The 72,089-nt window shown below is 41.1% G+C and overlaps 2 protein-coding genes across 3 annotated transcripts in view; both read right to left on the reverse strand.

Annotated features, from left to right (window-relative positions):
- Positions 1-324: 324 nt before the first annotated feature.
- On the reverse strand, positions 325-44,137 carry GALNT3 (polypeptide N-acetylgalactosaminyltransferase 3). Its single transcript, XM_044978475.1, has 11 exons — positions 44,011-44,137; positions 24,040-24,651; positions 18,905-19,077; positions 17,130-17,279; positions 14,187-14,421; positions 11,967-12,084; positions 11,322-11,522; positions 6,943-7,074; positions 5,850-5,951; positions 2,112-2,264; positions 325-1,501 (listed from the first exon to the last, which is right to left on the reverse strand). The coding sequence occupies exons 2-11, from the start codon at positions 24,555-24,557 to the stop codon at positions 1,379-1,381; spliced, it is 1,905 nt and encodes a 634-aa protein (XP_044834410.1). The 5' UTR covers positions 24,558-24,651; positions 44,011-44,137; the 3' UTR covers positions 325-1,378.
- Positions 44,138-53,122: 8,985 nt separating this feature from the next.
- Positions 53,123-72,089, reverse strand: part of TTC21B (tetratricopeptide repeat domain 21B) — an 82,904-nt gene continuing 63,937 nt past the window's right edge. For both annotated transcript variants that reach the window (XM_045033068.1, XM_045033067.1), the window contains 3 exons: positions 65,435-65,555; positions 55,799-55,866; positions 53,123-53,486 (listed from right to left, as the gene is read on the reverse strand). In XM_045033068.1, the coding sequence (XP_044889003.1) occupies positions 53,409-53,486; positions 55,799-55,866; positions 65,435-65,555 (267 nt within the window). In that variant the 3' untranslated portion in view covers positions 53,123-53,408. The remainder of the gene's footprint in view (positions 53,487-55,798; positions 55,867-65,434; positions 65,556-72,089) is intronic.

A 72,089-nucleotide genomic window follows, 5' to 3' on the forward strand; every position in this document is an offset into this window, starting at 1 on the left:
GTTTTACCACCTGACTGTTTACCCCTTTTTCCAGATCATTTATGAGTGATATCTTTCATTTATGAAAGGGGCAGCACAAATAGTTGCAAGGGGAAATTTGAAGGAAAACTCTGATTTAAAGGTGTTTAAGACCAGTTTATGTAATCAATTACCCAAGGGAGAACATTGGAAAAATACTGTACTTCTAAAATACTCACATATGGAAGAATATAAATAAAACTACAGCTGTTCATCACCAAACTATATTTGCAAATTTATTTTCTATTAAAAGGCAATATTTCATTATAAAATTCTGTAAGGCAGTTGGACTCTCCTGAATGATTAAAAACAGAAATCAGACACTCAAGGGAAAAACATAAAAGGAATTGCATCCAGGCATTAGAAACCCATAAAGTATAAACTACATGAATCACTAAGACAGGCAGACAAAACAGTAACATTTATTGACTGAATAAAAGAACAGTAATGAACAGAGTGCTAGCAACAAATAGTAGGTTTATGTTCTGCAATTTATGAAAACCGACAAGTACAAAAAAATCTTCAGTTTAGGAAATCTGTGACAAATGCTGGCAAAAATGGTAATGTGTATTGGATTCAAATTAAAAAAAGCATTAATACCAGGACAATACATATTTTCCATTTAAAAATATATGAATTACATACTTCTGAAGGATTTTTTTCTTGTATTCATCAGAGATTGATGTGCTAGAAATTGAGTGAGTTAAGATTTCCCATTGGCTTCATCTCTGGGTCCAAATATTGTTTTAAGTGTGTAAAATTGGAGAGAGAAGTGCTAAGAATGTTTTTAATTTTTTCTTTTCTCATTTGCTTTTCTTTAAGTGAAACTGTCAGCAGAAAAGTCAAACAACTGACTGCTAAAACAGTATTATCACTTATAAAGGCACAATAGTTTCCAGACACTGTACGAAGATCCATCTCCTAACCTTCATTGACCAGTTTTTCTGCAGTCATTACAAAATGAGAATATATAAAACCCTACATTTTATCCCAAAATAGAGGAGATTACAATATCAGTGGTTAACATATATAAAAAGCTAAGCTTATTGTGGAAATTACATTTCCAGCATATTGTAAACATTTTTCCTACCTGTGGAGACCTCAAAATATTCTTTGGTATTTTCTACACAGACGCTTAAGGGATCTTTGCAACTGTGCAATTTTATACTTTTTTTAAATAAAAAAAATTACTCTTGGAATATTTTACATTAGCTAGCTTTGCATCATTTTAAAAAATGAAGTGTGCATATATGGTCACAGTTTTAAAGTGGATATATCCTTTTCACAAGGCAGATGTATCCTTTTATCAAAGCGGATGTATCCTTTTAACAAAATATTTACTATTTATAAGTAGCTGTACTTAATTGTTTTGGCCAAAAACCCATTTTTGGAATAGATCTGATGGATTACATGATACCAAACTTGGATGTTCTCCGTTTCCTGTTAGGCATGTATTTAATGCTGCATTATACAACAGTTGATCCTAGAGAGGAGAAGGGAGGAAAACAAAACACAACAGCACACAGAGTAAGTTTAAATATTTGTTTGTAATTTTTTGTGAATTTACTGCTAGTTTTTTAGGGAAGGGTCCAACAGGTAAACTCAGAGACTGAAACCCTATTTATTCAAACTGGTAAAGCACCATGCAATGGCACAACAAACTGCCCCATACTGTCCCACAAATTTATATCAAGCTGTCACAGAGGGGCCACTTCTAGGGATGAAAGAAAAGTCCATTCTCTATGCCCAGTTGATCCTTGGCATTTCAGCCAAGAGAGTTCAACATGGGTGCTAACACACCAATTGTTTAAGTTTTTTGTGATGTGGACATTTCTCCGCTGGAACTGGACTGAGGCCATCATTTTACATTTGCCACAGCATAGCCAACATAGAGTGGGCTGTATTTTAATCTGCAATCTAAAGGTGAAAATGTCTATACACATTTTTTTCCCCAGAGCTGAGCTATCCATTCTTGTCTTTTGCTATAAATAAAGTCATGCTAACCCTGTAGCAATTCATAATTGATCAAAAAATCTTTTCTTTAAATTAAAATAGATACATCTTTATTTACTGCATAAATTGCTTGGAAGTACCTTTCGAAGTTCCCACTTCTCTTCTCCAGGGGTGAATGTTTTTTGACCTTTGTAGTTACAGACCCGAAGCTGCACTGGTCCTTGAGAAGCATACAGACAGAGCTCCTTCTGAATGTTATGTCGAATCTCAGAGTGTTCAGAGTATTCAAAGTACTATATAAATAAAAATTAAATACATTTTTACATATATTAGGTGGGAACAAGCAACCACAGCAACTAAATTCATCCCTTGAAATTCCATGACAAAAACAAGTCAAGTTTAAAAAATATATTGTATCATTCTAGAGAGACAAGGTGGGTGAGGTAATATCTTTTATTGGACCAACTTCTGTTGGTGAAAGAGACAAGATTTCAAGCTACACAGAGCTCTCGTCTTCTGATCTGGCAAACTAACTTGATAGCTTGTCTCTCTCACCACCAGAAGTTGGTCCAATAAAAGATATTACCTCACCCACCTTCTTTCTCTAATATCCTGGGACCAACACTCCTACATCACCATTGCATACAATGTTGTATCATTCTGTTATCTAACAGTTTAAATATAGAATCCAGGTTCAAATATTTATCATGCATGTTATGCAAATATTTACATAAGTAAAATATTCATGTACTTCGCTTACATGGAAACTTACTAAGTACTACAGCTAGTATTTTTAATTATTACACAAAAAAACTGATACAATCTTAATTCAGCCCCCTGAATTATGATAGAATCTTTTATTACATGATCACGTTACTATTTTTCCATAGGACCCTGCCTCATAAAAGGGGCCAAATTAAGGTTGCATGCACTACTTTAATTTTAGCAATAAAGCATACATTTAGCACTTTTGATTACTTGACTTTTAATGTAATGTAATTTACTACCGTTTTTTTAAAAAGCAACTGAAAAAAAACAAATTTCATCACGTGGAAATGTATTGATTCCCACTTGGTTCATTAGCAGGGTTATAACCTTTATGTCCACAGCACAGATCTCAGCCACTTGACTTCACAGAGTAATTGATAACAATAGCAGATTGCTGTCCTCTGTGGAGGATAGTCACTAAAAGGATATGTAGGCACACATTTTGCCAGTGTGTTTCACAACCATTTGCTGACCACAGAGGAATGCGGAGATTCAGGAATCCCGGGTTATTATGGGAGTGTACTCTAGTTATTAAAAAAAATTCTGCCTATGTCCCCACCTAAAACCTAGCCCTTCCAGCCAGTGCTTGTTACAGTTCCAGCCTCCTCTGTTCTCATCTCCCTCATTATACCAGTCTGTTCATCGACACCAAGTCACGGTCTCCCTCATCCCTTCAACTTCAGGTCTCCCACACCCACATCTCTCCAAGGCTCTTCACCCCAGTCTCCCCCACCCCCTCCAACCTACATCCCCAAGTTTGGTTCTTCACTCCTATGCACTCCAGTAAGTCAGCTTCCTCCTCCTCACTACCTGGGCCCTAGCAGGGGGAGAATACAGGGAAAACAAACAGTCTCCTTGCTCTCAGCTCCTGTACCCAACATCACAAATGCCCATGATCTCCAGGAGGCACAATTGCAGAGACAGTCCTGTTCAGCCCCTGCTGACCTGGGATGCAGCATGCAGTGTACATGGAATATTCACAGAATTTAGCTCACGAACTCCAACATATCTCTACTGAGGATATGCTTAACAGAGATTTTAGACGCTCAAAAGTCAGCCAAATTTTGGCAGGTTTTTACAGGGATGGTAATGGCACATTCCTGACATCAGTATGACCTTTCCATATTTTACGTCCCTGCTCCAAAACACTGAGTTGCTAAATATGGAGGTTAGTATTTTTCCCTAAGCTCTTTTTGAGATATAGCTGTACCATATTTTGCTGAAATAAAAAAAAATCACCTTGAGGCAGACACCCAGCATGGAAAATTTCAACCCAAATCAATAAAGTTCGGCAAAGTTTATAAGCAACAGAAAATGCATTGTTCTATTAAGAAGTGCTGAGCATCTTTAACTACACACATCACTACCAGCACCATCTAGAATAAATACAGATCTTAAAAGAATTTTAACAAGATTCAGAATATTATGCTTGAGCAGAAAAAAAAGTGGAATTTTGCTTCACTTCACCAAGACAACTTGTTAAAGTAGATATGGCAGACTATGCCTTTGAGTGGCAGATCTTTTAATACCATGCTTTTGTACCAAGGCTGTGTAAATTGCTAAAGAGATTAATATAGAATCATAATCCCTCAAGTAACATAGTGAATGGGATACAAAGGAAAATGCTGTATAATAGGAAAGACTAACATAGCAAGTCAGCTAGCACAGGTCTATAACTGCCCTTTTCTCATTTAAATTAATAGGGAAAATTTTCATTTACTTTAATGGTGCAGGATCAGACCCCCTAGGTTGTGCAGCTGTTAAATACTGTTAACAACTGAACATACCATAGATAACATCCAATGATTTTACTGAGAAAAAGAGGAAGAGAGAATTATATTAAAAAAAAAAGATTTGATAAAAGAAACAGGTATCAAATCAGCAGTGAGAGAACTTGTCAGTTACAACTATTTTTATTCAACGTACTGATGTTTACAGTGTTTTTAGTAACATTTACTACTAATGACTGTGTGAGGCAGCATTTAAGAAAGCAGCATAGACAGTTCTTTTTTTGTTTATTTTGTTTTTTAACACTACAGTAGAGGCTAGAGGACTCAGTATCAGAGATGCACTGTGCTGTATGCTGAACAAACACACATTAAAAGGCAATTCATGCCCCAAAAGCTGTGTGTCAAGGAGAGCTCCTGTTGGGAAATTCAGCAATTTAAAATGTTATATTTCTCAAAATGCTAGATTTTTATTGGCACAGGGCAGACCACTCTGACCTCCCACTATGAGGCTGTAAGTATGACAGGGCAGGTAGTTCAGGTCTGGCTGTTCGATCACCCACTGACAGTTTCCCACCGGCATCCTCCTTGACAGCGTGAGTCCTGGTGACAGAGAAAGAAGCAGTAGGAGGAAGAATAAGAGAAAAGAAGAATCAAGATAACATTTACAAAGGAAAAGTGAGGAAAAAGAAGTGTTTCTGTAGCTGAGAAGTCAAATGAGGAAGAACTGCAAGTTGCATGACAGAGCAGTGAACTGGTGTCATGTGGCTGAGATATCTATTCTGTGCACTTTCTGCATGTGTCCAGAAATTTTTTCATCCAACTGCCCCTGTAAAGTTCACTAAGGGAAGGCTTACTGAGTAGCCCAGACTCAGAAATGGAGGTTCAATTCTTCCTGAGAATATAGTTATACTAGAAATTTGCACCAACAATTTTCTAAATTAAAAAAAATGGTCCTCTGTAATACAGTTTGCAATTTTACAGTGTCAGCTTCTGCTATTATAAATGAGGATACCCGAAGCTATTTCTTTTAACTAATTTCAAACCACTTCTATGGTAAAAATACCATTGTATGTGTATGCAATTTCTCACTTGCATGAATGTTCCTGGGTATTTGGCTGTCTAAAGTTACATGTACAATTTTTGTGCAAGCAATTTTGAATATCTGAACCATAACAGTGAAAGATCACAGAAACGTCCTTGCAATTTTTATATTTACTGTCCTCTCATGCAAGAATAATATAGGTAACAAAAACAATTAGCTTATCTTCATATTAAAATATGTATGCCAATACTACTAGAAGGAAAATTAAGCTTTGCATAGGGATATGTTACATCTGTGTGGACCAGTTGTGAAAGAAATTAAGTATAACAACATTTTACCTGGTTTCCCCCAAGTCCATGACAAGTATACATAATTAATGGTTTGCCACCATGGTTATTTTCGCCAACATCTAGACATAGACGTCTACCTACATTTTTTAACTGAAGAAAACACAAGTTATTTTTGCATATAACTAAATTATTTAAAACTTGCCAACAATTAAAAAGAGTAAACAGCTATTTTACTTAAAGTTCTGTCTTTAAATGTACAACCCTGTCCACACAAGAAGTTAAATTTTTGCTAGACTACACCTCATTATTGTATTCTGATAGTACCCACAATAGGCATTGTCCACACACTCAGGAAGACATATTCTCTATTCTGAACAGCTGGCAATATAAGAAGGCAAGCAACCTATTAAGGTTGTATGAGAAAGCTAAAACAAAATAGTTTACAATAAACATTAACTACTCCCAAATGCACCTGAACTTAGCCAATATTAGTATGCTAATATCTTATATGACTATAACACATGAGGAGTAATATGATGCAGGAAAACATAGTGGCAGGAAAACAAGGTGGCTGAGAAAGAATCCACATGCAAGAGACAGTGTGGAAGGAGCCAAAGACAGTTGTAGGAAAAGCTAAAACAGAATTCTAGCACAGTTTCCCTCATCAGTTTGAGCAGGGATTTCTCTCTGAAAACCACATTATAGACCATCTAAAGTTGCATTTATACTGACAATTTCTGGAAAACCTCTCACCATTTAACTAACACTGCTGCAGCAGCCACTTCAGCGCTAGAAACTGTAGGAGTACTAATCTTACTACCATCTGAACAGAGTTGTGAAACATCAGTCAAGTAAAAAGTGCACTTGTGGAGCTACATCAGTGCTAGTCATGAGGGAGATTTTCATAAAAAATACAAGTATACACAAGGTTAAAGAATGAGTCTAAAGAATGTTCTTCTAGCAAAATTTGGAGAAAAGAATTCCCACACTAGCCAGGGAAATTCTAGAATCATGCTAACAATAACTGAATTAAAGTTGCTAGTACTGTTGTTTATACTACTTTAGGGTTGAAATCAGGCAAACTTCAGTGGTAGGATTATATAGTGAAACAGAAATTAACCAAAATTGGAAATGCACTCACAAAGCCAGATAATGGAGGATTCACGTCTGGTACATATGCCTCAGGATAAACATTATTTAGATACCAAGTAAAATTTTTACACTGTAGCCGCTGCCTTAAATCAAGTCTTTTTGAGATGTCTCCAAATGTGCTCTGTTGGGAAAAAACACCCCAAAACAATAACAAATCAGATTTAGATAACTGTCTGGGAGATGTGCTGGGGAGTAGCACTAAACAAGTGTTTGAGTTTAATATTTAAATCTAAAAGAAGACTGGCTTTAAACAGAACACAGCAATACATTTAATCATTTAATACATAAAAATTGCATCTATTAGACTTATAGAGACAAAGCACCGTTGACCTCTTGCACACACTTCCAACTGCTACAGGCAGAGCAAACCTATGCTTCCTCTGAAGCAGTGCTATAGGCGTCCTCAATGGCAACAGGGAGCAGGGAAACACAGGAGCAGGGAAACGTACTACTGATTACATTAAGAAAATCCAACACATTATGTTAGGTTAACAATAAATTAGTCTAAGTATAAATGTGAGGCTGTCAAAGTAAGGCAATATAGTGGAAGACACATGCACATATGCAGTGCAGCTTAATGCTGTGTGTATGTACTGTTCATGAAATAAAACACAGCATTAAACTGCTTCTGTTCTGATCTCCGATATAAAACTAATGAAGGAATACCTTCTGTTCGTGGCTAAGCAGGGAGTGCTGCTGTCAACCTGCGAAGGCGACTCTAGTGGGGCATGCATAGGGTTAATCTTGACTTGGATAACAGAGTGCACCGTGTGCTTATAAAATCTGCAGATGACACTAAATTGGAGGAGGAGATGCAAGCACTTTGGAGGACAGGATTAGATTTCAAAATGACCTTGATAAATTGGAGAATTGGTCTAAATTCAACAAGATGAAATTCAATAAAGATAAGTGCAAAGTACTTCAATTAGGAAAGAAAAATCGAATGCACAACTATAACATGGGGAATAACTGGCTAGGTGATAATACTGCTGAAAAGGATCTGGGGATTATAGTGGATCGCAAATTGAAGAAGAGTCAAAAATGGGATGCAGTTGCAAAAAAGGTTAATATCATTCTGGGATGTATTAACAAGACTGTTGTATGTAAGACCAGGGAGGTAATTGTCCCACTCTACTCAGCACTAGTGAGGCTTTGGCTGGAGTACAGTGTCCAGTCCTGGGTGACACACATTAGGAAAGATGTGGACAAAATGAAGCAAGTCCAGAGGAGAACAAAAAAACAAACAAAATAAAAAAACTTTTAGAACCAACTTATGAGTAAAGGCTTAAAAAAAACCCCAAAAACATTAAGCACATGTTTAGTCTTGTGATTGAGGGGCGACATGCTAACAGTCCAAATATACGTTAAGTGCTGTAACAAAGAGGATGGTGATCAATTTTTCTCCATGTCCACTAAATTAGGACAAGAAATAATAGGCTTAATCTGCAGCAAAGAAGGTTTAGGTTAGATATTAAGAAAAACTTTCTAACTATAAGGGTAGTTAAACTCTGGAATAGGCTTCCAAGGAATCCTCATCATCAGCCTAGCATCTGAGTGAGGGGGATGTCACCACTTCCAGAGAGCCTCCCAGTTAAGCACTGCCCAGAGCCCGCCTCACCCCCGTCTGGTGCACCAACCCGCTGCCCCCTCCCACACCCAAACTGCTGCTGGGGAGGGAGGGTGGCCCGAGACTGCCCCAGCAGTGGCTGGTGCGCGTGGCGCAGGGGCTGCTTGAGCTGCCCCTGCCGCTGCAGAAGTCACAGAAGTTCACGGAATCTGTGACCTCCATGACAAACTCACAGCCTTAGTGATGACTTCTCAAGGTCCCTTCCAGCTCCACATTTCTATGAGTCTGCACCATCAGAATCAGAAACTGTATAGGAAATGAGAGAAGACTCTTTACCAGGGGCCCAAATAGGTTTTTGTTGTGTAAGGGATAGGAGACAGACCAACTGGCTGAAAGGGAAAAGTAGATGTTGTATGATAAGTAAAGTCCAAAGCAATACTGAATGGCAACAAAATTGTTGCTGTAAGACTCCTTCCCCTCTTCAGCTCTCTCTCTTCAAAAAAAACACACACACACCCCGCCCGCGGGCACATGTGACCTAAGTATTTGTATTTACTATGGTAATCACATAGTAAATGTGGTAATCACCTGTTTGGTAAATGTAATTAATGTATTGGCAATAAAAATGAACAAGCCACTCCTGATAATAGCTGTAACCAAGTGCAAGGAACAGTTTCCAGCTATAAATCACATTTCTTGGGATCAAACAACAGAGGAGGAACACAAAACCCAAATGAACCTTAGAACAACAGAATAAAAGTCAATTAGTACAATGAATAATCAGTTTCTTTACAATATGCAATTAGCTATGAAGGTTGTGTTTTAAATAGAAACCCATGTGTTAAAATAAAGGGATATTGGACCAAATTCATTCAATTGTCAGTGGGGCTACATCAGGGATGAATTTGGCCCAATGTTACTAACCATGGTTCAACTTACAGCCTAAAAAGGTACACATGGACAAGATTCAATCTCACACGAGATACTTTGTTAAAAAACAAAATTAATAAATGTGAAAATGCATCTAAACAGATTACTCTATTTTAGACTTTTACTGTATATTTTGATGTAGTACAGAGATTCTCAAGCTGTGATCCAGGGACTGTGGAGTTCACAAACTACTAAGGGGTCCGCGAGAGACAGACTGAAAAATGACTGAACAGAATTCAACTATATATACACACAGACAACAGATTTCCAAGGGGTCCGGACCTTCATTTGAATTTCCAATGGAGTCTGCACCTCCATTTGAAAATGTTTAGGGGTCTGCAAATGAAAATAGGTTGAGAACCACTAATGGAGTAGATATGGTAGAAAACAATTTCAATTAAGTGTCAGTGTTTCTTCTATCTCAAGGCAAAGATATTTCAGTAGCCTGATGGTTGCCTGATAAATTTCTACTGTTCAGGCACTTAGGTGTAGTTTTTCTACCAACTTTCCCTTCACAAATCATTTGCTTAAAAAAAAATTGCTTTATAAAAAAAATCACCAAATTTTTACCAGTTTCTAGCATTTTCATAAAAATATGCCAATTCAATTTTTTTTTTGCTTGCAAATGGCTGTCTCAGCTGTATTAATGAACAAAAACTTTTTTGTGATGTAAAAATGGAATTATGCCATTTGGTAAAATGAAAGGCCTGCAAAAACTGTTTTTTGAGATAGCAGAAAAAACATGAGAGACAAACAAATCAATTTTTTCACTTTTTATTACTCCAACAAAAACATGTTTTTGGTAATCAACATTTTTCAAACAGCTCTTAGATAAGGGGTTGAGCCCCATCAAACAGGTGATAGGCATAAGAGCCAATTAGTGCACCTGTGATTGATAGATTAATTGTCTCCTGGGCTGAGGGTGCAGACTTAGATAAGGATCATTAGGCACCTGAATTGTATAAGGAATCCGAGGAATTTCAGTAGAAAGAAGACTGGACTCTCCCATGGAGAGAAACCCACGGGGGGACAAAGATAGGGTTTAAGCAGGCAAGAGGCTCCACAGGGAGGAGGTTAGGTTCGGTTTGGTTCCTGTAGGGGAGGTTCTAAATTAGGGTAGTTAAAAGCACTTCAATGGAGTGAAAGAGGGATTATTTCAGAAGTAAAAGGAGAAGCTGGGAGTATCTAGGAAGAAGCTAGGGGCCTGAGAACCAAATGGAGGCTGAGTTAAGCACAAAGTGTGGGGAAACAGCACAGGAGGCTTAGAGGTAGGAAGTGGTGCAGGAAAACAGCAGCATGTCTGAAGGAGCACAGCTGCTTCATACAGGGTCCCTGGGTCGAAAGCCAGAGTAGAGAATGGCCCTGGTTTCCCCTAGCAGCCCCTGAGGAAGGGGCATGAAAGTGCAACAGAAAGCATATTAAGCCCAGGGTGAGACTGAAGACTGACCCCAAAAGCCAGGCTTAAGAATAACCCTAAGAGGTTTTTGGACCTTGTTGTTACCCTGGAAGGGGACTTGGCTGGAGGACTGAGCCACAGAAGATCCAGTGAGAGGTATAATGGTCTACAGGATAGGCGGGTGACAAAGATCCTTTGCAGCACTGTACTCTGACACAAAGGTGTGGTGAGTACCCTACCTTACAAGCTCTAATTATAGGTCTTTAAAGAGCAAACAATCAGAATTCACAAGAAAGTGAAACGCCTATCTTTATTTACTAGATATTTGAGCAAACAAAACATTGTCCTGCCTAGTACTTTTGATTAGACTATCTAGAAGTCTTACATACTTCTGTCAATAAATAACTTTTGCTCACCAAAATTTCAATGCAGCCAGAGTGATTTCTAATACACCACAACCACCACCACCACCTACTTGTTTCACAATTTTTGCTGCTTCTATGTTTCTCCGGTAAAATATTTCTTTATATTCATCCATCCAGACTTCTGCAAGGCGAACTTGATTACGTGTGATCACTTGAGTGCCTTTTGGAAAAGTATGGGGGCTCTTGCTGCGAAAGACATGGCCAACAACAGAGCAAGGCATGATCTCCAATTGTCCACCACATTGCCATACCTGGTGATAGTATTTTTGTATAAGTCCATTGAAGTTAGAATTTTTACAAGGTCTAAAAACAGCATCTACTTTACAATTTTAATGTTTCATCTTAAGCACCCAGGTAAGCGCTCTAGTTCATATTGCGTTAGAAAATGAGATTTGTTAATCAAAACTCAAGTCCACAGGTGAATGTTGGAAGCATAAAGTTTGGATATCAAATCCAAACATACTTTCTTACTATACTGAACAAGCCCATTATTTATTCTATTATTTTCTGCTTATAGGTTAGTGATAGCTCAGTCTTCATGTTCTTTCAGTCCTTGACCTCTCTGGTGAATCGGTCAACTAGGGCAAACTTCTGATACCATGGTTTCGGGGTGAGGTGGGAAGTTGGGTGTTTTTTGAGGACACATTTACTGGACCGATGTAAGGCCAGACATATGATTATATCTCTAAACTTACTCTGAAAGACATTTCTATATTTTCACCTCCCCATATTTCCATTTCTTCATCATAGCTTCCAATATATTCAAAATAGTCTTTCGATATTGAAAAAAGACCTCCGGCAAAAGTAGGTGTTCTGCAAAAAGATAAACAATTAAGTAAATTACTGATGCAAGGTTTAAACTGGCTGAAGGGATAATCTACCTGGGGAAATTCATTAGCATAATTATACCACTGCAGTTATACTAGTGTAATTCCCTGTGTGCATATGCTTATTCCAGAACAACAAACTAAACTGGAAAAAGGGACTCTTATGCCAGAATAAGTGTTCACATAAGGAGTTATGCTAGAATAACTATAGCTGTATATTTATATCAAATTTTCCTATATAGACAGGTCATTAGTTACCTTTATGCATTTTTCCATCCCTGTAAGTAACTAAATTGTGTTGGCAGCACCTTGTGATCCAATGAACAGACAAAAAGTTGCTGAAAGGGCAGAGAGCATCAGTAAAGATGTCTGGTCTTTCTCCAATGTATTGAGATATTGAGATCAACCACTATGTGTGTTATTCCATACTGGTACTCAGCCTAAAGCCTGACCAGGTATGACTATTCACTACCAGGATACTAAGCACCCCAGCTGTTCTGGAATTTGGGGGAGATGCACCTTTCTTTGTGGGTATTCTTCTACCAGAATTCAGTTATATTGTCTCTAAGAAGGATTGCTCAAAAAAATTTCTTAAAACCATACTAAAAAGGGTCTGTTTGCCCATTTGCCATCTTCTCGGTGATCCTTAATATTTTAATTTTGGTTTTATTCTGAAGGGTACAACATCAGTTCATGTCACTCTGCGGAAGATGTAAGAAAAATAGTCTTATGCAGATGTGGAACTTTCTGGATCAGTAGCCATAAATAACTTTTAGGCTATTTCTCTCATCAGTTTAAGAGGTTCTTCAATTACATCAAAATGTTTGTGTAGCATGTCTAAACTTTTATTTACAAAACATTTTGAAAGTCAAAAAAGTACTTTCTAAATATAGAAATTATTATTATGGAAATAGTAGTTGATGGATATGGGTGTCTGCCATCTTTGTAAGATGATGAGCAGCACACATAACAAGCTTGTTTTCTCAGTTTGGACATTTTAACAAACTTGCCACCATCCATAAAGTCCGCACTTAAGGGTTTTTTTAATTCTTGAAGCATTTCAAGATGTGAAATATGCACAAAGAGAAAAAGCTGATGCCCAAGCAGCAGAGCTAATGAAAAGTATGTATTTCCTCCTCTCCTTCCCCCCCCCACACCTTTTCAATGAGCCTATCATTCAAGTCTATTGTACATTCTCACGATGCAAGGTACAAAACACTATAAATAGGCATATAATAATTAGCCATTACTAATGAGTTAAGACAGACAAGACATCAAGAGTTCTTTTAAAATATCAGGATGGATGGCACTTAAACAAACCAATGCAATGAACTTTAGAACTAAACACCAGAAAAAGAGAGAGAGAAAACAGAAAACAAGCTTGCATTCCAGGAAAATTATTTTCACCCCACTCATTTATACCTTATTAGTCCTCCTTTGTCTAGTTTTTCTGTTAACGTACATGGGATGGTTCTGCTATATTTTTGTTACCTTGCTGTGAAACAGTACTATGTCCCAGTATGAGTTTAAATAAGTGCCTTACAATGAGACAGTTTCAACCAGTATACATTATGGAGACTCTAACTGTGTCTGCACTAGCATTTTTCTCTCTGAAATTTCTTGTAGCTGCAGATCCACCATTGGGAGTATTAGCATAGACAGGCTACTGGCATTCTAACCACCACATTATCTAACTCCATTCAGAACAGAATTAGATAATGTAGTAGTTAAATTTAACTGGTAGAAGTGCTCATGTAGACAGACTAACACTGCTTCCACTGCTGGAAGCAATTATGGGAAATTACGAACAAAATCTACTGGAGAAGGACAATGTGTTTATATTTATCATTTTAAAGTTGTTTGTAAAAATCTGATTTGTAAAAAAAAAAAAAAAAAAAAAATCTAGAGAAAATATTCCAATAAGTGAAAGACCTCAAATCATAAGACATTAAGACTTCTGATTCCAGTGCTGCTATTCCCATCCTCAGGCAAAGAAATGCTTTGTTTAGAAGTTGCTAATCAGAACTTTTTTAGCAAACCATTTGCAAAGTGAAGAATTTCAAATATTCTACAAGCTCAACTTTTTACCTAATTGGATAGGTTTCATCTTTTCTTCTTTTATTTTCATGTTCAGGAAGAGATTCCCATCCAAATGATAAACTCCAGTCAAAATTTCCTCTGTTATGGTTATGTCCATAAGGAGAAGGCTTGCTGAATTCAAAAGTATTAAGATCTATGGATGCAATATCAGGGCTTACAACAGCAGTGTAGTTCTCAGCTATTCGTGCCAACAATGGCTCTAACCAGCCATAAAAACATTCACCTATGGGAATGAGGGGGAGGAGAGAAAAGAATTAATGAAATGAAGCACTGGAATTTTTCTTCACAATGAAAGTATTAAGGGACTATTATTGAACAGAGTCATGTTTTGTAGAATCCACACTCTATTTTTCTTTAAAAGATTAAATGTTAGCTTAGAGGCACCTAAGCGGACCTTGCTGAGTGGGCTTAGATTTTGGCATAAGTGATCATGTGTATGGAGGAAAAAAAGCAAGTGCTGCCATTTAAATTTTTTTTTATCAAAACAAACTTTTACTAAGAAAAGGGGCCAGGAGGAGGACAGAGTGAAGTGAAGATTGGGCTAGGCCCTGGGAGGAGAGCAGGCATGAACAAGAGAGACACAGTGAAAGACAGTCCACAATCAAAGAGCTAAGGCTGAAGATAATTAATGAAAGATTCAGCCCTATAAGTTGTGACATCAAGTGTGCTGTGAATCAAAAAAGTTTATTTCGAACATGCAATTCTAAGTAATTGAGAAACAAAATATATGGTAACTCCTCACTTAAAGTCGTCCCAGTTAACGTTGTTTCGTTGTTACGTTGCTGATCAATTAGGGAACATGTTCGTTTAAAGTTGTGCAATGCTCCCTTATAACATCGTTTGGCAGCCGCCTGCTTTGTCCACTGCTTTCACAAAGAGCAGCCCGTTGAAACTAGCTGGTGGGGACCAGGGTGGATCTTAGAACCAGGATGGACCGGCAGCCCCCTTATCAGCTCCCCTAAATTCCCTGTGCAGCAGCCGCCCAGCAGGCTATCAATTGCCTACAGTGCAGCTGTCCCTCCCCCCCACTGCCATGTGCTGCTCCTGCCCTTTGCCTTGGAGCTGTTCCCAGGAGCCTTCTGCTTGCTGTGCGAGGGGGCGCAGAGGGGGGCAGGAGCGAGGGGGGGGCTAATGTCAGGGTGTCCCCCTCCCCCCCTGCTCCTGCACCCCACTTACACCATCTCCATGGGGGGAATACACGACACAACAGGGCTCAGGATGGAGGGAGCTTCCTGAGAGGAGCTGCTGTCTCGACTTGCTTATCTACTTAACAAGGTAGTGTACTTAGAGTGGGGTTAGCTTACTTAAAGGGGCAATGCACATCTTTCTCTTTCTCATACAGGGTGTGTCTCTCTGTCTGCCATGCTGTCTCCCCTCCCTCCATTTGTGCTGCCTTGTAGAGTGTGAGGCTACATTAACAACAATGGGTTAACCCTTGAGGGCTCAGCCAAAAGCTAGTTAATCATTTAGCAGTAAGGCATTACCTGGGAAATATCCCACCCTCTTCCACCCTCTGACTTCACCACCTCAACCAAGCTTCACAATCATCGCTGTGTACAGTATTGTTTGTTTAAAACTTATAGTGTGTGTGTGTGTGTGTGTGTGTGTGTGTGTTGTCTGGTGAAAAAAATTTCCCTGGAACCTAACCCCCCCTATTTATATGAATTCTAATGGGGAAACTGGATTCACTTAGCATCGTTTCACTTAAAGTCACATTTTTCAGGAACATAACTACAACATTAAGCATTTTGGAATGATTTTCCATAACAATCATTTTAGAATTTGTAATGTTTCAAGAACATTAAAATACTTGGTAACTAATTATTGATTATGCTAGAAATGGTTTTTAAAAGATTTTCCTACTCTTGCATCAAATTTCACTAGTATGATCTAGCTGACTAATGTTATTTATGTGCCTATTTAAAAAGTAAGTGTTGGTTAGTACTTTCCTAATAGTTAACAATTCAAATAAACTGATCATCATATCTGAAAGTTTGTCACTGTTAAAATTTATAAATTACTTACTCACCCTATACCTGCTCTTGGCCTTTGCAATTCATGAAACCCCCACAGCCATGGATCTCTCAGTTTTAGCAAGACCCCAGATCGATTCACAGTAGTAGTAGGCTATGCTATAAGTGGTCGATAGTACCCAAGATCCACAAGAAGCTCCTTCTCAGCTACCTCCTTCTCAACGGCCTACAACCTTCCATCAGCTGCTTCCTGATGAGCTACCACTAGGGTTGCCAACTCTCCAGGATTGTTGTTGAGTCTCCAGGAATTAAAGGTAATGTCATACAATGAAACCTCCAGGAATTCATCCAACCAAAGTTGGTAATCTTAGTTACCACCATAGCCGAGGGTTCCAAGAAGAGCTAGCTCAGCAGTATGAGAGCTCTAGTGAACTAGCATGGACCAACAGCAAGAGACTCCTGGGTTCAATCCCACCTCAGACACTGACACCCTCTTACTCTAGTCACTTAATCTCTCTCTGCAACCATTTCTGTACATGTAAAATAGGAATAACTGTACTTAGCTACTGCACAGGAAGGTTATGACAAGTAATGTATGTTTATAAAGCACTCAGAAATACTATAGTTCATCAGAATGAACATGCAAACCCTCCAGAGCCTATGCTCCCCATTTCCTCATCCAGACTCCAAGCTTAGACAGACAATTTTGTCGTCAACTCTTTAGAGCCCCTGGCACAAGCAACTGAGCAGTTCTTCCAGCATTGCATTAACTTTCGCCATGCTTATTTTTATTAAAGGTAAATTTGGCAAAGTTTACATTTCTAACACTGAGAAGGAAATTAAAACAAAGTAAAATTGAAAACGATGGTTTATAAAATGAACACAATACAGTTTCCTAAATATTTGATATTTTAACTACTACTACTGTATTTCATACAAGTAGCACAGATGTACTTACAATGTGCATCCAAAAAAGTGAGCGTCTCTCCTGTTGCTACTGAAGCTCCTAATAATCTTGCAGTGATTAGACCTTTTCTTTCCTTTTGTCGGACTATCTTAACTATTTGAAATTGTTTCACATATTCATCTAGTTTATCATGCAAGTATTCTGAAAAGACAAATCAATTTCAGAGTATTCAATAGAAACCCATTGCCTGAGATGCCTTAATTTTTTTTCCTTTAACATCACAATCAACTTTGCATGCTAGTATGTTAAAATATAACTTTTGAAAAGGTTAAATTTTGCTGAGTAGATTATGATTAAACATATTTTTGGAATTTGAGGTTTATAAAATATATATTTGAAGAGAAACCATCCCAATTCTTAAAGCTTTAAAAGATGAAAACAATGGGTACCATTTCATTTAGATAAGTCTAAAGTAAAATCAGTATTTCTGGTAGAAGTAGCCTGCATTCAATTTTATTACTATTGTGTCTGTGTGATTATTAAGATTCTATAGTAGGCATCAAAAGCCAATACAAGTGTATGCAAGTACAAATAAAATAAATTTTTTAAAGGATTTTGCAATGTGGAAGCAAGACTTTAAAAAAAAAAATTAATTCACCTCTGACAGGAGTGACTTCTACTAAACAGCAGTTAAAAAGCAGTTCCTGTTGGTCGTTACTGAATCTACTTTTAAAAAAAATGATAAAAGCATTCACAGTGCAAGGGACATTTCCAATAGGCCTGCATTTTGCATTTGTATCACCTAATATTGCAAGCAAACTGAGTAATTGTGCACCTCACCACCCTTACATACACAAATACACAAGTGCAGGTTTTGCATGTACATATGGGTGCATGTGCACATGTTGCAGGCATAAACAATCAAGCGCTACAATGTTTACCCGCAGTAGGAGCTCTAAATATACAGATGGGTAAAGATTTTTAAGAAGATTTATTTCCCTCTCAGGTTTAATTTTTCTTTGAAGTTTTTGTATCTTCTCACTTCTATATTAATATTAAGTGGCCTTCTGCTTCTGAATGTGGACTTGCAAACAACCATAGGTTTATTGATCTGAATGTGTGTGCTTTCAGATGTCTGCCTCAGTATTTCAATGTATGCATGTTTGTAAAACTGGCTTTGTAATCATCCAATGTACCTGTGATTATTTAGACAATTACCTAGAGCTCCACCTTTTAATATGTAATCATTTCTTCTCATGTTGTCCCTTATCTTCAAACACTTAGTTTAATGAGACCATTTACAGGCCTGAAAAGGGACACATGTATAAATGTTTGCAGATCATTGTAAACATTGCCTATTATCATAGGTTAGTAGTAGGTTGCTATACCCTAGGACTCCTTTTTCTACAAAGTGCAATATAACTTGTTTCCCTAAGGGTTAATGTAATCACGAATCACAGTGGCACTGTTTTGCAATTTAAACAGTAATAAATCATTTAAATATATAAACTTTGTGGTAGGGAGGTACAGATTTAGAACACTGGGATGAATAGACAAGAAATCCATATTTGCCAAATGGAGTTAAAAACAGAAGTGAGAAAAAGCTTCTATTTTCTATCTTGCATGTGAGTATTAAAACTAATTAAGTAAACTTAACTACACAAACAAATTTTTACAAACTTAAACACACACACTAAGCAAAGAGATAACTGTCTTACTCATTCTTTCTAACCATTATTGATGCAAAACCGATATCACTGATTTATTAATCCCAAATGTAATCTTAACATGGATTAATTAGAAAAGATTAAAAAAAAAATTCTTACCATCTACACTGGCATCATCCACCAAAATAACTTCTTTTAGGAGTATGGCAGGGGAAGTATACATCACACTGTGAACAGTTCTTAGCAGAGTAGACCAGGCTTCATTGTGAAAAACTATTATGATACTTGTAATAGGCAGTGGTGGGCAACGTTTAAATTTTTGCTCAATACATCTAAAGATTAAAAGGTTTTAGACATTATATAAAATTTAATATGAACTCTAATTCAGTCTTTAAAAAAACATCCTTTTTGTAACAGAGAAATTACTGACATTTTATTTTTTCCCCTCTTATAATTTCTAGTTCCATCCAAGCGTTGGAGATTAAAGAAATGGAAAGTGTCATACAGCATCTCAAATAGAATTCTTGATGGCCAATTCTTAATACCTCATGAATATCTATTTGAGCAATGAAGTCACTTCTGACACCAGGAATGTCAAGTACTTTTGACATAGAGTCCAGTTTTCCTCTCAGATACAACCATATATCACCCATGGAAGTCAAGAGGAATTGTGCGTGCAGGTTTTGACTCATCCAGTTTCTCCTAGGCATTATTAATACTTACTAATCACTGAAGTGAGCATTATAGATTTAAGGGGACATTCAATTAAACTGGAAGGTGGCATATTGAAAGACAATACTTTCTGGAATGCAGTCAGTCAGTCTGTGGAAGTCATTGAGGCCACGAGTTTAAAAGGGTATAGACATTAAGATGCATAATAAGAATATCCAGAGTTATAATAGTAAATACTGGGAGTGGAAGGGGAGGAAAAATCAAATGTTTTGGAAGGAATTTATACTCTTCTTCATAACCAGGCTCTAACTGCTAAGGATTAGGAGAAGACTTTCCTTGGGGGCATTGTATATAACTGCACCTACACCTGTATACCAAACGATTTCTTGCACCTTCCTCTGAAGCATTTAGTACTGGCCGCTGTTGGATACAGACTTCTAGACTAGACAAACTACTGGTCTGAGCCAGTACAGCATTCCTATGTTCCTAAAAATTTTGGCTGTCTACGTGACATTACAAACAAGATGTCTTAACAAATCAAGGCTAATATTAAAGTTCATTTATGTATACTAGCCAGAAAGAAACTATCTTCATCTAAAAGATATAGTTTAACAACTCCTAATCTCAAAACAATATGCACACAAATAAAGCCACATAACAAGCAACATCTCAGCAACAAAACAAAAAAGAAAAACTTTTAATTTGGTCTTTTACCCCAGATAAAAATGTTTGCGTTTATTGAAAATAAGAATGGTCTGGGGCTGAAGATTACCAAAGTGAGAGTTAGATATGGGTTCTGGTCCTGCCTGTGCCACTTACGTAGCCTGTATTTCAGCATTCCCATCTGTAAGTCAGGTTAATACTTGCTTAGTTCACAGGGGAGATGAAGCTTAATGCATTGACATTTTAAAGTTCTTTAAGATACTTAAATGGAACTGTGTACAAGAGCAAAGCAGGAGCACAAATCCCAGATCTGCTGGCCTACAATACTTGAGGGCTCAGTGTACCCAGCAGACAACTCCCAGTGATGTAATGGAAGAAAAGATTATGTTGCATGGTTTACCCATGACTGGGAGGGTTGAGGAGAAGCAGCAGGAGAGTGTGGAAGCTACATAACTTCTGGACAACGGAGAAGAGAAACTACAAAGAAAGGGATGCTGCAAAATCCTTTCACGCTCCAGTCTCAAAAAAAATCACTTCTTCTACTACTTGCTTGAGAGGAAAGAAAGGTGGGTGGCAGCTATTAGTTAGCCAGGTGGAACAGCACAACTTCATTTTTGCCAGGCATACATATTGCATCGGCATCTGAAAAAACATGACTCAAAGACCATGCAAATGTAGGTCTTAACTTCATGAGAACAGATATACAAATTTCAGAATGGTTCACCAAGCAACACAGAAAAACATTTAAAGCTTTATTTTTCCTGTGTTTAGTTATTACATATCAGCCAGATAATTGTTTTTGTTCTAAACACCAGCCATTTCCCAGTACATATGCCATATAGATACTATAATTACCTATGAAGTAGGAGCATAAAGGTTAGGTTCTTCCTATATGTAAAAAAAATGCAATCTCTTTGACTTTGGCTTAGAGCTTTAATGTCTTGTTTTTTAAAAAAGGGTTCATGGTTATTACTACTACCACAAATAAGCCTTATTTTCAGATTTTTCTTTTTCAACAAAGGGATTGTTTAGAATTTTTTAAGATTATCACATTTCAACTACTGTTTTGACTGCCAGTAAAAGTATCAATGTTTTTCCATTAATTGTGTAACAATGATACTGTGCACCAGGAAGTGGACTGAGATAACTAATTCATTTCACATAGGCCACTAGCCACCCATCAGTTGAGGACAGCTTTCAGCTACTGTCATCTTGGGCATGATTATAACTAGTGACCCAAATGAGAGAGAATCCTTATCTCATGATGAGTCTTTTTTTTGTATTACCAGATCAGATAGGCCACCTACTAGGGTTGCCAGGCATCCGGTTTTCAACCGGAATGCCCAGTCGAGAAGGAACACTGGCGGATCCAGTTGGCATTGCGAACTGGGCCATTAAAAGTGCGGTTGGCGGCACAGCAGGGGTCTGGGGCTAAGGTAGGCTCCCTACCTGCCCTAGCTCCGCACAGCTCCCGGAAATGGCTGCCAGGTCATTGTGGCCCTGAAAAGCATGGATGGGCAGAGAGACTCCCATGTGCTGGCCTTGCCTCTAGTGCTGGCTCCGCAGCTCCCACTGGCTGGAAACCGTGACCAATGGGAGCTGCGGGCATGAGGGCAGCGCAGAGCCTCCCTGGCCACCCATGCGCCTGGGGGCTGTAGGCACCGGGCGGCTGCTTCCTGGGAGCCATGGTAAACACTGCTGGGACCCTGCACCCCAACCCCCTGTACCAGCCCAGAGGCCCCTCCTGCAGCCAAACTCCCTTCTGGAGCCAGCACCCTGCCCCCCCCCGAACCCTGCCCCCCCAGCCCTGAGCCCTCTCCTGCACCCCACATCCCTGGCCTCAGCCTCTCCCCCACTCCAAACCCCTCAGCTCCAGCCTAGAGCCCCCTCCTGCAGCCCCAAACCCTCATCCCTGGCCCCACTTCAGAGCCTGCACTCCCAGCGGGAGCCCCCCCCCAATCTCACCTCCCTGTCCCAGCCAGATCCCTTTCCCACACCCTGAACCCCTCATTTCTGGCCCCAGCCCAGTGCCCATAGTCCTCCGTACCTCAACCCCCTGGCCCAGTCTGGAGCCCTCTCCTGCACCCCAAACCCCTCATCCCTGGCCCCACCCGAGCTCACACTCCCAGCTTGAGCCCTCACCTCACTCCCGTACCCCAACCCCTACCCCAGCCCAGTGAAAGTGAGTGAGGGTGGGGGAGAGTAAGCAGCAGGGGGTGTAGAGTGAGTGGGGTGGGGTGGGGCCTCAGGGAAGGGGCATGGCAGCAGTGTTCGGTTTGGTGCAATAAGAAAGTTGGCAACCCTACCAACTACTTTTTCTCCACACAGCCTTGCACCTCCCAGTGCCCATTTCAGCAGAGAATAATATTCTATTGAATAATACCAGTTCTTTTTGAGTAGTTATGTAATGAACTCCTGTTCTCTGAGGACTGAACTAACACCAAACTCACTTATTTATTTTGTAGATGAAGGTGGGCCCCTGATCTTACATCGGAAAAAATAAATCAATATTTTTATTTTTATTTGTGATGTATGTTACAAAATTGTTCTGACTCCCAGTGCTAGATTCTATGTGCTTCAATAGGGAGGCATAAACATTTCATTTAAGGATGTGGTAGTAATCCCCTGAGGGCATCTCAGAATGCCAGGTTGTTGCTTTGTCTGAACTTTAAAAACAGCTCTGGGAAACTCTGCATTTGTTTTATTCATTTGTTTTCACTGTCTAGGGTATAGAATTTGTTTTAAACAAAAATGGCTGGCCAGTTGTTGAAGTTATTTCTATAATTATTTGAACCTCAGAGCTCTATAAAGTCTGCAAAGGCCTCACAAACTTCTTAGTATGTTTTGTGGACTTCGTAAGAAAAACAAAAACCAAAAAAACATAGGTCTGATTCAAAGAAATTAGAAGCTTTACAACCTTCAGTGGATTTGCCTGCAATTTCTGGAAGCCAATCAGATTCTGCTCTAGGATATTAGAATTGTAAAGCTATGCTTCTTCCCAGATCTGCAAGCACTATTCAGAGCTTACAAGGCCCACAGATAGAGCACATCCCTTACAAGTTTAACAAGACTATCCCTGTGGAGCTTGTAAACTGTGTGCTTACTGTTTATTGTCTATAGAGTTTACAGCTTATGAACACTGTAAAACTTTGAGTCAACAAGGCCTCTTTCAACGTCAAACATGGACTTCTATATTTTGTAAGCTTGTTTTTGCCTATAGATATTGTAAACTGCATGGGCATAACACAATCTGTAAGACTCATCACACCAATATTAATGACTGAAGGAATGTACCACTACAGACAAGCTCAAGCAAAGAAGGTGTGTTCTAGAAGAGAAATAAGGGCTTGTCCAAGGAATGTACGGGCTGTGCTGGTGAAAATTCTGCATGCCATAGGATTCCAGAGGAAACCTAAGGAATTATTAAACCCACTATTCTTGCTTTCCTTTCAGTGACTGCAAAACAGTCCTTGCTACTTCTGCTTTATCAGAAAAGTTCTGCTTCTTTTATTAACAAATCGTTTTCTTCACTTTTTTCTAGGTTTTTTTTTTAAAAAGAAAACTTTAAAACCCTGTTAGAGAATTTTTACTTATAAGTTTTAGTTTTCTTTTAAAAAATTAAGGAAGTTCCCAAAAATGGTCATTAAGGGAGAATTAAGGTTAGAGGCATACATCATAGACAAAGAAACTCATGGGATTGTTACTTAATGTCTAAACACCTGATAACAAAGAAATGCAGAATAAGCCTTGCTAAAAAACTTTTAGCTTTGACTTATCTCAACATAGCCTCCACTGGTAAATCAGAGATTTCCTATTCTATACCATAGACTGATGACATTATACGACATCTGTTTGCAGTGTTTGGTGTATTTAAATGCTGCCCAAGTTGCTCTGAGAATATGCTGGGTCTCTCTATGTTTGATAAGTATGTTATTCTCAATGTATGGATTTCAACATACTCAGGAGGTCGAGTGTCTGGTCCAAGATCCCGGTGCAAAGAAATTCTGTCACTTGCAAAAGCATTAAAACAGTGTTTTTCATCCCCACGCTCCTTCTCCTTCTCCTCTTCTGGGCTTAAATTGATAGCTTTGAATGCTTTACCAGAAGCTCCAGGGGCATTGGGGTCCTGAGAAGGTCGCTCTAAGAAGGGTTTCAGTTCTGCTAGTGTATAATGTCCTGGCAAACAGTGTCTCTCTCCAGGAATATTGGTTTGCCTAACAGGTGCTTTTATCTGCATTTTTGGCTTTGCACCTTTAATATTGTTCACAGCATTTAACATGAAACCTAGTACATCACTTTTCTTTCCCACAATTGGTTCAATCCCTGGTTCATGTTTAGCATCTTGAACACCTACTTCTCTTTGTAATAAAAACAAAAATACTAGAAAAATAAAAACAACAATGCTAAACTTCCAAAGCTTCCAGTGGGAAAACAGTTTCTTACACAATCGTCTTAGTATTAATATTATGTGAGCCATTCTGGTAAAAGTTTATCACATCTATAAAAACTTCTGTTAAAGATGTTCTTTAGCATCAAGCTGGTCACAATAATGTTTCTTGAAATGGAAACACCTGTAAATTAAAAAAAAGTATTAATATGTATGCAGTTAAGCGTGCACTACAATGCAAAAGTACAAAACGTGAAAATCAATTGTAACTGATTTAACAAGGGGGCCACATACAGGCCTGGTCTACACTACGCGTTTAAACCGAATTTAGCAACGTTAAACCGAATTAACCCTGCACCCATCCACACAACGAAGCCCTTTATATCGATATAAAGGGCTCTTAAAACCAATTTCTGTACTCCTCCCCGATGAGGGGAGTAGCACTGAAATCAGTATTGCCATGTCGGATTAGGGTTAGTGTGGCCACAATTCGACAGTATTGGCCTCCAGGCAGTATCCCACAGTGCACCATTGTGACCGCTCTGGAAAGCGATCTGAACTCGGCTGAACTTTAGGCTACAGATGTGGGGACCTGCATGGACACTTCTAAGCTTAATTACCAGCTTAGATCTGGTATCGCTGCCACCATTCACAAGCACTCCCTTCCTTGGGTAGCCTTGAGAAACTTCCCCAATTCCCCGGTGAACACAGATCCAAACCCCTTGGATCTTAAAACAAGGAGAAATTAACTATCCCCCTTCCTTTCTCCCACCAACTCCTGGTGGATCTAGATCCAACCCCCTTGGATCTAAAAAACAAGGAAAAATCAATCAGGTATTAAGAAAAAAGGCTTTTAATTAAAGAAAAGAAAGGTAAAAGAAAACCCTCTGGGAGAGATTAGCATACCAGCTACTCTCACAGACAACAGATTCAAAACACAGAGGATGTTCCCCTGGGCAAAACTTTAATACACGCAAGAATACCCACATTTGATAATTCCCTTAATGGTACCAAGACAAGTTACAAAGAAAATAAACATAAACCTATTTATTCCTTTCTAAAACTTACTACGCTGATAAGAGGCTGGTTCCTTGATCTTTTTCACTCCAGCTGAAACTGAAAAACTAAACTAGACAAAGGAAACTTCCCTCCTTCCTTTTGAAACATCTTGTCCCCCCATTGGTTCCTCTGGTCAGGTGTCAGCTAGGCTAGGTGAACTTCTTAACCCTTTACAGGTAAAGAGAGGCATTAACCCGTAACTATCTGTTTATGACAGATGCACTAGACAGGAAAAGCCCCGCGAACTTTTGAATTTCATTTCCTGTTTGCCCAGCGTGGAGCGCTGATCAGCACGGGTGGCCATGCAGTCCCAAATCCAAAAAGAGCTCCAGCATAGACCGTACGGTAGATACTGGATCTGATCGCTGTATGGGGAGACAAATCTGTTCTAGCAGAGCTCCGTTCCAGAAGACGAAATGCCAAAGCATTTGAAAAAATCTCCAGGCTATGACAGACAGAGGCCACAGCAGGGACTCAACACAGTGTTGTGTGACAAGCGTAACGGAAAGCCAAAGAATCAAATGGACGCTCATGGAGGGAGGGAGGGGGTACTGAGGACTTGAGCTATCCCACAGTTCCTGCAGTCTCCGAAAAGCATTTGCATTCTTGGCTGAGCTCCCAATGCCTGAAGGGTCAAAAACATTGTCGCCAGTGGTTCAGGGAATATGTTGTCAATTTACACCCCCCTTTCCCCCCCTCAAAGAAAAGGGAACGAAATAGTTTCTCGCCTCTTTTCAATGTCACCGTATGTCTACTGGATGCTGCTGGTAGACGGGGTACTGCAGTGCTAAACAGCAGCATCTGCTCTTCTTCCCTCCCTGGTGACAGATGGTATGGTACAATATGACTGATAGCTATCCTCGTCATCATTCTGTGAGTGCTCCTGGTTGGCCTCGGTGAGGTCGGCCGGGGGCGCCTGGGCAAAAATGGGAATGACTCCCGATCATTCCCTTCTTTAAGCTTTATGTCTTGGAGATTCAGTCCTGGCAGATGGTGCAATAGGGCTGGTAACTGTCCTCACCATAGCTCAGCTGGAGGCTGAGCTCCTCTCCCCTTCCTTTCATGTCTAATGGAGATTCTGGACTATCATAGCAGCAGGAGGCTGTGCTCCTTCCCCCCCCCACACCTTTTAATGAGTAATGGAGATGTCCTGCCTGGAATATCATAGCAGCTGGAGGCTGCCTCCCCCTCATTTTATCTCACTAAAAAGTCAGTGTTTCTTATTCTTGCACTCTTTATTACTTCATCACACAAATGGGGGGATAACTGCCACGGTAGCCCAGGAGGGGTGTGGGAGGAGAGAAGCAACGGTTGGGGTTGTTGCAGGAGCACCCCCTAGAATGGCATGCAGCTCATCATTTCTGCAGGATATCTGGGGCTCTGACCCATTTTCGTCCATGCGCCCCCAGCCGACCTCAGCGAGGCCAGCCAGGAGCACCCATGACAGCAGCAGATGGTACAATATGACTGGTAACCGTCATCACCAATTTCCAAAGCAGCAGACGGTGCAATAGGGCTGGTAACCATCTCTGCTACCTTGCAAAGGGCAAATGAATCCTTCTGTGTAGCACTGCAGTACCGCGTCTGTCAGCAGCTTCCAGTACACATACGGTGACAGTGAAAAAAGGCTAAACGGGCTCCATGGTTACCATGCTATGGGGTCTGCCAGGGCAATCCAGAGAAAAAGGGTGCGAAATGATTGTCTGCCATTGCTTTCATGGAGGAAGGATTGAGTGACGACATTTATCCAGAATCACTCGCGACACTGTTTTTGCTCCATCATGCATTGTGATCTCAACCCAGAATTCCAATGGGTGGGGGAGACTACGGGAACTATGGGATAGCTACCCACAGTGCAACGCTCTGGAAATCGACGCTAGCCTCGGTACATGGACGCACACCGCCGCATTAATGTGCTTAGTGTGGCCGCGTGCACTCGACTTTATACAATGTTTTAAAAAAACGGTTTCTGTAAAATCAGAATAATCCCGTAGTGTAGAATACCCTAAGGTTAGATAGGCAACCTTAATTCTGGCATTTCCTTACTTTTCAGTGTTTGACTTTGCAACCTTAATGTTCTCTTAATGTAGTATTTTGTATGTAGTTAGGCAAATGTTGAAGGAATAATTCCATACTATCCTGGGTAAAGTTAAAGAGTGTCTTTCTCCCCCCACCTCCATTTTACTAATTATTGTTTTATTCTCTTACACTAGATTGACACAGGTTCACTTCCACACTCCAAACTCATAAATCAATTCTGTCCCCTACCTCTTTGCAGAGGTCCTCTTTTCAGCCTGCAGTCTAGGACTTAGGAGCAAGTTGCTATCCTCCGGGTAGTACAGGATGCCTACAGCTTCCCAGATTTTCCTCCTCTGAACCTGATAATTCTGTTCTCCAGCTCCTCCCTCTTGGTCTCAAAGGATTAGTGGCCTAATTTGTTCTTCCATTCCCTCCTCCCCACCCCAGGAAAAAATATAGCTGTTTTGGCAGTTTGAGTCCCCCTCTTGAGAAATAAACAACAACTGGGCTCTGCTCCCTGCCTTCCCTATATTTATTCCCTCTAGAGAGGGAACCAACAGCTTTCCTCATCCCACTTGACCCCACTCAGACAAAATTTCCATTCACCATAATCAAGTGGGTGAGAGGTTTTTGAGGCCCTGGCATTAGAGGCCAAAAGAATCATACCAGTAAGTTGGCTAAACTCAATATAGTTATTCACTGTCTAATGGGAAAAGAGGTGATATATTTTAAATAAGAAAATACACAGATTACTGTGCACAGCTCCTGAAAAAAATTTGTGCAGATGGTCAAACACAGTCAGGCGTTTGGTGTAATTACAGTTGGTACATGGAGGTGCCAGAGCCTGGATACCCAGTCTAAAAGTGACTTGTGGGATTCCACCCTGAGAGAAGTTCAGCACTGGGTCTATTGCTTCAAAGGTTGCCCATGGAGAGAGAGAGAAAAGAGGAAAACAGCTCATTCTGAAACGGTGAGAAAAGAGCAGGATTATTTTTTTTTAAGATGTGTCAAAATAAGGATCTATTATGACTAGACCTAATAATAATAGGTGGTATTGGTGTATCAAGTACTTCTAAGTATTACACATAGTAAGCAAGTTTTAGAACTGCTGGATTAGCTCGTTCTCAATTGGGACATCAGTTATACCTGTCTTTAAACCAAAAAATAAAAGATTAGTATAATTGTACTACTGAATCATATGTCTAACCTCCAAACTCTTCAAAAACAAACATTAACTTCTCCTTCTAGGAAATACTATTTAATTAAACAAGTTATAACATCCTGCTGAAACAAAGTATTTGCAGAATGGGGAAAGCATACTGTAAATGAGAGTGGAGGCAGTTTTGGGAAATATCTGACCTCCTAGGATCATTCTCCTTAATAAATATTTCTGTTCTGAGTGACTTGGAAATAGGAGGTATTTGGCTACCACTTCCTTGACTGAACATACACTTAGAATTAACTAAGATCCAGGAAGGGTAAGAGAACAATGTAGTCAGAACAAGCCTCCATAACAAGACTGGACAAAAATATTTATCTGTATGCATACTGAATCCTTACACAGGACCCAACAGTAAATGCCTGGACAAAGGGACCTCTGACATCCCCTGAAAAGAGAACTTTGTGGGAGCAGATTATAGGAAAGACCGCCACTACATGTATGAATTATTTACTGAAAGATAGTTTCTAGAATTTTATACAACCGCAAATGCTGATTGCTATACCAAGAGATACCAGTAAAGAGTTTTTGTTGCGAGAGGAGAGAACAGTTGAAGGACACAATTGTTGCACCTGTACTATTTCTGCCTCATTGCTGCTACCATCAGAAGCAAGGAGGGACGTATTACTTTTACATATTGCTTAGCACATGTCTACATCCTCTTGTACAACATTATGATAGCAAGCAGATAGGTGCCTCGAAAATACATCAAATAGATTAGACGGGAACTACCATGCACTTCTAGAACAAAAGTCTTTAACAAATAAGCCATATAGTTCTAAAGAATTAAGAATTTATGCAAGAAGGACTAGTTAAACACAAACACAGCTTTACACATTTGAGAATAAATTTAAAACTATATTAATTAAATATATAGAGATATACCTGTCTCATAGAGCTGAAAGGTCATTGAGTCTAGCCCCCTGCCTTTACTAACAGGACCAAGTACTGATTTTGCCCCAGATCCCTAAGTGGCCCCCTCAAGGAGGGAACTTACAAACCTGGGTTTAGTAGGCCAGTGCTCAAACCACTGAGCTATCCCTCTCTCCCCATAGCTGTAGAAAGACTAAGAAGGGGCAACTTTGACCTCTTTTGTTGGGAATGACTAACAAAAGAAGAAAACTGTTTTAAAAGATAGATCAGACCTTAAGAACAGCTATACTGCACAAGACCAATGGTCCATCTAGACTGGCTTCCAATAGTGGCCAACAGTGACCAGATCTAGATGCATCAGAGGGAATGAACAGAACAGGGCAATTTCAGTTCCTGCTGTCCAGTCCTAACTTCTGGTAGCTGGAGGTTTAGGGACACCTGGATCAGGGAGGCCTTGTCCCCATCTTAGCTAATAGCCATTGATGGACTTTCCTTCATGAATTTACTTCTTTTATGAACAAGTTATATTTTTGGCCTTCACAACATCCCATGGCAACAAGTTTCACAAGTTGACTGTATATTGTGTGAAGAAGTACTTCCTTTTGTTTTAAACCTGCTGCCTGTTAATTTCATCAGGAGAACCACTAGTTCTTGTGTAACATGAAGGGATAAATAACACTTCCCTATTAACCCTCTCTATACCATTATGATTTCATATCATCAGATTTCTCATGGTTGTTTAGAGTAATGTTCAAAAGGAGACTGCATTTAGTAAATACTTAAATGCATACAATACTGATAATTTGTGACTGACAATGCTGTTCAACTTGTTTTCTATTACAATTTAGTAAATATCCAGGAACTATTAATTTAGGATTTAACAGAGGGGAGGGAGGAGTTCAGTAACTATAAACGTGGCTGCTTTTTAGTGGCCTGAAATACAAATGATATTTTTCTCGACTTGTTATTTTCAGTAAATTTTAAAGCTTTTTTCTATGAAAAATTTAAATGAAAAAAGTCTTTATTTAAAAACCCACCATGAGCCACACATAGCTGAAAAGCTGAACTAAGTGGTGATATAAAGGTGATCGGTTTCTACTGATGACCAAAAAGCTTGGCATCTTTAAATACAGATAACGGCTAGTGTAACTTTCAGGGGCGGCTCTAGCCATTTCGCCGCCCCAAGTACGGCGGCATGCCGCAGGGGGCGCTTTGCCGGTTGCCGGTCCTGCGGCTCCGGTGGCCCTGCCGCAGACGTGCCTGCGGAGGGTCCGCTGGTCCCGCGGCTCCGGTGGACCTCCCGCAGGCGTGCCTGAGGATGCTCCACCGAAGCCGCGGGACCAGCAGACCCTCCGCAGGGACGCCTGCGGGAGATCCACTGGAGCCACCTGCCGCACTCCCGGCGACTGGCAGAGCGCCCCCCACAGCATGCCGCCCCAAGCACGCGCTTGGCGTGCTGGTGCCTGGAGCCGCCCCTGGTAACTTTAAAACATTTTTCCTTGGTTTCCTATGGGGAAAATTAGAAATGATCACAATTTTAAATTCCAGGAAAAAGATAATTAGATTTTAGAATGGACTTTTTTTTGCATTTATCTGGAGACCTAATCTTGTAAAGAGGGTCGCCGTCTGTTCAGTGGCTTGTAACATTGTTTGACATGTTGGTGCTTTTAGCAGGCAGTCATCCAGGTACGGGAATATCATGATTCAGTTTCTGCAGAGACAGGCCACAACCACTGCTAGTACCATCGAAAAAAACTCGAGGGGCAGTGGATAGGCCGAAAGGAAGAACCTTGTATTGAAGCGGTGTACGACGGGGATCATGCATGTGCGATCCAATCTACCACAAATTTCCGATTACAAGTGAAGGGGCACACGAACACCTAAAGTGGAGCACCCACAGGGATAGCACTTGAAGAACTAGCCTTTTCTGTTTATGTCAGGGGTTGGCAACCTTTCAGAAGTGGTGTGCCGAGTCTTCATTTATTCACTCTAATTTAAGGTTTTGTGTGCCAGTAATACATTTTAACATTTTTAGACGGTCTCTTTCTACAAGTCTATAATATATAACTAAACTATTGTTGTATGTAAAGTAAATAAGGTTTTAAAAATGTTTAAAAAGCTTCATTTTAAACTTAAATTAAAATGCAGAGCCCCCTGGACCGGTGGCCAGGACTGGTGGTGGGGAGGGATAGCTCAGTGGTTTGAGCATTGGCCTCTTAAACCCAGCGTTAGTGAGTTCAATTCTTGAGGGGGGCCATTTAGGGATCTGGGGCAAAAAATCTGTCTGGGGACTGGTCCTGCTTTGAGCAGGGGGTTGGACTAGATGACCTCCTGAGGTCCCTTCTAACTCTGAGCCACATAATGAGTGTGCCACTGAAAATCAGCTTGCGTGCTGCTTTCGGCACACGTGCCATAGGTTGCCTACCCCTGGTTTATGTACTCAGTGGCTAAGTGGGCTGGTTCCACAATAAGGATACACATGTTGTCTATCGCTCCACCACAGTTCAGGAACCCCCACTGCTGCAAATCCATCTATTATTTCCTGTACATTACCAAGAGTCACAGTCCTTTGAAGCAGGAAATGTTTAATGGCCTTGCATATTTGGATCACAACGGCCTCCACTGTGGATTTTCCAATCCCAAAATGATTGTCCACTGACTGATAGCAATCTGATGTTGCAAATTTCCAGAGCATGGTTGCCACTCACTTCTCCACTGTCAGTGCAGCTCTCATTTTGTGTTCCCAGGCCAAAGGGCTGGGGCAAGCTCTGTACACAGATACAGGAACCTGCTCTTCCGCATCCAAAAGTTTTCAAGCCACTGCTCCTCATTCCAAACCTGCACTATGATGCTATCCCACAAATCAGTGCTCATTTCTCAGGCCCAGAAGTTGTGCTCCACTAGGTGGAGCTGTTCCATGAATGCCAGCAGCAACCTGGCAATTTTTTTTCTGCTATGTCCATCAGCATTCAGTTATAGTGCTCAAATATGTCCACATCTTCCTCATCACTATCCTGATCATAGCAGTACTTCCTTAATATCTGCAAATACTCCAAATCATACATCCTGTAGGAGCAGCACACATGAGCTTTGTCCTGAGCTCTGTAGAGTTCATGCTTCTGTCAAGAGAGATGGAGATCAAAAAGCACCATGAGGGACTGTACAAGATTTTTTTTTAAAAGAGCACAAAAATTATGGGCTGTGGAAAGTATTATGGGATGGAGAAAGTACCATGGTGGGAACTTGACCTTTAGCTCCCAGAAATCTCTGGGCAAATTGCCACTCTATCACAAAGCACTGTGAAGGCATCCTAAAAAGCATTGTGCCAGATGCCAGCCTATGGTGCACCACACTTTACATTGATGCGTGCACTCCTGGTGAGTACACGGAGCACCTACACAAGTAGCCAAGTACACAAACCACATGAGACATACAAAAACTTCAGCAGCTGTATGCTGATGTAAGTTGTGTCAACCAAACTTTGTAGCTTAGACATGACCTATGTGTTTTAAAAATATTTGGGATTATTTCTCTTACAAAAGGCGTATACACTAAAAGCCTAGGGACACAAGTACAGAGCACAAAGTATCAATATTCAGTGCCCAAGAACATCATTGTTAACAAACAGTTCAAGTTGGCTGGCAGTGCCTCCTACTCTTCCAGAATGTCAGGTGCACCTGTACTTAAACCTCTGAAAACCAGGAAATAAGAATTAAGGTACCAGGGCAAGATCTACTGAGGATATATTGTCTGTTTCAGCCAGAGCTACCCCATAATAAATAGACATGAGGAATGATAAAGTAAATGTGCCATTTTATGAAATATGTTAGTTCCCACCAAATTGTATTCTCTCATTTGTCCTCATGTTCTCCAAGTGCCTTTCACTGCGTTAGGGACCGTTGCATTGACTGGTACAGAGTACCACAGCTCACAGTGGGAGTTTTGGAGGGGTGCATCTGCCCCCTAAAGGCACCAGAGACTCCTCGTTTCTGTGTTGAGGTATGTGGGTTGTGCACGTAGAGGAGCAAAATATTCTTGGTATGAGGATTTGTAGCAGTCTGGTAGCATACATAACAGTGCACTATGGAGCAGAGGTAGGCGCAGGAGATGTTGACGAGGGAATCCTTAGGCCAAGGTTTAAGGAGTGGTAATTCTGGTTTGGTTTGTGCAAAGCAAGTGAAGTGGCTGAGTATAGGCCAGTTGTAGTCAATTGGTGTTCACTAAACTCACCCTAAGCACAACTTTTGCTTTAGTAAGGACACAGTCTGACAGTTTCTCCTACTGTACTCATGTGCTGTGCCCCCACAGTATTCCATATCATCTGGAAAGATAGTGTGCTACAATGTCTGTCAGGGGCATCACTCAAGAGGGCACAGTTCAGGTTACAGGAAGGACCAGGGGAGGACTGATATGTACCTTAATTCTATTTATTGGTTTTCAGAGATTTAAGCAGAGGCATTGAATATTCTGGAAGGATATGAGGCACTGCCAGTCAACCTTCATTCTGTGTTCAAATTTTTGGGCAGTGAATTTCCCTTAGTTTTTGAGGAGGTGGTAGTAGCGAGACAGACAGGCATGATTGCAGAGCAGCTGTGTGGGGAAGGAGGGTGACACAAGGTGGCTTCCTTCAAACACCACTTAGCCATCAGCTCTGCCCTCCTTCTGTCCCATCCATGGCCCCAGTAGAGCTAGATGGGCCTTAGCATGAAGGAAGGTGAAGACTAATGGACTATGAAGAGCACATATACCACCTGGAGGCATTAAGGGGGAGTGAAGGGGAGCCCCAGATTCCACACTGCACTTGGAGAGCTAGTGTAGGGGGAAGAGGATCTGTACAACCCCCTACAACATAGGACTGCAGAGGTATGAAGTGACCCATTCATCTCAATGTATGTTCTCAGCCTCTCTCACCCTAGCCCCTGTTATGGAATACCAATTTACAAGACAATCTCAGAATGCATATGTAAGGTTAAGATTCTGTCACTGTTAGTTTTAGCAAAAGTCAGGGACAGATTACAGGCAATAAACAAAGATTCATGGAACTCTGTCCCTGACTTTTAGTAAAAATAACTGTGACAAAATGGGGCTGATGGGGGGATGAGAGCCCAAGCCCTGCTGCAGGGAGGGGATTTGGGGGTCCAGCACCACCTGCAGCAGGCAACTTGGAGCTGCAGGGGCCTCCCCACTGCCCTTGGAGGCTCAGAGCTCCAGGGTCCCAGCCAGCTGATTGTTTCAGCCCCGGAGCGGTGGGGTTGGAGCTGAGAATGTCACGGAGGTCTCTGGAAAGTCATGAAATCCAATACTTACATATAAGGTTTCGAGAACAATTTGTATATTACAATCAGCTTCTTTTTGACAGGGCTTTATCTGAGGAACCCTTTGACCAAATGACCTGAAATTATACTACTAACACAGGGCTCCTGCTTTTAAGATTTAACGAATATACAACAATAAAACACTTCCAATTAAAAATAAATAAACTGGTATTTAGTCAATAAACACCAGAGAAACATCAGAAATTGCTACTTGAATCTATGGGCTTGTCTACATGGATGGAACAGTAATGCAGACTATGGGGGTGTGATTTCTAAAATACAGAAATGTTTTATGCATTAATTGGTCTGTGTAGACCCTGCTGGTTCATGCTAAAGTGTATACAGTTTGAAACAGTATGTTAAAGAACTGTAGGGACCATTATGAGGGAGGGATAGCTCAGTGGTTTGAGCATCAGCCTACTAAACCCAGGGTTGTGAGTTCACTCCTTGAAGAGGCCACTTACGGATCTGGGGCAAAAATTGGTCCTGCTAGTGAAGGTAGGGGGCTGGACTTGATGACCTTTCAAGGTCCCTTCCAGTTCTAGGAGATTGGTATATCTCCAATTATTACCTATGAAGAGATTACTCATTACAGTATATACTACTGCAGTAAGTAATATATTACTGTATATACAAAGAGAAAGCCCTGAAAAACTGCAATTTTTGGACATCTACATAAAACTCAAATTTCTAAAAACAACTCCTCCACTTTTCACCCTGCCTTAAAACATGCCCTATACTAACTCTAGCCCTGGCTCCAATGTGGCCATAGTGGAACAGTAGCACTATCCATCAGCTATCCTTCAACACGAGGATGTCTGTCAGGAGAAAAAGTCATTGATGAGACTTAAGATGGATAAGGAGTCCAATTTGTGCTCTACAGGATTTTCCACATGACAGGTGGTTGCTTGGAGAGAGCATAACTGCTGGCCAGGGTGCTGTACACTTTCCTTCCTCCTCTTGAGCAAGGTGATTCTCTTCAAAATGAGATGAGGCTTGATGTATGATGAGATGCCATTACATAAGAAGGGCCATACTGGGTCAGACTAATGGCCCATCTAGCCCAGTATCCTGTCTTCTGACAGTGGCCAGTGCCAGGTGCTTCAGAAGGAATGAACAGAACAGGTAATCATCAAGGGATCCATCCCATCACCCAATCCCAGCTTCTGGCAAACAGAGGCTAGTGACATTTCAGAGCATGGCTTTGCATCCCAGTCCATCCTGGGCTAATAGCCATTGATGGATCTATCCTCCATGAACTTCTGTAGTTCTTTTTTGAACGCTGTTATAGACTTGGATTTCACAACATCCTCTGGCACTGCAGTCTATTGCCAGCAACTCTTCTCAATTTGTGGAGTCAATCCTCTTGTCTTAAGACATACTTCTTTGTAGCGTTTCCTCTGTCCCCTGTGGGTCTTCTTACCATGACTAAGTTGAGAAAAGAGGACTTGCTTTGGAAGACTAGTATCAGCCATCTGCACACAATGACCAACCCAGCGAAGTTGATGTTTCATAATCTTTGCCTCAAAACTGGTGATTTTAGCTTCAGAGAGAACGCTGGCATCGGTGTGACAATCTTCCCATCTGATACGGAGAATCTTTCTAAGGCAGCATTGTTGGTACCACTCCAGATGCTTAAAATGGCTTAGATATGCCATCAATGTCTCACAACCATAAAGAAGAGTGGGGATGACTACTGCATTGTAGACCAGGAACTTAATCTCCATACACAGATCTCTGTTAATAAAGACATGACTGAACAACTTTCCAAAGGATATGCTGGCACAATGTTCAATCTCCACATCAAGATTGGCTGTCTGGGAGAGGTGGCTACCAAGGTAAGGGAAATACTCAACATTTTCCAGGGCTCATCACCAATGACAATTTGTGGGAGAAGGAGGGAAACGTGCACTGGGGAAGGCAGGTGGAGCACCTTAGTCTTCCCAGTGTTAAGGAAAAGTCCCAGGCTATGATAGGCACCTGAGAAAAGATCTAGGGTGGACTGCAAGTCAGCACTATCACAGCTCAGGTAACACCAGGATTTCCATTTTAACACAGGTGAAAAAAAGTCTACAAAAATTGCATTAGAATATCATTTTAAAATGTTTATGGTAGGGCTGTCGATTAATCGCAGTTAACTCACATGAGTAACTCAAAAAAATTAATCACGATTAATCACAGTTTTAATCGCACTGTTAAACAATAGAATACCAATTGAAATTTATTAAATATGTTGGATGCTTTTCTACATTTTCATATATATTGTATTCTGTGTTGTAATGAAAATCAGTGTATATTATATTTTATTGCAAACATTTGCATTGTAAAAATGATAAAAGAAATAGTATTTTTCACATCATACAAGTACTGCAGTGCAACCTCTGTTGTGAAAATGCAACTTACAAGTGTAGATTTTGTTTGTTTACATAACTGCACTCAAAATCAAAACAATGCAAAACTTCAGAGTCTGCAAGTCCACTGAGTCCTACTTCTTGTTTAGCCAATTGCTAAGACAAACAAGTTTGTTTACATTTACAGGAGATAATGCTGCCATCTTATTTACAATGTCACCAGAAAGTGAGAACAAGTATTTGCATGACACTTTTGTAGTCGGCATTGCAAAGTATTTACGCCCCAGATATGCTAAACATTCATATGCCCCTTCATGCTTCGGCCACCACTCCAGAGAACATGCTTCTATGCCGATAATGCTCGTTATAAAAAACAATGTGTTCATTATATTTGTGACTGAACTCCTTTGGGGGAGAACTGTATGTCCCCTGCTCTGTTTTACCCACATTCTGCCATATATTTCATGTTATAGCAGTCTCGGATGATGACCCAGCACATGTTGTTCATTTTAAGAACACTTTCACTGCAGATTTCACAAAATGCAAAGAAGGTACCAATGTGAGATTTCTAAAGATAGCTACAGCAGTTGACCCAAGGTTTAAGAATCTGAAGTGCCTTCCAAAATCTGAGAGGGATGAGGTGGGGAATATGCTTTCAGAAGTCTTAAAAAAGCAACACTCTGATGCAAACTCCAGAACCCAAACCATCAAAAAAGAAAATCTACCTTTTGCTAGTGTCATCTGACTCAGATAATAAAAATGAACATGTGTCAGTCTGCACTGATTTGGATTGTTATCGAGCAGAACCCCTCGTCAGCATGCCCCCTGGAATGGTGGTTGAAGCACGAAGGGACATATGAATCTTTAGCTCATTTGGCACGTAAATATCTTGCGATGCTGGCTACAGTAGTGCCACGAGAATGCCTGTTCTCACTTTCAAGTGACACTGTAAACAAGAAGCAGGCAGCATTATCTCCTGCAAATGTAAATAAACTTGTTTGTCTGAGCAATTGGCTGAACAAGAAATAGGACTGAGTGGACTTGCAGGCTCTAAAATTTTACATTGTTTTATTTTTGAATGCAGTTATTTTTGTACATAATTCTACATTTGTAAATTCAACTTTCATGATCAAAAGATTACACTACAGTATTAGGTGAACTGAAAAATACTTTCTTTTGTTTTTCTACAGTGCAAATACTTGTAATCAAAAATAAATATAAAGTGAGCACTGCACACTTTGTATTCTGTGTTGTAATTGAAATCAATATATTTGAAAATGTAGAAAACATCCAAAAATATTTAAATAATTGGTATTCTATTGTTTAACAGTGTGATTAATTGCATGATTAATTTTTTAATCGCCTGACAGCCCTAGTTTATTGTCATTTGTGCACTGCTTGATTTTTTTTTATACCAGTATTAGAGTTTTTAAAATGGCCATGTGACTAACATTTTTTTTTAATATCTGACTTTTACTTCAAACCCCTTTTTCGAAGGAACACCACCACTTAGGCCTGGTCTACACTAAAAAGTTAGGTCAACCCAGCTACATCGTTCAGGGATGTAAAAAATCTACACTGCCCAAGTAACGTAGTTAAATTTTCCTGCCTCTTGGCATCTTTATTTTTTGGTGTGCCACTCACCTGTCCTTGCCTGTCCCTTTCATTGACGGCGGACATGACCGGGATCCCATTGGAGGATGGGTATCAAGTATTCCAGTCCATTTGCTAGGGGGAGGGATAGCTCAGAGGTTTGAGCATTGGCTTGCTAAACCCAGAGTTGTGAGTTCAATCTCTAAGGGGGCTACTTAGGGATTAGGGGCAAAATCAGAACTTGGCCCTGCTAGTGAAGGCAGGGGGCTGGGCTCAATGACCTTTCAAGGTCCCTTCCAGTTCTATGAGATAGGCATATTAATTCTCAATTCCCACTAAGCAGAGGACCTACACTTTTATTTTGGGGGGAGGGATAGCTCAGTGGTTTGAGCATTGACCTGCTAAACCGCAGGGTTGTGAGCTCAATCCTTGAGGGGGCCACTTTGGGAACTGGGGTAAAAATATGTCAGGGGATTGGTCCTGCTTTGAGCAGGGGGTTGGACTAGATGACCTTCTGAGGTCCCTTCCAACCCTGATATTCTATGACATAGTACTACTTTTCTGCCTTCTTGGAGGTATGCAGAATGGAAGAGGGGGTCTGCCACAAAGACTTAGCAATTTCTAGGACCTCTCGGTGGATGGGCAATGTGACCTGGGACAGGGTGAATGAAGGTATGACATTAAAGAGGCTGTCAAGTTCCACTGCTAGCTCCTAGACCTCCAAATTCAGGGTGGCAGCCACCATTTTGAGCAGGGCTTGGTGCTCCTTGAAGTTGCTGGGCAGAAAGGGGGCACTGCTTGTTTGGGAGGGACAGGGCACCGCTTCATCAGGAGATGAAGAAGTGCAATTAATGCAACAAATAGTTCACACCCAAAAGACAGTTTTAATACAGAAGGCCCATCCCTTTGTCAATATTGTGATACACATGGATTCACAGCTCTGCATGTTTAAAAATCCATTAATTCACCTTGCACTTAACTTAATGGTCTAGCTAAGTAACTATCAACAAAATACAAAGGAGACAGAACAATGGACTGTAAGAACCGCTAACACTCTTGTGATGCAAGACAAGGTGCTCCAACCAACCATCCCATGCAATAAGAATGAACCGGATGGGCGGACAAGGTAGCGCCGCAGCCGAACCTAAGGATACCACCAAGGCAAAAGTCTCCAACGACTGTGCATCCACGTGGGCATGCACACACCAAGACTGGAATTGACATGAGCAAGCACTTGTAGTAGTACAGAATTAGTAAGGGTTTGATTTTGTAAAGTGCAGAGTGCTGAACACACTCAACTCCCAAGATGGTCAGAACCTCAAAGAATTCAACTGTAGCAGCACAAAATGAGTAATGCCATTACTTTCCCACTTCCAGCCACAATGCATGGAAGTACAGGAGACAAGGAAGTCCAGAACAAGGAATAGGCAAAGATACATTTTGCCTGGGCTCCCTGCCTGGCATGTTTCTGCAGCCCCTAGATGGGGGCAGGGCCAGGGGGGCTTCATGCGTTGCCCCCACCCTGAGTGCCTGCTACGCAGCTCCCATTGGCTGGGAACCACAGTCAATGGGAGCTGTGGGAGTGGTGCCTGCAGTTGAAAGCAGTGTGCAGAGCCGCCTGGCTGGCTGCGCCTCTGCCTAGGAGCCCTAGGGATGGATGGATGGAGGGACATGTTGCTGCTTCTGGGAAGCCCCCTGAGGTAAACGCTGCCCCGAGCCCTCACCCCCTCCCCTGCCCCAATCCCCAGCCCGCTCCCACTCCCAAACTCCTGCTACTGCTGTGGGGGTGAGGTCATGGAATCTGTGACCTCTGTGACAGACTTGCAGCCTTAACTATGATGTTAGCTGATTGAGAGAGATTGATTTTTTTTTTTAAATCTTGGAACTAAACAACAGATACCAAATCTCAACCCCATATTGGTGGAGGGAGAGATAGCTCAGTAGTTTGAGCAGTAGCCTGCTAAACCCAGGGTTGCAAGTTCAATCCTTGAGGAGACCACTTAGGGATCTGGGGCAAAAATTGGTCCTGCTAGTGAAGCCAGGGGGCTGGACTCGATGACCTTTCAAGGTCCCTTCTAGTTCTAGGAGATTGGTATATCTCTAATTATTACCTTTAAATAATTGTGTTTCATCCAGTCCTGTACCTCCCTGACCTTAGTATGACTGTTTGGGCCTTCACTGAACCCATTGTAGGATTGGGGCCAAAGACAGCACAGCAACAGGTGCCATGGCAGTTAGGGAGGTTGCACTAACCTAGATTAGGCCAAATGTGTAATTGATTTGTTGAGCTGAGTACCTAGGCATCATCCAAAAGATATTTTTAAGTAAATTATTTTCTAACTGATGCAATGCTTTTAAGGTAATATAGGTAACATTAAAACTAAAACATGGAACAAATGCTGTCATTTTGTCAGAAGACTACTGTGCAATATATTAGGAGCCATGTAGATAACTTTAAATACTATACTGTGGGTTTGACATGTTTGATACCGCAAGTATGTTAAAACAATAATTTTTCATTTTATTCAAATATTTGTAAAAACATGTAATGATTTTGATTATAGTTATACAAAATGTTTACAACAAAACTTCATGGCCTGGGAATTTCAATTGTGTGGACTTGTAAGTTTACCTCATAACTACAATTTTTATAAACCAAATCTATTTTATAAACCACCTATCCAAGACTTAAGAGAAAACTTGATAAATCATGCAACTCCTTTGTCCAGTGTCTATAAATGAGGCTTCAGAGAGGGAAACATAATTCAATAACAGTTTTTTTTAAATAAAATCAGATGTGAATTATATAAAGATAGTGAGAGGGAGCTGATTAAATGATGCACTGAACATTATCTTGTTATAAAGACAAAGTGTTGTTACTATTAAGAGCTGAGTAAAGCCTTTTTATGGGGTCAAGTTGGATGTATGACAATTAACACAACTGTAAGAATAAATTAACCTACTTGTGGCAAAAGGATCATGTAAATGTCCCGCTCTGTTCATTTCTTCTGAGTTTATGTCTACACTCAAATTGCTAGTGGCACCGCTGCAGCAGTGCTTCAGTGTAGACATTCACTATAGTGACAGAAGTTCTCCCTTCACCATAGTTAAATTATAGCTATACTTAATGCTATAGGAGCACAGCTGTGCCACAGCAGCGGTTCACTACCTATGCTGACCGGAGTTAAGCCAACTTAATTTTGTAGTATAGACCAAGCTTTTATCTACCTCCCCGAGAGGCTGTAGATAGGTCGACCGGGGTTAGTTCGGCATCTCTCAGTGGTGTGGAATTTCCACGGCTGTGAGACGTAGCTGTGCTGATGTAAATTTTCAATGTAGTCCAGCTCTGAAGCATCTAACACTGGCCGCTCTTGGAAGATAAGATGGACCATGGGTCTGACCCAGTATGGACATTCTTATATAACCCATCCAGAAGTTTTGGAGGAGGGGCTTTGCTGAGTATTGTTCTGGGTAAGTGCAAGTGCATGTGAGAGAAGTGAGAGTGAGGAAATTAGCAGAAGAGAGAGAAACTGAGAACAGACAAAAACAAAGAGGCAGAGGCAAAAGGCAAGAAAGTCAAGCATTAGCTTTTGAGCACAGTGAGCCTAGAAAAAGCTAGATAGCAAGTTCTCTGGGTCTAATGTTGGCTAAAGAGGCTTGATGCTGTAAGCTAAGAAACCAGGGCTGCTGGGAGGGAGGGAGGGAGGGAGGGAAGGGGCGCAAGTGGGACAATTTGCCCCAGGCCCTGGGCCCTGCAGGGGCCCCCATGAGAGTTTTTCGGGGGCCCTGGAGCGGGTTCCTTCACTCGCTCCGGGGCCCCCGGGGGTTCTTCCGCTCTGGGTCTTCGGTGGCAATTCTGCCCTGAATCCTCTGGGCGGCCCTGTAAGAAACTGGTTATTTTGTTCTTTGTTCCTCCTGAATTCACAGAAGCAGGACGTTGTACATTCCTTGTAAATAAACAACACTGCATAAAACAAAATGACTCCACCCACTTCTACTTCCAATACACAGATCACGGAGATAGAAGGGTCATGATCTGACCACTTTTAAGCAGTGCTGCCATACTAAATCAATATGGCTTCTGTCAGAGAGACCCAATACTGAAATCTGATCTGGGTGTCCCTCCAGAGAGATGGAATGGCCAGGCCAGATTTCAGGGAGTGGCACTGTAACCTGGTGCATAGGGTCACATCACTGCTGCCAGATGGAGGAGCACAGCGAACCTGTTCCTGTACAGCAGGGCATAGGGAAGTCTGCCAAGAACTCAACTCCTGGCGGCACTGGCTCATGCATTGTGTGGATAAGAAAGAGGGAACCTTCCTAGCAGAGACAGACACAGGGTCCCACGGGGGGGTCGGGACCAGAACAGCTCACGTGGATGGACAGGGACGAGAATTTACATCCCCACCCCTCCATGTATCTTACTTGGTGCCACTGGTTTCCCCAGGGCACTAAACTCTGACTAGCCACTTAGATTAGCCAGGGGCAGCGTTACATTGAGGAGCAAACAAGTTGCAGACAGCACCTTAACTGAGTCATGGGTCTGGCCAACCCAAACAGGATACGCCTCCTTTAGTCAACAGGTCTGTTTGAGAAGGGTCCGGATAATAGCTGGCGTTTCCTGGAGACTTGTTTGCCCTCCGCCGCCGCAGCAGCAGCAGCTCGCTTCTACTTTCTAAGCAGCCTTCAGCAATTGCTGGGCTTTGCGCCCCCCCGGGAGCGGGCAGACACACCCGGCCGCTAGACGCAGAGCGGGGCTGCGCTGGAGCCTTTCGCAGACTCGCGGGGGTCCGTCCCCGGGCGGGAGGAGATACCCACGACGCTGGGGTTTGGCCTGGGAGCGCTTTGCCCGCCCCGTACGGGGCAGTTACCGGGGAGCTGCGGCCACCACCCCGCCCTGAGGGGACAGGACTAGGCCCTGCGGGGACCGCGGCCCGGGAACCGGCCGCACCCACCCGGGGCCGGGATGGTGGAGCAGTGCCGGCCGCCTCAACAGGGCTCCCAAGGGACGAGGCGCCCCAGCTACCGGCCCCGGGGGCCTCGCCCCGCATAGTTCCCCCCTCCCCGGCCCAGGGGGTCGGCGTCCGAAGCCCCCAGCGGCGGGGGCAGCTCACCTCGTGGGGCGGGAAGCCGCGGGACGGGCGGCCGGACTCTCCTCAGCGCGCCCCTCCAGCCAGCGGAGCCGCTGCTGCGTCCAGGTGAGCGCCAGGGGCTGGGGCCTGCACTGCGCCTGCGCGCCGCCCCGCCCCAGCTTTACCTGGCCGCCCAGGTGCGCGGAGCAGGGAGCCTGAGCGAAGCCCGCGTGCCCCAGCCGCCCCGCGAGACCCACCGGCCCCCGGCGCTCTTGGCTGCTCAGCATCTGCTGCTGACAGGGACTCCTCCTGGGCGCCGACAGCAGCCGGCGGGCGCTGTTAGCATGAGATACGCACCTGGTTTCCCCGGCCCTGGGCCCCGCCTGGAGGTTGCAGAATTAGCCCTAGACAGCTCTCACTTCCACATGAAATGCTCATTAATCTACCAGCCCATGGAAGATGAGAAAGCAGCTTCCCACTTCCATGGCCAAGGGGCGCAGTTTCAGCTGTGCCACTCAGTGCCAGCTCTACTTTCCCTCTTCTGCTGTGCAGGAACATTTATTTTATTTGATATAAGTAGCCATCGACCACCGCTGTAGGGGGGTAGAGTTTACACATTGTCACCTTTGCTTTGAAACACTCCTCCAAAGCCATGATCATCCCTCTCCCACTACCCCCCTTTGTCAGACTTGCAGACCCCTGATAAATTATACCTGACAAAGCAAAGCTACATAAATAGTTCAAACATTCCCCAGGCCTCAATTTTTCTTAGTTTTACCAGATTTCTGCTATTTAAAACTCATTTAGTTCTTCAGGATTACATTACAGGATTTACAGAATATAAACATTAGGGAGGGACTGCCACTCAGTGTTCATACAGCACCTACCACACTAGAGGCCCCAGCTGGCATAGGGCATGTATCTCACTACCTCTAACAATACAGTATTGTAATAGCACCATAAGAATTACTGTCTTTTAATACATTTTTAGTTTTTTTTTAGCTTGCCCTATCATTCATCAATTGCATTTCACAGTAAATTCTGCAGTTCTTTGCTTTAATTCATTATATAATTACAATCATCACAGAGTATGACTCATTAGCTGACATTAAGACACATCCATATTAAGAATTTTTTTAGTTCTGTACAAATAAAGTTGAAAGAATGAACTGTGCCTTGTCTGTCTTGTTCTAATGAGGGTTCAGACAAAAGACAGCAAACACACTTGAAGTTAGATTTATATATTAGAATAAGCTTACTATAATGAAGATTCCACAAGTACTACAATTTTATTATGCTCATATTGTCTGCATACTCGTAAAACACAAATATCAAAACTCTACAAATCTTAAAATTTAAACCTTGTACCTCACAGGACAGAGCACATTTGGTAACATTTCCCTTAACTTTCTTTTGCCCTTGTTTTCTATAAATAGTTGCATGGAGTGAGTAACTTTAAGGAAAATTGTGTAATTTTCTACCCCTTTCCCCCCTTTTGTTTAATTTCCAATGTGTAGATGTGTGTTTTTTCTTGCAGTGTTTCAGAGCTGACATTTAAATTGAGCAGCAGGATGCTCTGGTTTTTCTCCAAAAGGATAAGTGCTGCATGTAAGAGTTGGTTGACCAGGTACACCCAGCATGCATTACTGGGGAAAAAAACATTTAAAAAGCTCTTACAGATAGGATCGCAGTGAGTTCCTTCCTTTTATAATAGCAGTATAAAAATCTCTTCTTGAACAGTCACATAATGCAGAAAACTTTCATCTTTACATATAATAAAAATCATACTCAGAACCAAATTTGTGGTATGACTTTGTGTGGAAAAATGACAAGGTGATGTCCTATGTTTGTGTCTCAAACTTCCAGATCACATGTTCTTTATAATTTTTTTTAAAATTAAACAATCTCAAAGTTAAGATGTCTTTTTTTCTGGCTCACTGATAAGTATTCTGCTATTAGAAATAAGATAACTTGTTTTGCCGAGCCAAAATGGAATCCAGCTCATTCTCCTGTTATACTGACTGCAATGGTAACAGGAATTAAAAACACAACTAAGTTTATCAGTAAAGCAAGGACCTAGGATTCCTGGTTCCACTGTGTATGCAATCTGGAGCTGGGCTTAATCACACTGAGCCACATGCTTACCATGATTCATGGTAATCTATGCTGACCACTGAGGCCACTTCCAGATTATGAATACAAGGTGTTCTTGTATGAGTTCATCCAAGTAAATTCTAGTCTACCTCCTAGGCTTTATCTCCACCATGTAACAGATGTTAAAAGTACAAAACTTGCCTTCTCTACAGTAAAATTCCACCAAATGTTAAAAAAATACTTTCTCCTAGTGAACACAGTCTAAAGTGTAGTCAGCATCATGTCATCTAACCCCATTCTATTCAACCATGTTCAAATATGGCAAAAATTGGTAATGTGTGCACAGCCTAAAAAGGTGTCAATTTTCAAAGTAGGACTGCATTCACTCATTTCTCAGTTTTTTGCTAGTTTGCTAATTATCAAGACTAGCATTATGTATGTTTAAACAAAAGGCTGAGCAGGGGCAAACTCATTTTCTCTTCATAGTTATTTCTGCAGTGAAATAAAAGTGGTTCAATTGTAAAAATAATCTGTTACAAAATGAGTTTATGATTTCACTGCAAGATGAAGAAAGAAGAAGCTGGCCGTAAAAGACCTTTTTCAGGATGTAAAATAATTGCACTAGGAGGAACACAACGTGGCAGGTGAGTTACACTGCTTTATCTAAATATTTTTTTAACCCATAGCCCACTCTAGAAGTCCTATAAGTAATAGAAAAAAAACAAACAGATCCAAAGTACTAGCTAGGGCTATAACTTTTTCAGATAACAAAGGTTAAATGTTTAGAGAATTGAATAGAGGTAGCAGGTAAAGTTCTGTTCATGGGGTGTGTATAAGCACTGCAGGAGCAGAGCTTCAGGGCTGTGTTTTTTAGGGGCAGTGGAAGAAGAGAGTTTCATTAATGTGGTTGACAGAAAAGAGGGAATCGAGGTCTGGAATGAGGAGAACATCTAGTCACGAGTGAAATACAGCAGGGACAGATGGATGGTGATGTTTCAATTCCTGCAGAGGTTAGGAGCATCATCTCAATCCTTATTTGGGAGGTTTGGTTTCTACACCACTGCACATCTGAAATGGTGCTCCTAATATCAACAAGACTAGAGCATCAGACACCCCTTCCTCCAGTACACACTTCCTCACCAGCTTCTAATCTATGACAATTAAAGTTCTAGGGGTTGTTCTTACTATCTTGCACTCTTTGCCATACAGTAGGTTAAATACAACCAGAAGTACATGCTTTCCATTTAAAGTACTAGTGTACATTACTAATAAAATTTTCTTAAGTCAATTGTGAACAAAATAAAGATTGTGTTGTTCTAAAGGCAGCATTGTTACACAGAAAAAAAAAAGTGATTTCCTGAGGCTTCATCAATTCCATAGGTTACTGCAAATCTTAGAGCATATAGCATAAATACCAGAAAATGCACAGCAATTTGGGGGCACTAAAATTTCACTTGACCAGCCAAGCAAAGAATTTGTAAAGCAAATAGCCAAAACCCAAAAGGATGTAGCACACCATCACAAGTAGACAAAGAAAGCACTAAAGAAGGAACATTGGTTTTGGAACCTCTGCCAACTTGAAGAGGAATGTTTTAGTCTTAAGCTAGTGTCCTGATTCTCCTCTCTCAGGAAAAAAAAACAGAAAAAAATTATTTTCACCAAAATGTAGGAAAACCCCCTCAGTAAGTTTAGAGAGAGAAGATCTAAGTCCTATTGTCCATCCCATACTAGCATAAATTGGTACCTACTGTACCCTTTTGAATTTGACTAATATACTGTATATTTTATATTTTAATAGAAGTCACTCAAAATTTGTTCTGCTCAGTTTCATCACAGCATTCCTAGTTACATGCCTCAGGCTTTCTCTAAAGAAAGATACACATCTCTTCCATGATGTGTGTATCTTTCAGTTACTTATAATCAATATTTTATATTTCCCATTGATCATCAGTTAGCAAAGCCATACAGATTTATCCACCTACCCACCCACACCCTGCCCAGGGCAGACCCTCCAGGCCTTTATTTTTATTTATTTAGCATTTAACAAAATGGGAAGGAATTAAGAATCTCTTTCTGGTATTGAATTTCCCAGAACTGTATCAGTATTCTATGTGCAGTCTCACCAGTGCTGTACAGAGAAATCAGTTCCCTAGTCCATGACATAATGCCTTTGCAGACAGCTCAGAATAGCTTTTGCTTTCTTTGCTACCATATCGAATTGCAAGCTCCTATCCAATTTCTGTCCATTATCACTGTAGCTACTTTTTGGCATTATTGTTTTCCAAGAATCTCTAACTGAATATCTGTGTTTACAATTATTTTTCCCCTAGATTTATTGGTTTGTATTTTCCAGATTTAATTTCATATCCCATCATATTTTTAACATCTGACTTGGTAATTTTTTGTCCCTGCTGATATTTGGAGCACCTTTTGATTTAGTATCATCTATAAATGTAATTAGTTTGCCATTTACCATTTCTTGGATCATTCAAAGATATCCAGTTTTTGGATGCTATCACACTTGATTCAGAATATTCAATAACCCGAATATGGAGTTATCTTTTACCAGAATATGCAAAATGTTCAGTGTAAAACTACTCTAACAAAACCCTCATTTTTATGGCTCTCTCATGTTATATTTATCCAGATCTTTTCACATGAGGCCTGGGCAGTACTGTCTTGATAAAAATGACGGCATTCAGTATTTGTTTACAATACAAGGAACCATATAATCCAAAACCAGTTTTAAAAGGCATTGTTCCCAGTATGGTGCCTGTGAAAGTTTCTACAAATTTCTCTGGTGAGCATAGACCAGGTGTAACCATCTCCTGGATGAAGGCCCTGATCCTGAAACGTTTACGCATCTGAGCAACTTTATACATTTAAGGAATCCCACATGCTGCAGTGATAATGGATTGTTACTACTGATGAGTCAAATACTTTATTTTTAAGTGTAAAGTTTTCTTAATTGAACATCTTAATGTTTGATGCTTAATATTCTGGTACATGCTTAGAGCATAAAATCCTGGTTCCACTGTGTATGCAATCTGGATCTGGGCTTAATCACACTGAGCCACATGCTTACCATGATTCATACTAATCTATGCTGACCACTGGCCAGTGTAGACATGTACTCTTATTTTAAAATTATTCAGTATTAGATCGATTAGTCTGCTTATTTTAGCTAGTGAAATTATTGCTGTTTTACCTCTAAGATAATTCTTATGGTATTGGCATAGTGCTCAAAACAGAGATAGAAAAGCAGTCTACCAGAGCCTGTTCTGCTTACAGTCAGAAAAGCTACCCTATGGATGTCCTCCTAGAAAATTCTTCAGGGATCCTAAACCAAAGGGGGGGGGGTGAGGAGAAGAAGAGAGAAGACACCTCTGGTTTGTGTTGCTATAGCCACAGGATACTTAGATCTCGAGTGAATGAATCAATAGAAAACACACTCACTCCCATCCCTTGTTCACCAAAGGCAAGAGTGGAAGCTGGGTTGCTAGGAAACATCATACTGAAGATTGGAGCTCTTTGAAATTAACATAGCTGACTTCCCTCAATCCCAGGAGCCTATTCTATTCAAAACCATTATTAGGAAGGTGGCTTGGAAAAAGGCTGCAAAAGAAATAACTACTAAAATAAAAAACAGAAGATCAGGACTCAGCACTTCCAATTAACCAGACTAAACAGAAATGAAACAAGGTCATTCAGTTTAAAAAAAAAAAAGCAGTTTGAGAGAGAACGTAAAGAATACAAAATGACAAGAGTTTGAAGTGGTTCATATGGACCAATGAGAAAACATTTAATTCATCTGAGAAAAGAATATTTAAGCAACACTTAAGACAAACTGTCTATAATCACAGCATATTTTTTCATCTTTGGATTTAAAGGTTTCTTCCCCCACTTCCCTCCTAAAAAGATTTCATCCTTAACAAGACCAGACATTCGGGACTGGAAGGCTCAGGGATTCTTAATGGAAAATTGGAAGCCTTTTACCAGGGTTGCCAATATGAATACAGCCCTGTTTGGTAAAGACAGGAAATTATAACGATCAGATGGTAGTTGAGTGATCTTGTGGTCTCAGTTCAGTTCCTAGCAACTAGTGTTTACACATCACAAAATGTCCATGATCAAACCTTCCTTACTCCCTCCCCATAGTCTGTTCTTTCTAATGAGACAGCCAAGATTAAATGGACAAGATGGGTGAGGTAATATCTTTTAGTGGACCAACTTCTGTTGGTGGGAGAGACAAGCTTTCGAGTTTACACAGAGCTATTCAGGTCTTGGAAATGTACTCAGTGTCACAACTAAATATAAGGTGGAACAGATTGTTTAGCATAAGTAGTTAACACATATTTCAAGCTCTATGTAAGCTTGAAAGCTTGTCTTTCTCTCACCAGAAGCTGGGCAACTGAAATATATTACCTTACCAATCTTGTATTTCTAATATCCTTGGCATGGTTACAACAACATTATATACAAAGATTAAATGGATACAAAAACAGAACTACTCATGCCTCTTTTGAATAGACAGACATCTTCTAACTAGCATCATGAAATAGCCCATTCAGTTTTCACTTTTGACTTAAAAACCAAGTGTTGATCCAGCTCCCATTAATACAAATGGAGGCAGGCTGAGGCTGGCAGAAGTGAGTTGGGTGTGAGAAAGTGGGTGAATCTGTGGCTCCCCTTCAGTGAGTCAGGGGCTGTGTCTACACTACCAAAAATAGGACCTGTGATTCATTAGTTCTGATGGTGGTACCAACAGTGGAAGCTGTAGAGTGTGCAGGCCTGCTTATACGCCTTTACCATGTCGTCTAACCCTACTGTTATACAACACACTAGTAACAATGCCCAAGTCCCACTTAATACAACATCTTTAACCACTGCTACCACCAGTAGAGCTGCATTAGTGAATTATAGATCTCACTTTTGCTAGTGAAGACAAGGCCAGGAGTAGACATACTGCACCATAAAACACATCTCAGAGCACAGTAGATACAAGATTTGTGTGGCAGTCAATATTGTTCCAGCTGGGCAAAATAATCATTCACAAATGACATCAGGGGCCAATTCCTCCACAAGACAGCAGCTTTTCTTCACCCAGGATCTACAGGATTTAGAAGCTGCATACTTCCCTTCCTCTGCAGCCCTCCCAAACAGTCCCTTCAACAAGAACTGTCAGAGGAAACTACGCAAAGTTAACATTTCAATTTCTTGTGTTCTGTCCCTCACCCACAGATTTTACTGCAAAATGCCTTGATATGGTCCCTGTTAGTTTAAAAAAAGTCAACCTGGATATCGTACCCAATTACTGGTAGCTATGTCAGATATGATTTTTAAGTTGTTTCCTTTATGTAGGCTACACATCCTTAACAGACATTTTCAAGTGTCATGTCTTTTTACGGACCTTACAAAATGTCAACATAAGCAGCCAGAATTACTTCAGGAAACTGAAATTAGCTATTTTAGGAAGTTAATTACTGTTTTTAAAAGTTCTCTTTTCTTGCCAAAATAGCTTTTTTGAGAAAGATAAACACAATGTGCTATTTGAAGACATAATGCTGTAGTGTAACAATTTCTGTAGAGTAAGATATTATACCAGTCAAGAGAAAAGCATTCAGAACCCACTCATTAGTCAATCTTCCCCATTTGTGGGATGAAACTGTTCTTATAGGACAGCCAGTATCTTGTGTACTGAGTACAAAATCTTTGATTGCTATACCCAAAACTCACTCTCTCTGCAAAACATTTATAGATTAAATGAGACAAACCATAATTTGTTATACACACATAACTATTAGTTATACATGGATATACTACATCAATGGATGGACATTCAAAAACAGAAGTATTTCAAAATGAAATACTTTAGAGTGTTACAAATATTTCTCACAACTGGGAATACTGATTTTCCTAGCCTTTTAAAAATCAATTATTTAAATAGCTTTACCAAATATTAAAAAAAAATTAATCTGTTACTAAATGCTAAATCTCAATTAGGTCATTTTCATTTAAAACCATATTAAAAATATAAATCTACTGCTTTCCCACTTTACCCATATAGCTCAGTTAAAAGTGAATGTAAAAATAAAACCTAATTTACAAATATCTCTGTAGCAACAGTATAAATAAAGCTTACATTGAGATAGTTAATTAAGTCAATTTGCTGGAACTGAGAAATCGTAAGTAATCATTAAAGGAGAATTAAGGACAGGTTGTTGTCTTTTGTGATGAACAAAAACAGTGACCTCCAGAGGAGGAGGAAAAATTACACTGAGTTTAAAATGCTGTGCCACAAATGACAGCACTTAAGACAGGAAACTTCTTGTTCCATTTCTTCCCTGCCTTTTCTCTGATCAGAGATTGCTATATGCTCAGGAAGTATAGAGGGTTAGTCTATTTTATTTTAAACATTCTGATTTTTTTTAAATACAAGTTATTTACAGTGTATAGTTTGGGATACATGTCTGTTATCTTCCAAAAACATTTTCAAATTATATTTGAAACTTTGATAGTTAGTAAATCATCACTAGCAGAAGACAGATGAATATTCTAGTTGTGGGTGAATCCATTTGTGAGAAGTGCACTCAATCAGTACTACATAAACTCATGTGGCCTTCACTGTAGCTATTTGTATTTTCAGATGTCTCTTCTTCACACAGCAAAGTAGTATTTCTTTCTGTTGTGGAACAGGGACTGCAAGATTGTCAGTTTCCTGTCTAGTATAAAATTGTAATTCATACACACACGCACAGGGCCATCCTTACCCATACGCAAAGTACGCAGCTGCACAGGGCGCCAGGAAAGTTCGGGCACCAAATTTCCTGGTGCCCTGTGCAGCTGAGTGCTGCTCCAGCCCCTGCCCCGCCTCTTCCCATCCCCTGCTCTGCCCCCACCCCACCTCTTCCCACCATTGAGGGCTGCAGAAGGGCTGGGCCTGCACTCACCGGTGGCGGGAAGTGCAGCGACCCGGCCCCAGCCGCGCTGCCGGTGAGTGCTGGGGGGTGGTTCCCCTCTGCCCCCCAAGTCTGCTCTCCCTCCCCCCACCCCCGCGGGAGTGTTACATAGGGCCCCAGAATAGCTAGGGATGGCCCTGTACACATTATTTCTTTTTTAGTTTATCAAATCCTGATGTACAAAAGCCTCCTCTACTGGAGAAAAGGTAAATCCACAGCTCTGAAGAAAGAATCTCTCCTCTCCTTGAAGGATAACTATATACGAGATCTAGATGATGTGTACAGTATTTATAATATTTACATACTGAATGGCCATTTCTTCATTGTAATATCCAATACATAATTTCCAAAATTGGATAAAAATTCAGCGATCCATACAAATAAGGTTCAAGTCCTTAAAGATGCACGGGCCTTGTCAAGTATCTCCTTTCTGATCTTTGGGTAGTTTGGGTGTGCTTTTAGGACCTGTTAAAGGCAAACAATAAACACAGTTTAAAACCAGTTATAAAGCAGCCTAAAACGAACAAGTACTCTCATCAGTTATTTCCGTCATCATTTTGAGCTTCATTTTAAGCCTTCTAATAAATCGGTAACAGTTTGATGATTTTGCTTATAAATACATAAAATATTTCATCACAGCAGATGTACAAATGTCATAAATAGCTGTATCATAAAGACAATCTTGTCCCTTCCACCAACCACGTGGACTTGGGGGAAAATTGCAGGGAGAAACTAGCCAGTGATTCCAGCCATTAGGAGCACCTGCAGAAGCAGCCAAACAGGGACCATCAGACATTCAGAGAACTTCCTAGTTTTGACTGGACTTTCTTTGCTCTGTGCTGATTGGCTGTTTGCTCCAACCCCCTCCCTCTCTGCCTTCCAATAGGATAGGTCTGCTCTGGAGCTGGAAGGTGTAATTTCCAGTTTGAGAAAACATACCTGTGCTGGCTCTGATCGAGCCAACATGCTAAAAATAGAAGCATGGCTGTGGCAGTACAGGCTAGCCACTCAAGTATGTACCTAGGGTCTTGGACAGGATTGTTCTTAGGGCATCTAGCCCATCCCACTGCTCTCTCACACACACCATCTCAGCTTCACTCCACACCAGCCCCTTTCCCTCTTCTCCACTGCACTGTCCCCCTCACATCCTTGCTTTTAATATCCCCTCCCTTCACTTTTCTTTCCATTTAGCTCATCCCTTCCTAATTAACCTCCCCCCATATAAACAAAAAACATGGCTTTAACATGAGCTTTGCAGACACTGTTCACTTGGCTTCTCTGCTATATTCCTTTCCTCAGTCCTGTGTGTGTCTTAACAGTTTAACCTCTTGGGGCATGGACTGTCTGCTAATCTGTTCAGTGCCTAGAACAATAAGGCCCCATTCTTGAATGATGCTTAGGCATGACCATTATAAACATCATTAACAACAGGTGATCTACGTAATATTCAAATATACATTTTTTTCCTCAACTTTCAACCTCATCCCTTTCACCCTTCAGATTGAGAATGTTTGAGTCAGCCACAATATACTGGAACAGTTAAATAGAACGGTTAATAAATATTAATTTACACCAAATTTCAAAAGGTTATTGTGGTCATATAAAATTTATTTTACAGAGACACTACTGAAAAGTTACTCTTCTACTAGTCTTTCAATGTGACATTAACATTGAAATTCTGCTCTCAAATTTCATTAACTTAAGTTATACTTCTATATGGTCTACCAAGTTGCAACCACAGGATGGAGGAGGATACTTTTGCTTGGCTCTGATATACCATGGGAGACAGCCTAAGTTCCCTCTAAGCTGTGCAATCGCGCAGCAGCCCATTAAGCGCCGTGCAGGCACTCAGGCCTGCGGCAAGGAGAGATTACTCTCCACCAACCCTAGACACAACCCAGCTCAGCCACAGACCTGCCGCAACCGGGGAAGAGGTGCCCCTCTCCTGGCCCCATCCCAGCCAAGCCCTGTACCTGCCACCGCTGGGGGAGATGTGCCCCAACCCAGCCTGGCCTGGACCTGCTGTGGCTGGTGAAGAGACGGCGCTCCCGTGGCCCCAACCCAGCCTAGACCTGCTGCGGCTGGGGGAAAGGTGCCCCGGCCCCAAACCAGCCTGGCCTGGACCTCCCGTGGCTGGGGAAGAGGCACCCCACCCCAGGCCCCAACCCAGCCTGGCCCTGCTGTGGGTGAGGCGCCCCTCCCCCGGACCCAACCCAGCCCCAGCACGGCCAGGGCAGCCTGCACCCAAAACCCGTCACCTCCAGCCAGAGTCCTCAACCCCCCACACCCTAACTCTCTGCCCCAGCCCTGAGCCGCTCATCTCTGGCCCCAGCCAAGAGCCCGCACCCCAGTCAAAGTCCTCACCCCGCCCTGCACTCCAACCCTCTGCTCCAGCCATGGGCTCCCCCTCCCACACTCCAAACCCCTCGCCCTATGAATTTTGTCATGTACATCAATATGGAGGTGATGTGGGTCAATCATCTCCATGTTGGTGCACATAACAAAATTCATTCCACACACGGGTGAGAAAAATTAGAGGGAACACTGAAGACAGCTACTTTCTCAGTTATTCCTTGATGATCTGAGGAATTTAGGATACAACAGGCTGAACTAAACCAAGTAGCCTGAACATCTACCAAATTTATGAAATTAAACAATTTCCAAAGCCAAATGCTACATAATTTGTAATTCCTGAATCTGAAAAATACAGAAATAACTCAGTACTTAAAAGGAAGTTATAGTAGTGCAAACAGTTAAAATATAAATTAAAGGCCTACCTTATGACAAATATCAATTGCTTCTACGTATCTCTTTCCTTTCAAGTAATTAAATGCCAGCTTGTATCCTGTAAGCAGTGCAAATACCCATGACATATTATACTTAAAATTAAATAAAGAATAAACCATCACATTCAAGTTGAAAATATTCCAATGGTCAAGTTTACTTAAAAGAAAAAAAGTTGGAATAACTGTTTGCTAAGTTGTCTCCAAAACACCGCTCTGAAACAGACAAGTTAGGTAGAGCTCTAAAATGAGTTCTGAAGGCATTTTAAAATTAAATAAATTATCACCAGCTATATTTACACACAGGAAAGAAGATTTACATTCTAAAGAATCTATAGTGGTAACCCATATTAATTTAAGTTGCCATATCATCCTTCATGACTTCTCACAGTGGGCTATGAATCACTATTTTGATAGAAACCACTCTTTTGATAGTTTAGTTATATTAGGTGAGGACACAAAACTAAATAAAAAGATACGAGAACAAGAATGGAAAACTTGTTTAGATGATTATGTTCTTGGTGGAACTCACTTCTCCCTCAATCAACATATTTGGACTGTGCCACTTGTAGCGAATATCAGAGGCAGTTAACATTTGTCTCTGAGGCACCAGGATTTGGCCACATCTCTTCTGTACTCACCTCAAATTCTCTACCAACAGAACTGAAAAGTAGTTCTATGGCTGTTGAGAATGTTTCTTCAGAGATGAAGCATCATTTTGTCTTTTACCTATCCCATTTTGTCAGCTATAACATGATGGGGGAGTAGAAAGCCAACAGAAAGGAGCTTGATGAGTTGGCCTTGATGGGGATATAGATATCTGAAAATTCTTGTCCCCTAAGAAAAACAACGTGAGGAATATTCTACATGCTGCTGCCCCAAAGAAAGCTTTAAAAGTCTGGCCTGCATTGGATAAGACAGGAAAGCTGAAATGCTATTGTTTGTATCTCTGCAGGCAGAGAAGCTAGTAAAAGCACACAAGGAATAGCCAAGATCCATAATGACATGGGGACTAATCTGATATTTGCAGGAAAAGAGGCACAGCCCAAATATCTCTGTTTGGGGGAAGAGGTCAGAGCCCAGAAATAAAGTCTATGATGAGTAATTTCCAAAAGAGCCATAAGAAAATCTAGATTTCAGAACGTTTTCTATAAAGCTATCTTACATAAGCAAATGGGCAATAAGATGACTAATGTGTAAGGCTATGATTTAGTCATGGGTATTTTTAGTAAAAGTCATGGACAGGTCACGGGAAATAAACAAAAATTCACGGCCCCGTTACCTGTCCATGACTTACTAAAAATACCTATGACTAAATCTTGGGGTGGGGGTGGAGGGTGCATCTCAGGGAGCCGCTGCTGGGAGGCTGCTCCGGCCACCCGGGCAGCGCTGAGCAGCGGCTGCTCCGGGCGCCCCCCGAGCAGAGGCCAGTGCGGCTGGCTGTGGGGCCACTCCAGCAGCAGCAAGTGCGGCTGTCCCTTGGGCCACCTGAGGCCAGCTGCTTGGGCGACCTTCGGGTCAGCCACACTGGCCACTGCAGAAGTCACAAAGATAATAATCTACAGATTTAGGCAGGTTGTGTTTTAAGTTGATAAATGTAGTTTTTACAGACACTGTAGTTCCTCTCTAATATACAGTTCACTTAAAAATATTTGAACCTGAGACATAAGGAGATTCAGGAACTGCACCTACAGAAACAAATGATGCAGCAATTTATTGTATATAAGGTACAGTCGTACATTATGAAAACAATGGTATTCTAGGTTGCATAGAAAACTATCATTCCACATCATTAAAAAAAAAAAAAACAAGTACAAGGGAAGCCTGTAAGAGGGTGCATTGTAAACAGTGGTTTTTTTTGTTTTTTTTTTGAGATGCCATCAACACAGTCCAAAATTGGGAACTGAATTTGGGAAACCACCATCCTATGAGTGTGGAGGTAGGTTTTATTTAATAAAAAAAAAATAGGAGACCAAACACACATTCCAATAGTTGGATTCACTGACTGTCTTAAGTGAAACTTTAAAAATATCCTGAACAGTATTTAATCGGCTACCAATTTTGAGTTGGAGATAAGAATTTTTAATTTACATAGTTTAAAAATTATATGCAAAAAATATCTGATCAAAATTAAATTGTAAGAACTAAGTCACAAAGCTGAGCCACTAATTCATACATAATAAGTAGCATAATGTATATTCAAAAGTAATACTATATTTATAGGCCATATGCAAGTTGCAAATAAAAACAGTGAACCATAATGGGTTCCAAAATCGAAGCTTGTGAGAAGTCCACTAGAAGAAAAGGTTACTCACCTTGTGCAGAAACACACATCTCAAAAAAAACCTACAGCCTACTGCATAGGGTGAGTAACTTCTTCTAATAGTGTCCCTATGGTTGCTCTACTTGAGGTGATTCCCCACAGGAAGGAGGGAATTTCAGAATTGAGTCCAGGACTGAAAACAGTACAGAATTATCAAACTCAGTATCAGATCTGACAGTGTAGATCAAGACATAGTGTTTAGTGAAAGTATGCACAGAGGCCCATGTACAGCTCTGCATACATCAGACACCAGAATGTTCTTGAATAAAGTTGCGGAAGTTGCCTACAATCTGGTAGTGCGTGCTATTATTCTTTTTGGGAGGGGAAGGGGGAGCACCAGCTGCATAGCATGTGACACACCCAGAGATCCTCCTTGAAAGTCTCTGTGTAGAGATCAGGGAACCCATGGATCTCTCTGCTATGAAGACCGTCTAGGTGATTTCCTAAACTGTTTGCTCCTATCTAGATAAAAGGCCCATGTAACACCTAATGTATTAAAGAAGGTCTCACACTCAGATTTACTTGGTTTTGTGAAAAATACAGGTAAATAAATGCACTGGTTAAGGTGAAAATCTGACAGCATTTTAGGTAAGAATTTAGGGTGAGGCCACAAAGAGAACCTGTCCTTGAAGAACAGGCAATATGCCTGGGCAGAGACAGGTGCATCGTGGAGGTGAATGCCTGGCTGCGAAGATGGTGTCGCCAGGAGGGCTTTGGCTTCCTCGACCACAGGATGCTATTCCAGGAAGGACTGCTAGGCAGAGATGGCGTTCACCTTTCGAGGAGGGGCAAGACCTTATTTGGACACAGACTGGCTAACCTAGTGAGGAGGGCTTTAAACTAGGTTCGACAGGGACAGGTGAGCAAAGCCCACAGGTAAGTGGAGAACATGGAAACCTGGGAGGTGGGTCGGAAATAGGAGGGAGCATGGGCTATAATGGCAGAGAGAAAGGAGGGTCAGGGCAAAACTGGGAGGCAAGATCAAATCAGTATCTTAGATGCCTATATACAAATGTAAGAAGTATGGGTAATAAGCAGGCAGAATTGGAAGAGCTAATAAATAAATACAACTATGACATTGTTGGCATCACCGAAACTTGGTGGGATAATACATGATTGGAATGTTGGTATGGATGGGTACAGCTTGCTCAGGAAGGATAGACAGGAGAAAAAGGGAGGTGTTTTTGCCTTATATATTAAAAATGTACACACTTGGACTGAGGTGGAGATGGACATAGGAGAGGGAAGTGTTGAGAATCTCTGGGTTAGGCTAAAAAGAGTAAAAAACCAGGGTGATGTCATGCTAGGAGTCTACTACAGGCCACCTAACCAGGTGGAAGAGGCTTTTTTTTAAACAACTAACAAAATCATCCAAAGCCCAAGATTTGGTGGTTATGGGGGACTTCAACGATCCAGATATATGTTGGGAAAATAGTTTTGGACTGCATTGCAGACAACTTTTTATTTCAGAATGTTGAAAAAGCTACTAGGGGAGAAGCTGTTCTAGATCTGATTTTAACAAATAGGGAGGAACTCGTTGAGAATTTGAAAGTGGAAGGCAGCTTGGGTGAAAGTGATCATGAAATCAGAGCGTTCACAATTCTAATTTAGGGTAGAAGGGAGCACAGCAAAATAGAGAGAATGGATTTCAGGAAGGCGGATTTTGGTAAGCTCAGAGAGTTGATAGGTAAGGTCCCATGGGAATCAAGACTGAGGGGAAAAACAACTGAGGAGAGTTAGCAGTTTTTCAAAGGGACACTATTAAGGGCCCAGAAGCAAGCTATTCCACTGGGTAGAAAAGATAGAAAATGTGGCAAAAGACCACCTTGGCTTAACCACGAGATCTTGCATGATCTAAAAAATAAAAAGGAGTCTCATAAAAAATGGAAACTAGGACAAATTACGAAGGATGAATATAGGCAAACAACACAGGAATGCAGGGGCAAGATTAGAAAGGCAAAGGCACAAAATGAGCTCAAACTAGCTAGTGGAATAAAGGGAAACAAGACGACTTTTTATCAATACATTAGAAGCAAGAGGAAGACCAAGCACAGGGGAGGCCCAATGCTCAATGAGGAGGGAGAAACAGTAACAGGAAACTTGGAAATGGCAGAGATGCTTAATGAGTTCTTTGTTTCGGTCTTCACCAAGAAGTCTGAAGGAATGCCTAACAGTGAATGCTAATGGGAAGGGGGTAGGTTTATAAGATAAAATAAAAAAACGAACAAGTTAAAAATCACTTAGAAAAGTTAGATGCCTGCAAGTCACCAGGGCCTGATGAAATGCATCCTAGAATACTCAAGGAGCTAATAGAGGAGGTATCTGAACCTCTAGCTATTATCTTTGGAAAATCATGGGAGACGGGAGAGATTCCAGAAGACTGGAAAAGGGCAAATATAGTGCCCATCTATAAAAAGGGAAATAAAAACAACCCAGGAAACTACAGACCAGTTAGTTTAACTTCTGTGCCAGGGAAGATAATGGAGCAAGTAATTAAGGAAATCATCTGCAAACACCTGGAAGGCGGTAAGGTGATAGGGAATAGCCAGCATGGATTTGTAAAGAACAAATCATGTCAAACTAATCTGATACCTTTCTTTGATAGGATAACAAGTCTTGTGGATAAGGGAGAAGCGGTGGATGTGGTATACCTAGACTTTAGTAAGGCATTTGATATGGTCTCGCATGATATTCTTATCAATAAACTAGGCAAATACAACTTATATGGGGCTACTATAAGGTGGGTGCATAACTGGCTGGATAACCGTTCTCAGAGAGTAGTTATAAATGGTTGCCAATCCTACTGGAAAGGTATAATAAGTGGGGTTCCACAGGGGTCTGTTTTGGGACTGGCTCTGTTCAATATCTTCATCAACGACTTAGATATTGGCATAGAAAGTACGCTTATTAAGTTTGCGGATGATACCGAACTGGGAGGGATTGCAACTGCTTTGGAGGATAGGGTCATAATTCAAAATGATCAGGACAAATTGGAGAAATGGTCTGAGGTAAACAGGATGAAGTTTAATAAAGACAAATGCAAAGTGCTCCACTTAGGAAGGAACAATCAGTTTCACACATACAGAATGGGAAGAGACTGTCTAGGAAGGAGTACGGCGGAAAGGGATCTAGGGGTTATAGTGGACCACAAGCTGAATATGAGTCAGAGTGATGCTGTTGAAAAAAAAAAAAGCAAACATGATTCTGGGATGCATTAACAGGTGTGTTGTGAGCAAGACACAAGAAGTCATTCTTCCGCTCTACTCTGTGCTGGTTAGGCCTCAACTGGAGTATTGTGTCCAGTTCTGGGTATCGCATTTCAAGAAAGATGTGGAGAAATTGGAGAGGGTCCAGAGAAGAGCAACAAGAATGATTAAAGGTCTAGAGAACATGACCTATAAAGGAAGGCTGAAAGAATTGGGTTTGTTTAGTTTGGAAAAGAGAAGACTGAGAGGGAACATGATACCTTTTTAGATACCTGAAAACTCTCTCATAAGGAGGAGGGAGAAAACTTGATCATCTTAGCCACTAAGGATAGAACAAGAAGCAATAGGCTTAAACTGCAGCAAGGGAGGTTTAGGTTGGACATTAGGAAAAAGTTCTTAACTATCAGAGTGGTTAAACACTGGAATAAATTGCCTACGGAGGTTGTGGAATCTCCATCTCCGGAGATATTTAAGAGTAGATATCCCCAACGCTGTGCCCGCAGGTGCCATGGCGCCCACAGGGGCATCTAAATGCTCCTGCGTCCTGGCCAGCGGTCGAGCATCCGCCGAAATGTCGCTGAAATTCAACGCCCACCAGACGAAAAGGTTGGGGACTGCTGGGTTAGATAAATGTCCATCAGGGATGGTCTAGACAGTATTTGGTCCTACCATGAGGGCAGGGGACTGGACTCTATGACCTCTGAAGATCCCTTCCAGTCCTAGAATCTATAAATCTATAAGAACACTGTAAATGGGAAAGGACGAGGATGGGGGTTTGCCATCCAAGCTACAATTTCACCACCCTGCAGGCCAACTTGATAGCTACTAGAAAGGCCATCTTCACAGGTAAGTGAAGCAAGGAGCAGGTTGCCAGAGGTTCAAATGGAAATCTGATGAAGTATTTAAGTACTAGATTGAGACCCCAAGTAGGAACAGGATCTTTAACCTGGAGGTAGTGGTTCCCAAAACCCTTAATAAAGCTTGAGGACATAGGGTAAGCAAATATGAAAAAATCTTTCTAGTGGGGAATGAAATGCTGATATCTTGGCCAGATGAACCTTAACAGAGCTAACTGATAACCTTGATGTCTTCAGGTCCAGCAGGTAAACCAAGATAGCTGAAAGCAAAGAGTATTCAGGTACAACACAGTGATACCAGTCTGAAGTAATCTGAGCTGACTTCCTGCTAATGTTTAGTAATATCCATCGTACTCCTGTTGAGTAGGTGGATTCTAATCCTGTGAATCATCTAAGAGTCATGCTCGGAGATGGAGGACTCCTAGGTTGGAGTGAAGCACAAAACCTGCATCTTGGGACAGGAAATGAGGGATGGTCGGAAGCTTGAAAGCCAGTTGGACACGCAGATGAAGCAGGTAAAGTTACCAAAGAGGTCTCAGCCAAGTCGGTACTATAAGAATAACTATCTTTGTCCTGTCTGATCTTGTTCATCGCTCTTAGTATTAGCAATGTTGGCGGGAATGCATAGAAGACTACCTTTGTCCAGGGAAGCAGAAACTCATGTTCCAAAGAGTGGCAACCTAGGCCTCCTCTTGAGCAGAACAGGGGACACTTATTGCTGAATGTTGCAAATAGCTCCACCTCTGGAAGTCCCCACTTTTCGAATATCCTGTGAAGAATTTGAGTCTCCAATTCCCATTCGGAGTCCTGGGAGAAGTGCCGGCTGGTAAGAAGGTAAATGGCTGAGATCTGATTCTGATGGGCTATAATGCAGTTCCACAACTTTATAGCTTCAGTGCATAGGGAGGGGGATCTTGCATCTCCCTGTTTGTTGATACAGAACATGCAAGCAACACTGTCATGACCCTGATTCACCCCCTGGGTGAGGGGTAGAGACTGAAGGCAGATGTTCCTGACAGCTCTGAGTTCCCACAAGTTGATATAGAGACCAGTTTCCTGAGATGACCATCTACTCTGCGTTGTGACCCACGTGTTTGTTGTAATACACCATCAGATCGGTTGCAAATGAGAAAGGCAGTCTCCAAAATTGGAGAGGTGGGCAAAAGGTTGCATCTTGTAAACTAGAGGCAAAGGAGGAATCAAACCCTCAACTATCCTGTCAAAATTGTTTTTTCAGTGATAACTGATTACTTGCTGAAGGAGGATTAGTAGCTCTCTTTCTCTGGGATTTTTGTCTCTTCCTAGCAGGTTTAGTGGTTCAATGAAAGCCAGTGAATTAGGCAAGGTATGATCTCTGGGTAGTTTGAGACATACAAAATCTCCTCTTATTCACAGGGGTGTATTTATTCAAAGTTCAACATGGCCCTGGAGTCCTTCAGTGCATGCAAGGACTCATCCATGGCCCCCAAGAAGAGTTTCCAACCATCAAATGGGAGGTCCTCAACAGTATTCTGAACCTCCCTCGGGAACCCCGAGAGCTGGAGCCAGGATGCCTTATGCATAACAACCTCTGTGCAGATGGATTTGGTGATGCTGTCTGCAACACCTAAGGCAGCTTAAAGAGAGGTTCTGGCTAATAACTGACACTCTGTGATGATGGTGTGGAACGAGTCTCTATGCTCCTGTGAAAGATGTTCAATAAAGGCTGCAAATTTATTGTAGTTCATGAAGTTGTACTTGGCCATGATCACCTTATAGTTTATTATCCGAAATTGGAGGGTTGCAGATGAGCAAGACTTTCAGCCAAAAAAGTTTAACTTTTTCTGATTTTTATCATTGGGGTGAACCCTGAGTAATGCTGTTTACCCTGCTCATTTACAGCATCCACCACCAGGAAATTAGGCAAGGTGTGGGCAAACAAAAATTCAGAGTCCCTGAGACGAACATAATATTTCTTATCTGCCCATTTACAAGTAGTACGAGAATAGCGTAGCTGAAGTTGACGTATCTTAATTCGACTTACCTCTCGTCCTCACAGTGCGGGGTCGATTGCTGCAGCTCCCCCGTCAACTTTGCTGCCGCCTCTTGCTGAGCTGGAGTTCAGCAGTCGACGGGTGAGCGATCGGGGATCAATTTATCACGTCTACACTACATGCGATAAATCGATCACCGATAGATCGATCGCTACCCACCAATCCGGCAGGTAGCATAGACGTACTCCCAGACATGCTACAGTGGCATAACACTTCTACTGTAGACCAGCTCTTAGAACGGAGGTCGCTGACTGAGGGCAGGTCCATACTCACTGCGCGGGTCGACGCGGTGAGTTCGACTTCTCCGAGTTCGAACTATCGCGTCTAATCAAGATGCGATAGTTCGAACTCCCCGCGCGCGCCGGTCGACTCTGGAACTCCACCACCGCAAACAGCGGTGGCGGAGTCGACCTTGGAGCCGCGGAGTTCGACCCCGCCGCGTCTGGACGGGTAAGTAAGTCGAACTAGGGTACTTCGAGTTCAGCTACGGTATTCGCATAGCTGAACTTGCGTACCCTAGTTCAATCCCCGCCCTTAGTGTAGACCAGGCCTGAGACTGCCTCCTAACAAGTGAGGCAGTTTGAAACATGGTGAGCCAGGCACACTCAGCCAGGCTGGTAGGGCTCTCCTCAGAAAAAACAGGAGGAAAAAGGGACAGGAAAAAAAGTCAATCCTTTCACTACTATCTAAATAATTCTATACTAAAACAACCAACATTAACTAGAAACACTAAACTAACAGAACAGCTGTAGAATAAGGTATGCTCAAGGCAGAAACAATTGAGCTCTGTCTCACACTGAAAAATTGAGAGAAGGAACTGAAGGCAGTTCATCCACGAAGCCCTATATACCCTCGATGTGCAGCACCAAGTTGTATAGGGCACATGCGCAGGCTGAACAGACACTTCTAATGGGAAATCTCTGAGCAAGGGCTCAAGAGGCATATGCACTCCTGAAGAGGAGCACCTAGAGGAACACTACTAGAAGAACACCAGCTGTAAATTGCTAAGAGTCTTGTCAAAGTACCAACTCAAATGGCTCTCTCCTGCCATGAAGGCTCTCTCCTATGTTGTAATGTAGATCTCTAAACAGCTGCATTTTCACAGGAAGACAATCAGAGACGTTATTTTATTTATATGGAAAATTAAATGCAGTCTTACTGATAGTCATTGTTTCTGTTCTTTTGTATTATCACAGGTTGTGTAAACATACCTATTGTTGGATTTGTTTGGTTTCCATACTTCCAGGCCATCTCATAATTTACTGCTGCATCCTTATACGCTTGCTCCTTTTCCATTATGTATCCCATATATTCATAGGCTTTGCAACAGGACTACAAAATATAAATGTTGACTACATGTATTTCAAAACTTTATTTAGAGAAACATATGCAGTACTGACAATCAATTAAATAATATTAATATACACAGTTTGGAAAGCATATACAATTACATGATGTTACTAACTTCTGTGACAAAATGTTCTGGATTCAAGTCAGGACAAGACAAATCCCATTTGTGTAATTCTGTGCATGGCTGTTCTTAAGATCCTCAGACAAAGTAAGAGGCTCAGAACAAGAGCTGCTCAACTTGGGGGGAGAGGTGAGTAGGTTAAGGGGAAAAGAAGGAAGTGCATTACATTGTCCTAGTGGCTCTTGCTGGAAGCATTTGCCCAATTAGTACTGCCTGAATGTATTTGATCCAGAGGGCCAGGATTAGGTATATGGCCCCCAGTAGCACTGAGTAAAACATCTTCACAGTGGCAGTTATCATGCCTGTTACTGCTCAGCAGATCAAAGGGTTTTAGGGACATACTCTTCTGGAGCAGTTAGTTGGCTTTCCCATTGGGTGAAGCACTGACTACCACAATAGGGCCAGACAACATGCAGAAGCAGTACAAAATTATTAGAGTTTGCAGGAGAGAAGGGACCGCACACTCCGTGCTGAGATAACCAAAGTTTGGCTACTTAAAAGAAATATTTGTAGTCTACAAAAACAGCTTTCAAATAAAAATGGATACATTTTACTAACAAATTATAAACATTAAATATTTTCAATAAAAGCTAATTTTATTATTCTTAGTCTCCTAAAAATATGTTTATTACCCTGTATGCTTATCAAAGCTGTGCTTTAAAGTAAAAACAAGAAGTGATTCCATGACTTGATGGTTTTGTAAATGATGCTCCATGTAACTCACGAGTTGCTTATCATCAGTTTGCAATACCATGAAATACAGTTAAGAATGAGCCACATAAAAGTAAATAGCTAATGAAAAACTTTTCTAGCAGCATGATGAGTCAGTTTGATTATTTTCTTCTTTGTTGTTGCGGGCTTTATTTGCATAAAAGACATATTTTATAAAATTCACCACTGCCACCCAAAATAGGCTTCCCCAGGTCCAGTGGGAGTGAGTATAAAGGGAATCCCATCAACCTTCATCTTCTGCCGGCCAATGGAACATTGGTGAAAGGACAGAGTCACAGTCTCCTATCCTAACAAGTATTCACCATATTAGCCAGACATGCAATCCTTACCATGAGCTGCCTAATCATGATGGTGCCTATCAAGGACAAGTGCCTGTCCCGTTTCTATACACAAAAACTATTTAAAACAGTTTGACTGTATTTCAGTCTATTGTGTGTGTGTGTGTGTGTGTGTGTGTGTGTGTGTGTGTGTGGACAGCTAGATAGAAAGAACACCCACACAATCTACATGAAAAGAACATTAAGGTTTCAAAGTCAAGCACTCAAAAGCTAGGAAATGGCAGAAATTAGATTGTCTGTGCAACTTTAATTCAGTCCCCTTGTGTATTTGCATGATAATACAGCCCTTAATTACATACTATTTTTCACAGGACCCCTGCCTCATTCAGTGCACACCATGGTCTGCTCTAGGGATGAATCAGGACTGTGTAGTGAAGGAAGCTGTTGGCTGTAGGGCAATTTCATTTGTTGCAGAGTTCCTATATGATGCTAGGCAAGTCATTTAAATGAAACTGTTTACAGGTGGTCATTAATTGTGTTCAGATTTTCTGGGTGCCTGACTTGAGACCCTTGGTCTGATTTACAATATATATATCACATCACTCCCTCTGGGCTCCCAATCCCAGCTCCTTGTTTCCAGTCTCCTTACCCAGCCAGTCCCAGTTTCCCCCTTCCCGACTTATCTGGCCTACATCTGGCCCCCTCCCTGGCCCCCAAACCTCCCCCCGACCACTCCCCATTTTCATCGGCTCTCAGGCCTAATCTCCCCTCATTGCCCAGGCTCCTCATTCAATCTCAGGGTTCCTCCACTTCTTGTCACAGTCTCTGCTCAGAAAGTCCCACTCTCTCCCCGGCTCATCATCCAAGCTCTGTCCCCGACCCCACCCATTACTCTCCCTGGGCTCCCAGTCCTACCTTTCGCTCCAACACTCATTTCCAGTTTCTCCCTCACCAGGCTTTGTCCCAATTTCGTCCCTGACCCCCCACCCAAAGTCTGTCACTTGTCCCCACTACATTTGAATCTAGCAGTTTCTTCCTCCACACTGCCTGGGTCCACCATGGGGACCACTGAAAGCACAGGACAGATTGGCCCCCTGTTCTGAGTTCAGTTTCCAGATCACCCACAATGCTGAGAGCTGCAATTGCAGGGAAAATCCTGATCAGTACTGTTTAGTGCAAGCTTAGTGCAGATGGAATCTTTGGGGAAGATATCTAAGAAACCACTACTGAGCACAGAATCATAGAAATGTAGGGCTATAAGAGACCTCAAAAGGTCATCCAGTCCAACTGCCTGTGCGGAGGCAAGATTAAGCATACCTAGACCATCTCTGACAGTTATTTGTCTAACCGGTTCTTTAAAACCTCTAATGATAGAGATTCCAGTCTCTCTACATAACCCATTCCAACGCTTAACTATCCTTAGATATTAAGTAAAGCTTTCTAACTATAACATAAATCTCCCTTGTGGCAAATTAAGCCGATTGCTTCTTGTCTTACCCCTCACGGACATGGAGAACTAATTCCCATTCACCTTTGGTCTGACCCAGTATGGCCGTTTTTATGTTCTGTTCTCTTTATAACAACATTGTACTTCTTTCAAGACTATTATGTCCCCCCCTTAAGTCTTCTCTTTTTTAGACTACTATGTTCAATTCTTTCAACCTTCCCTGAAAGGCCATGTTTTCTAAACCTTTATTTTTGTTGCTTTCCTCTGGACACACTCCATTTTTTTCATATCTTCTGAAACTGTGGTGCCCAAAACTGGACACAGTACTCCACCTGAGACTTCACCAGTGCAGAGTAGAATGGAACAATTACCCCGTGTGTCTAACACGCCTCCAAATACATCATAGAATGACATTTGTCTTTTCTGCAATAGCACCACATTGCTGACACTCAAATTTGTGATCCATCCCAGATCCTTTTTTGCAGTACTGCTGCCTACACAGTTATTCCCCCATCTTGTATTTAAGTATTTGATTTTTCCTTCTTAAGTTTTATACTTTGCACTTGTCTTCACTGAATTTCATCTTATTGATTTCAGACCAATTCTCTAATTTATCAAGATAGTTTTTGACTTTTAATACCATCTTCTCAAGTGTTTGCATCAACTCTGCAGCAAATTTGTAAATTTTCTCTTTACTTCATCATCAAAGTCGTTAATGAAAATACTTAATAGTTTCAACCTCAGAACAGACTGCTGCCGGTCCCCATTTTGTAAGTCCTCCCAGTCTGACACTAAATCACAGACAACTACTCTGTATGGTTTTTCAACCAGTGACTCCCCATTTAACAATAATTTCATTTAGACGATACTTCTCTAGTTTGTTTACAAGACTCATATGGGAGTGTGCTCAAAGCCTTACTAAAGTCAAGATATATCCTGTCTACTGCTTCCCTGCTATCAACTAGTCCAGTTAACCTTCAAAGAAGGAAATTAGACTGATTTAGCATGATTTGTTCTTGACAAATCAGCATTGGCCATTACTTACCCCTTATTATCCTCGAGCATGTGTGAACTGCTATTTTTCAACGGTTTATAAGTAGGCCAAATTTTGGTGGATTTTCATGGGCACGACAAAAGGCACATCCCTGACACAAAGGCTAGTCCCCCGCCAAATTTCGAGTCTCTGCTCACAGGAATGCTAGAGCTTTTCAAAGAAAGGCTGCTGCCAGGATCATTTAACATGGGAAAAACAAAGTATTTTTCCCTAGCCTCATTCCTGAAAAAGGCTAAACTGTTTTGGCTAAAATTTTCCAGATTTTTTTTTTTTTACCTGAGACGAACACCTGCCATGAAAAATTGCAGCCTGAATGGTTAAATAGTTTGGCAAAATTGTAAGCAACTGAAAATAGGATCTTCTAATGGGAAGTTTCAGGCAACCTGAATAGGTAGTGCTACCAGCCCCGCCTGTAGCATGTAATACACACACATTGCATGTGCACGCGCGTGTGTGTATAGATACACGTTATATAGATTAAAACAGATTAAATCTTTCATAATGAAAGACAAAATAAAACTGATTAAATACAGAAAGACAGACAGGAATCTCCATATTACACACATAAAGCAGAGCATGCTCACAATTAGCAACAACTCTGAAAATAAGCAAGCTTTTTGGAAGTCTCATTTTGAATAGTTGCCACTAAACTGAATATTTTCTGTAAAGAAGTTACAGAATTCTACTTAATGTTCTATCTAATTATCCATTTAGCATGCTAATTATTTACACTAGGGACAAGACAAATGCAGACACCTGAATTATATTCAACTTCATCTTAACTATTCAAAACTGTTTTAGATTAAACTTCCTAAGTCTAATGAGGAAATGGTTTCAATTTATAACCTACAAGACCAAGCAGAGATCATCTGGAAAACTAGAATACAATATAGTCCAAGATTTCTCTTATGAAGAAGTCTGTGGTCTACAAGTGATTCTTTAACTGTATTTTTAAATAAATATATAAAAAAGCCCTTGATTCTATGGAAAGCGTCTAGCTTTGGAAACACACGTTGGGCTCTCTGACTTTGTAACCTAACACAGTTTATGGTCTGTGGTCTAAACCAAATCTACATGTTTTAAATGGACACAAACCCATGGTTGCATGACAAAGTGTTTACATAGGCTCTCTCATTCAATATGTACATACATCATTCATTTCTGATTGTAAAAAGCAATTCTAAAAACCCATTCATCAAAATAATGTATTTTGGTCAGTCTAGTCAAGTTTGTAACTCAGAATTCTTGTGGAAAATATTATTTCCATAAACACAATTTAAAAAAAAAACAACAAAAAAAAACTTTAGCAACCATTTTTATCTGTACAGTACAATTCCTGCAGGCCTTCTTCATAGCACATGGGTTGGAGGCCAATGTGGGAATGGGCATCTCTTCCTTGTGCTCTGGCACTGGAGACCTGGAATGCAATCTTTTTGTAGCCTTCCAGTTTACTTTCCTCTCCCTTCCATTATTCAGAACCTTATCTATCTAAATATTTCAGTGTACAAAGATGTTTAAAGAAAATAATTTGATAATATGATCTGTATTTGTCACTGCTACCAAGAGCTATAACTTATTCAACCCAGCTTGTATAGAATCACAGCAGCAGTACATGACATGCCCCCCACCACTGTTCCAGGATCTGCTCAGGTTACCTATTGGTTTTCGGAGTGAAAGGCTCTAGATTTAGACCAGCCAGTGCTGTTACTGTGACTCTAGGAGAATTAATAGAATCTACAGGATGTGGGAGCCGCCAGTTGGAAAAGACAGCTAGTTTTAGGTTAGATTGAAAGACTGACCTGAGCTAAGATGCTCTGTATATATGTTAACTATGTATCTAACAAAGACTGTTAAATTACTAATAATTAATTAAGACTAGTGGATTACTTGCATATAAAAACAAATACACAGCCTACTTGAAAGACCACCTCTGACCCAACGTCATCCTGTCAACTATAATCAGAGGAAGCTCTCATGCTTAACCCACTAGACGTAAAAGAGGAAGCTCTGCTGGCAGGACATTTTCGCTTAGAGGAACATTACTGGTTCCAGAACTAAACTAAGCTTCCAAGCACAGCAGGAGATTTGACAGGAGAACGAAACTTAAGTTCTGCTTTGATGACTCTAGAAACATGAGGATGTAATGCAGATGAAATCTGAAAGATACCTAAAAACAGCCACCTGAACCTGCAGGATGCTGAGGCTGAACCCTGGGGTATGGTCTCTGCAGAGGAAAAAGCCTCTTAAATGTACCTCATCTGAAGGAAGGTGAGATGTATACAAGTAGAAAGGAAAAGCAAGCTCTCAACCACCAAGGAGAAACAAGATAATGGGAAATATTAAGTAGGAGAGCTAAAGCTGCTAACTTCATACCATCCAAGCAGAGCTTCTGGCAGCTTGCCAGGTCAGAAATCCCATGTGCCCAATCAAAACATTAGAGGCTTCAGAATCCAGAGAAAAGCAACTCCTCAGTGCAAGATGGGTGAAAGAATCAGAAAAACTAACAATTCATGTAGATTAGTTTGTGAAATAGGGCTTATAAGACATGTTCTACTAACATACAAAATTGTGTATGCAGCTACGGATAATGTATTAATAAATGAGGCAAATGTCCACAATTTATATTGGTCTGCAATTTTCATTAGCCCCAAATCAGATTCATAATGAGACGCATTCTTGACATTCCACGGACACCTTCAACACATAGTGCCTCACCACAGCTTAAACTTGCATAAATTACTGACAGCTCATTAGGTAGCATCTGCAGATGCATTCATTTCCTGTTCTCAAGGGTAAACGGTTAGTCTCTTGCTCTTTCCAAGTTCATTTCCACTACATAAGAAAACTAACTTTGAAATAAAATACATTTTCACTGGCAAATTTA

This window comes from Mauremys mutica, chromosome 10 (assembly GCF_020497125.1).
Source record: "Mauremys mutica isolate MM-2020 ecotype Southern chromosome 10, ASM2049712v1, whole genome shotgun sequence".
In the NCBI taxonomy this organism is placed as follows: domain Eukaryota; kingdom Metazoa; phylum Chordata; order Testudines; family Geoemydidae; genus Mauremys; species Mauremys mutica.

Bases quoted from the DNA above. Each gene is read 5' to 3' on its own strand.
- GALNT3 (XM_044978475.1), bottom strand. From the start codon at position 24,557: ATGGCTCACATAATATTAATACTAAGACGATTGTGTAAGAAACTGTTT. The intron at 19,078-24,039 runs GTATGTTGAAAT...TTTAATCTTTAG, and splicing joins CCAGACACTCGACCTCCTGA to ATGTATTGAGCAAAAATTTA. The intron at 14,422-17,129 runs GTAAGTACATCT...TCATTCCCATAG, and splicing joins CACTTTTTTGGATGCACATT to GTGAATGTTTTTATGGCTGG.